The 72,089-nt window shown below is 38.8% G+C and overlaps 1 protein-coding gene across 1 annotated transcript; it reads right to left on the bottom strand.

The window, feature by feature from the left end:
• Positions 1-34,673: 34,673 nt before the first annotated feature.
• On the bottom strand, positions 34,674-49,478 carry LOC132092142 (uncharacterized). Its single transcript, XM_059498617.1, has 4 exons — positions 49,376-49,478; positions 49,175-49,225; positions 47,102-47,779; positions 34,674-35,809 (listed from the first exon to the last, which is right to left on the bottom strand). Exons 1-4 carry the CDS (start codon positions 49,476-49,478, stop codon positions 34,689-34,691), a joined length of 1,953 nt encoding a protein of 650 aa, XP_059354600.1. The 3' UTR covers positions 34,674-34,688.
• Positions 49,479-72,089: the final 22,611 nt, after the last annotated feature.

Raw genomic sequence — 72,089 nt, 5'->3', positions numbered from 1 at the left:
AGGGGGGTTTAATAGAAGTTAAAATGTTATCAATCTGTTCTGTCGAGCGTCCGATATACCATGGCGATTGGTAGTTTTCAGAATGAAACCACAGCGTGGTGATGCTTCTTGCTACACCCAGCAGCACACTGTGCATATAATCTGGAACACAGCCGTCAATGATATTAAAATCAGGTAAACAAGACAAAATACTAGGCCCTTTCACTCCCTTAGTGGGGTTTCCAGCAAGAGCCTCTTCTACCAGATCATCAGTCTCGGAGGGATTCCTCAACTCTGCTTTTTCATAGGGATAAGCCCTTACACGCCCCCTGCGTTTTAACACACTTGTTCCTTTCTGCATACAAAAAGAACACCCAAACTCTCCATTAAACTGCTTAAAGTTCTGAATCATTGGCCGAGCAACGGAATCTGCCACCATGGTAGTAAGCAGTACTTTACTTGTGACAACTTCCTCAGTTTCACTTTGCCATACAAGACCATTAGAGTACAACTCTATGCATTCATCGACGAATGGTTTCATGTAAGTGTTCATATTTGGTTTGTTTTGACCAAACCACAGGCCACAAAGCATAACATGTTTTGCACGTAGTTGTATTGTCAGTTCATTAACAGTACACAAAATTGGCCACAAACTTTTTGTGTTTGATTTGTGCACTGGCACTCCATCACAGTTGAAAGTCAGTGATATGTTGTCTGGTGATGCAAGGGGTGATAGTGTTTTGTATAAATGTCCATCATATATATCTTTGATGGAGGCATCCTTCTTCTCAAAACGGTGTTTCAGGTGTTTCCCTAATTCGTGGTCCTCAAGCAGTTTTTTTATTTGGTATTTTAGTGGCAAGTACAAAAAACACTGGTCTTTTTGTGCATACGCTTTTGATGTGTCCTGGTCACAGACTGGGCACTTGACATTAAAGGGACCTTCCTGCATGCTTATGTTGCAACTCTTGCACACATAATGTACTTCTAATATGTCTTTCACTGAATCAAATGCTTTGTAGAAAAGGTACTTTGAGCCACTAACCAATTCCCCACCAGGACCAGCACTAAAGTTGATAAGGTGCATGATGTCCTCCAAGGCTCTATTTGTTAATCCGTGTTTGAGTTTTAATGCCAGCAGCAGGAGTTCCACCTGTTCTTTTGTTGGTTTCTGGTCTAAAGTTGGACTTGTGGGGTCTTCTAGATGTTCCTCTACTGGCTCCCCAGGTGAAGAGCTAGGGCCAGGTATGGGTTGGTTCATCTGTGAATTTAAAACATTGGATTAGCAAACCCAAATTTGCACAGACTCATACAAATGTACCATTTCATGTGGTTGGAAACCACCTGCATTTGAAGTCACAGTACAGTAACAGTCCTTTCCATTGATTTTTTTTGTCATTATATCATAAATTAATTTAAAAAAATAATAACTGTGCCCCCTTTTGTCCACATGTATATTTTTGTGCCACTATCCTGTGTTGACGTAAGAGTGACATCAGGCCCTGACCACCATTTCCATCTGGCCAAACACAGTGAGAGACAGGTTCTGTCATTTTGTATGTGGCCAGCTGAGAGAGATGCTGCATTTGCACCTGAATCAAAACTTAATGTTTTTTTTGTTTTTTTTTCTAACAAGATGAAAACATGGGTATCGCTGCAATATGGAAAGGACAAAGTAATATGGTATTTCCAATTTGTGCTCCACTTTAAGCAACATCAGGTGGAAGTTTGGGTTGTGGAATTATCTTATGATGATTTACAGTAACTAGTGTGCATGGACGAACAAAACAAAAAACACCTAACTTGAATATTTTAGCCATTTTTAGCAACTTACTGTGTCATCACAAGCAGTAGACACCGAATCATCTTGATTGTCCTCTTGGGTGAGATACCTAAAATAAAAATCCTTGATCAAGAAATATGTAGGCCTAATGTGTGTGTGTGCGTGTTTTCTACTTACGGAGTTGTAGAAGATGAGGCCATAGCTTCTTCATCATCACCCATATCTTCAGAAATTTTCCTAACAAAAATGTTGTGGTAATGTTAAAACACTTCATGCATCACTCAATATAATAGGATTGATATGACTGATTGTCCAAATAGGTAAATTCCATTCATGATGTGAAACCTTTAAGACTGTAACGTTAGATTCAAAAAGTTAAATATTTTCCTGGCTAGAGTTCCAACTTTAACAGTTTTTTTTATTTCTTTACTTATTTTTTATTTTACAAACATACTTAACATACATTAAGGGAAATTATGCCACAATATGTTTACATGGTATAGGAAATTATCTTTAGCTTTGTTAGCTGGCTAACTTAGCAAACTAGCTTCTAGCACGTTTTGACAATACTTACTTTCGTTTACGTCTTCTCTCTGTTCTTTTTGGAACGGGTGCTTCATCGTCAACGAGGTACCTTTTGTAACGTATTGGATCCATATCTATTGCTTTTCTCTAATTGCGTCTTATTTCCTTAACGTTATTTATACTGGCAAGCATTTCTCCACTCTTGCTGATACCGATCGGCCGCTACAGCGTCGCGTGATGACGTCACCCGCATGCGGCCTAGCGCGCTGCGTAGTTGATGACGTCATCCGCACGCGGCCCAGCGCGCTATCTTAAGTTTCGCGCCGAAAGATAACGGCTGGGGAGTAAAAATGGCGATATCAGCGTTGGAGTTCCGCTACGTCCTACTTGAATGGACTGAGGGTGAGGATAGAGGGGCCCATAGTATTCTGGCCATCGACTGTGTCCGGAATTTTTCGGTTAAAGAATTTCTTGAACGGACTGCAGAAACCGAGAAGCTGGTGGAATGGCGAAAAGGCCGCCAACCCTGGCCGGTGCACCGAGCCAGAATTATTGACGTGGCAAGTATGTAACGTTAACTACACACTAACTTTAACTGACGTTATGTAGTTACATACCACATTAAATAGTTTTGTAAAACACTTAAAGTAGTGTAAAATGGATCTTACTAGGTAAGATCTTGGAGGCTTTCTGGCTCATGTTAGCTAACGTTACCTAATTTTCTAATGTTAGTAGGGTTGCCAACTGTCCCGAATTTTGGGTCAAATTTATTTGTCCCGTACGGGACCTCCCATGTCCTGATTAAATAGACTGCTACTGATCTAACCACTGACTGATACAACCGCAACATGACACTTGAGAATGATCACGACACCGCATCATCCAATCACAGCCCACACTCACGCGCATCAGACAATAACCAACTAAATTGAGAATTAATTATTCTTTTGGGACAAATTACAGTTTGATTTGCGAACAGAATCCTCTGCTGTCTGGTCGCTCCCGGTTCGATCCGGGGATTCCGGACTCGCGCTAACGTTTTAATTTCGGCAAATCCGTTTTGGTGAATTCAAACAACGTGATTATTGTTCATGAGTCCAACATCCTGCCAACGCAAGAAAACATGAAATCTTGCTGAGGGAAAAGTATGCTATCACTTTCAAATGTAGTGTATAATGTTACAAAAGCTTCCTATTTCAGATAAATGCTATTATTTTGAACTATGGTATGTGACTTTTTTGTGTGACCTTAAAATTCGTTTTGGAATTAAATTGTACATAAATAGGTTAAGCAAAACCAACGTGTTTAATATCTGAGAAGAACATTTTAAACGAAATGACATGTGATACAGTACAAATATTTTGAGTGTCCCGCATTTTCCTGTAAAGAACCACGATTGTCCCGCATTTTTCTTTTCTGAAGTTGGCAACCCTAAATGTTAGTGAAGTCCAATTGGGACTAATGCTAGATTTGGTAACGTTAAACATGATTAGACAAATGTTTGCAGTTCATAATAACATTTCAATTTTATTACACCAGAATTTGAAAAAAAAACTCCAATTAAAACTGCGTGAGATCGAGATGATGGAGATCGAGGGCACACAAGGGCAAACAAAACGTCCTCACATCCCAAACTCAAAATACAGTGAGCAGCAGGGGCAGACTGAGAAGGCTTCAAAGAAAAAGGTAACGTTAACTGACTGCACCAATTGGTGCTTTACTTAAAGTTATCTCCCCCTCTCTCTCTTGTTTTTTAATGTGTAAGCATGTGTGTAGGTTTGTAATTGTGTCATCTATGATAATTTCATGTGCTTTGTTGATAAGTATGTGCAAGGTGGTGTAACGTAAGTTAATACGAGTTGGGTTGAATGTCAGTCTGTTTCTCTCTGTCTTAAGGTTGACAATAAAAAGGGAGGGGCTTCCAAATACAAGCACCAGGAGGGTGAGAAGCAGGAGGAGGGTCATGACAGACTTTCAAAGAACAAGGTACTCTCCCATCTGCGCCACTGTCACCGTTAAATTGCTTTTAACAGAAGCTGTTATAACCCCTGTTTCTCCCTCTCCCTCCGAAGGTTGACGTGAAAAAGAGATGTTCTTTTAAATACAACCACGAGGAGGTGGAGGTGGTGGAGGAGGAGGAGGAGGAGGAGGAGGAGGAGGAGGCGGAGGATGAGGCGCGTCATGACAGACCTTCAAAGAACAAGGTACACTACCAGTCTACATACAGTAAAAATAAGTAAGACTTTTTAAATAAAGTGCATTACCAGTAGCTGTTACAAGGTTTGACACCAGCACAGTTGGCAACTTTGTCCTCTCTCTCTCTCTCTCTCTCTCTCTCTCTCTCTCTCTCTCTCTTTCTCTCTCCCTCCCAGCAGGCCAGTGAAGAGGAGGAGGGTATCGGGGATGAAGAGGACATGGTACCACCCTCTAAGAAAAAGGTAGCCTAAATGATGACATCATGTGTGTGGTGTATTACATGCATACATTACATGAAATACAAGATGTGGAAGTTTCATGTTTTAAGGAATAACCACCAAGAGGCCGGACAACTAGTTACATATAGCCAAGTGGAGGGATTTCTGCCCTAGACTTCTTGCCACCTTCCTCTTACACCTCTCGTGAAATCATCCCAGCCAATTAGCTGTTGTTCTTCTCTCTCTCTCTCTCTCTCTCTCTCTCTCTGTCTCTTTCTCGTAGACAGCTGCCGAATTAAGAAAACACCTGGACGAACAGATGTGGGAGAGAAGGAAACTTGACCAAATGCAAAGAAATTTGCAGGAGTTGAGAAGTGAAGTCCATTCTCTTAAAAATGAAAATGAACGTCTGAAAGACATTATAATCAATCGTAAGTATTCCTAATTTTGAATATTTGAAAATTTAATAGCAGGGTTTTTTCTGGAGATGGATATTGCGGTGGCAGAGAAGTATAAACTTAGAAATTTTATGGGCTGAAACATGTGTTTGTCAAAATAAATGGCTGGTGAGGTAGTGTGGGTGCTCATATAGCCATTGATAAGATTCAAATTAGAATTATATTTATTTGTCTCTTTATGGAGGAATTCGTAGAGGGTTAACAAAAGTCATGGCCTAGAGAACATGCAGTTCATGAGAATAAATGATGCTTCTCTGCCTTCAACGGCTCAAGAAGGCATTTGGCTCCAGAAAAAAAAACCCTGGGGAATTTGAATTTGGGAGAAATTGGAAAGAAAGAAAATTGCGTTCACAACCAGGTTTCCTCTGCAGAGCCTTATCAACGGGCTCCAAATTTGGAGGGTTGTAGCTTGCGTTCACAGCTGCAGGAAATGTCTTTCGAAGAGTAAGGGCACTGAGTTGCTGGGTGCTATTTTGATCTAGTGATTGTAATTATTTTCTATTTATTTTTTTATAACCTCTTTCTAGAAATCCCTCAAATGAAAAGTGACCTCAGCATTATTGCTCAAAAGGTAAGTTCCTCTGATTTTCACTGCTTTTAAAATAGTTTCTCAAGCAGAGCTGTAGAGACTTGTGATGTTGGGCTGATTGATAGTGTTAATTATTTGATGTATTTGCACTTTAATTTATTGAAGAGAATAACTATATTTTTCTTCTATGAACCAGACTGAAAGGACTCCTGTGGAGAATCTAGATTCCTCCTCCTCGACTTTTGGAGAAGTGCAACCGGTCAGTAACTCCCTTGCATATTAATGTAATTCCCCTTCACAAATTGTTGAAGAGTTTTACTATGTTTCTTTCTTCTCTTAAGACTCCAGAGAGGACACCGAGCCGAGAGGAGCCCTTTAAAGAGAGTCCCATGGTGACTGAGAGCTTTCGAGAGACACCACAGGTGTGTATAACCCTTTTATACCTAAGATTTTTCTGTACTTATTTTACTTATGGCTCCAACTGAGCTATAGGGATTTTTATGTTGGGATAGAGTTAGTGGTAATATGTAATTTACTTGCCCCATATGCATAAAATTGTTGAAGAGTTTAACAATGTTTTTCTTCTCTAACAAGACTGCAGCAACAGCTGAGACCTCAGCAAAAACACAGGTGAATAACATATTATGTAGTAAGAATGGGTATAAACTGTGTGCTTTGTAGGAGCCAATTAGTGTTATAAGTGACAATCATCCTTTCCTCCTGCCTCCCTTGCTCCTCTCCACCCACTGTCTTTTCTCCTTCCCTACTCTCCATCCAACCTCCTCCTTTCCCCCACCCTGTCCTCCTCCTCCTCTCCTTTAATAACGTTTAGCAACAATGATTAATTTGTTTCATGTCTTTATCATTAATATGCATTACACATCAATCTGCATTTATACATAAAAAAACCTATTAACTATTGGGAAGCTAAGCATAAGAATCAATATGAAACATGAAAAAGTTTGTTTGTTGCCAATAAATTAATTTTGTGATGTGAAATTATTTTTCAGATTGAAGTTATAAAGGGCTCTGGGGTGTTTTGCCAGGCAGAAGCGTGGAAAGCTGCCCGCCTTGCCACCTCTGCTACTGCCATGGTGCGGAATCTGCTGCTGGGCACCTTTGATTTGGAGACTTTGCTGAAAAGCAACCTGAATGGTACAAAACAACATGTTCCTAATCTCTTCTGTCCTTGAAAAAAAAAAGAAAAAAAGTCAGTCATATTGTGTGGGACAAATTATGTTTGTGTGCGGGCATACCATCGCTTTTTTACCTGCCATTTTGTATTTCCTGGCACCTCAAGAAAACGTGATGTGTATATAAAAAAATATAGTTTTCTTCACCTTCATTTTACCCCCATTTCATAATAATTTTGAAATATTACTTTAAGGTGGGAAGCCAACCAGAGGGGATGGGGAGCAGCTGGTCGCCCTTGACCACATTAAAAAGTCAGCCATTATTGGTGAGTAAATGCATAATGCGTTAAGAAGGGAAAACAAAACTTTTATAAGTTCACTACTTTAACCATAGCCTACTTGTATCAATGTTTATTAGGCATCAATGGAGACTGCATAAGGTAGGGCACCCATTATTGTTACTGTATCTGCTTTGGGCCTATATAATACTAATTCATCGATTGCTCTTTTCTTGATCCTACCTTTCCTCTTCTAAAGCCACTTTTCTGGGGTATTGCACTGTAAGGTGTGTAGTCCTCTATTTTGTAGAACATATAGTGTTGCAAATAACCTCATGGCACTAATTGTTGTCGTCTGAAGTGTTAATAAATAATCATATTTACCCCTCCTTCACCCTTAATCCCCTCTGTCCTGTGTTTGTGGCTTATTTTGTCTATACCGGTGATTGATTTGCTTGATTTTTGATTTTTTTGATGTTGCTTCGAGTAAACCTTGCATGGCATCTCGCCGGTGAAATGTGTGTGTGAATGGGTCAATGGGAGGCCATTGTAAAGTATTTTGGGTACTGTTGGGTGCAGAAAAATGCTATAAAAGTGCAGCCCATTGACAACTAGATATGTTTACATTAGAGATGCACCGATTGATCGGCTGGTGACCGGAATTGGCCGATTTTCACGTGATCGGCTGTGATCGGCCGTGACCGGCGACCGGCTGGTCGGTCTGGCAAATGCAGATTTTATGCCGGTCAAATGCACTCTGGCGCCGCATGATTAACATCGCGCAACATCACCATCACATGTGCACACGGAACTCACATGTAGGAAACCTCGTGAATTACGCCCGTTCAGACCGAAAGCGCGTATTTTTTTCGGTGTAAATCAATGAGTGCATTCACAACGGGAGCAGGAGCAGCGCGTGAGCGTCAAGCAGGAGCGTCGCGAGCAGTGAAGCGCGTGTTTCGGCGCCAAGTCTATTTGCTGCACTGCTCACGCTCAATTAAAGGGAAAGCACACTTTTGATGCACAAAATAGCCTAAATAGGATTTCGAAAAAAAAAGTGCCCAAAATGCACAGAATTTGCGTGTTTTAACAAGAACTGGAGTAGGTATGTCAGAAAATTAAACGAAGACTAATATTTATAGAAAATGTACCCATTTAAACTTGTTTTTTATTATTCAGTTTGTGCAAGTGATTACAATAGGCCTGTGTGTGTGTGCTTTGAGAAATATCTTTATACTGCAAGGCTATATTTATTTTATTTTTTATTTATATATTATTTTATTACCATTCCCTGTCTTCATACAGACGTTTAGTTTGCTAAATACATATATAAAAAAATTATTGGATATTGAATGTAAAAAGGAAATGGTTCTTCCATAACCCTGCACTAGATGTGTGTGAATTACCCACACCTGGAGTAATTTATAGAGTTATATTTTATAGCGTTTATCTGTTCAAAAAAATATGTACTATGCAAATTGTAAAATGTTCTATTACAGAAAAGATATAAAATAAATATTTGTGTGTGCTGTAAAGTGGTTAGAAAAAATGAAATCGGAATCGGCTAAAATCGGTATCGGCAGGTCAAACTCTATGAAAAATCGGAATCGGCCCAGAAAATTGCAATCGGTGCATCTCTAGTTTACATGTGCAAAGTTTCTTACATCAGATTAAAAAATTGAGGGATTGGAAAATCTGAATTAGTTTACATGGAAACAAATAATCTAATCATGACGTGCATAAACATGCACCAAGCCTTATTCGGAAAAATATAATTTTGACATCTGCAGAGCGGCCTTAATTTCCCTAAAACAACTGCAGAAGTTGTACTTAACCTGTATTTTAAGCAAACCAATTTTTTTTGGCGGGGGGCGGGGGGGGGGCTGATGTTTCCAATCAGAATTTCTTTCAGATTTAGCAAAATCCAATCAGAATCTTCCAATTGACGTTTTTACATGACACATTTTTTATTATGATCAGCCCTTTATCCAAAATGTGTCCAATCGCAGCTGTACTGTAAGCACTTTGGGTTCCTGATGAAGCACTATATTATTATTATTATTATTATAATTTTTATACTGTCTTATTATTTTTGTCTTCTCTAGAAGCTACAATGAAGAAGTGGCCGGCAGCCACCCGAGGACAGATTGGCACATCTATAAATGCAAAGCTCACGGAGCTAAGAAGATCGACAAGATAATTTTTAATTTTTTTTCTGTTCAGTTTTTTGTCTTATTTTTGTTCTTGTAATATTTGATTGTTCAAGTAAATAAAAGATGTAAATTTCTACATTTTGGGCTTTTATTTATGTTGTCTAGCAGCAATGGATTTTAATAATTTTACTAATATATAGGTGAACATATATGTGCATATATGCGTGCATATATGTACCTATATATGTACACATATATGTACATGTATATACACATATATGTACACATGTATGTACATGTATGTACACATATATGTACACGTATATGTACATGTATGTACACATATATGTACACGTATATGTACATGTATGTACACGTATATGTACATATATATGTACATGTATGTACACGTATATGTACATGTATGCACACGTATATGTACACATATATGTACACGTATATGTACGTATATGTACACATGTATGTACACGTATATGTGCACATATATGTGTACGTATATGTACACATATATGTGCATATATGTACATATATGTACATATAATATAGGAAAACGGCCAATTTTATATATGTCACATATATTAAAAACATATATCAAAACCTATATTAAAACATATATGTTTATATAGGTTATTTCCATGTGGGAAGAGAGAAAGATAAGTCTCAGCAGACACAAATAACACTTATCAGCCATCTTCTCTTTCTGTCAGTCTCCCTCTTCGTTATATGCTCTCAACTCTTTCTTTAAATACTCTTAGCTCTTCCTGTGTTTGTTCATTTCCTCTGAACTGATTGACCTAGTGTTTAAATGCAGCTAGATAGTGTGAGACGATACGTCAGTCGCGGTTCCTTCTGCAGCTTTCTCATCTTTGATCTTTCTGTTGACCTTTATGCGTATTTTGAAACACTGAATTTCGAATAAAAATGCCATAATTCTCAAAAAAGTTTTTACGCTAGCTTGAGGTGGTTTTTGACTTGTGAAGAAAAAAAGGTCTATGTGAATAATGGGAGATGGAAATGCATTTTGCAATATAATAAAGATGGCGGCGCGTCCACATGCGGCGGCTTCTCTCTGTCCCGACAGAACGGTGTTTTTGTGTTTATTGTCTTGTGAGTCGCAGTGTTTTTGTACGTCGTCGTCGCGTCTACCTGTCTGTAAGCGCAAATACAGTCGCGAGTTTCTGTTCGATGTCGGCAGAACCGAATTTTTACAGTAAAACTCTGCGCACGCAGAACAGCTGCGGGATCTCGTTCTGCTAAGGAGGCCTTCACCATCACCGACCCCCACTACTGCATCTCGCCCACAGCTGAGGCACCACAAGCGGTGTGAGAGGAAGCAGAAGAGAGGTAAACGCGGAGGTATCCGGGCTAGGCTAACGACTAACCCACACAAGCCATCTATCCTCACCATCGTACTCGCTAACGTATGCTCGTTGGACAATAAACAGGAATACATTCAATTACTACGCTCAACTCAGAGGACTGTAAGAGACTGTTGTGTTTTTGTGTTCACGGAAACATGGCTCAGCAACAGCGTTCCAGACTGCGCTATTCAGCTCGACCAGCTGACGTGCTATCGAGCGGACAGAGCTCTCGTCGCGGGAGGAAAAAACCCGCGGTGGCGGGCTTTGTGTTTACATCAATGACGCGTGGTGCCACGATACTGTTGTGATCAGCAAACACTGCTCACCCCTGGTGGAGTTTATGATTATTAAGTGCCGGCCGTTCTATCTGCCGAGGGAATATACTGCTATATACTGCTATAATGATCTGCTCTTATCATCTGATCGTGGGTGTATCTCTCTATTAGTTTTATTGGATCTTAGTGCTGCGTTTGACACAATTGACCACAACATTCTTTTGCATAGACTTGAACACTTTGTTGGCATCAGTGGAAGTGCATTAGAATGGTTTAAATCGTACTTATATGACCGCCATCAGTTCGTAGCAGTGAATGAAGATGTATCCTATCGATCACAAGTGCAGTATGGAGTACCTCAAGGCTCAGTACTAGGGCCGCTACTCTTCACGCTTTATATGTTACCCTTGGGAGATATCATCAGGAAACATGGTGTTAGCTTTCACTGTTATGCTGATGATACTCAACTCTATATTTCTTCGCAGCCCGGTGAAACACACCAATTTGAAAAACTAATGGATTGCATAGTCGATATAAAAAACTGGATGACAAGTAATTTCTTACTGCTAAATTCTGAAAAAACAGAGGTGTTAATTATAGGACCTAAAAACTCTGCTTGTAATAACCTAGAACACTGTCTAAGACTTGATGGTTGCTCTGTCAATTCTTCGTCATCAGTTAGGAACCTAGATGTGCTATTTGATCGCAATCTTTCCTTAGAAAGCCACGTCTCTAGCATTTGTAAAACTGCATTTTTCCATCTCAAAAATATATCTAAATTACGCCCTATGCTCTCAATGTCAAATGCAGAAATGTTAATCCATGCTTTTATGACCTCAAGGTTAGATTATTGTAATGCTTTATTGGGTGGTTGTTCTGCACGCTTAGTAAACAAACTACAGCTAGTCCAAAATGCAGCAGCAAGAGTTCTTACTAGAACCAGGAAGTATGACCATATTAGCCCGGTCCTGTCAACACTGCACTGGCTCCCTATCAAGCATCGTATAGATTTTAAAATATTTCTTATTAACTATAAAGCCCTGAATGGTTTAGCACCTCAGTATTTGAATGAGCTCCTTTTACATTATAATCCTCTAGGTCCGCTACGTTCTCAAAACTCAGGCAATTTGATAATACCTAGAATATCAAAATCAACTGCGGGCGGCAGATCCTTTTCCTATTTGGCGCCTAAACTCTGGAATAACCTACCTTACATTGTTCGGGAGGCAGACACACTCTTGCAGTTTAAATCTAGATTAAAGACCCATCTCTTTAACCTGGCATACACATAACATACTAATATGCTTTTATTATCCAAATCCGTTAAAGGATTTTTAGGCTGCATTAATTAGGTAAACCGGAACCGGAAACACTTTCCATAACACCCTATGTACTTGCTACATCATTAGAAGAATGGCATCTACGCTAATATTTGTCTGTTTCTCTCTTGTTCCGAGGTCACCATGGCCACCAGATCCAGTCTGTGTCCAGATCAGAGGGTCACTGCAGTCACCCGGATCCAGTACGTATCCAGACCAGATGCTGGATCAGCACCTAGAAAGGACCTCTACATCCCTGAAAGACAGCGGAGACCAGGACAACTAGAGCCCCAGATACAGATCCCCTGTAAAGACCTTGTCTCAGAGGAGCACCAGGACAAGACCACAGGAAACAGATGATTCTTCTGCACAATCTGACTTTGCTGCAGCCTGGAATTAAACTACTGATTTCGTCTGGTCAGAGGAGAACTGGCCCCCCAACTGAGCCTGGTTTCTCCCAAGGTTTTTTTTCTCCATTCTGTCACCGATGGAGTTTCGGTTCCTTGCCGCTGACGCCTCTGGCTTGCTTAGTTGGGGACACTTCATCTACAGCGATATCGTTGACTTGATTGCAAATAAATGCACAGACACTATTTAATTGAACAGAGATGACATAACTGAATTCAATGATGAACTGCCTTTAACTATCATTTTTGCATTATTGACACTGTTTTCCTAATGAATGTTGTTCAGTTGCTTTGACGCAATGTATTTTGTTTAAAGCGCTATATAAATAAAGGTGACTTTGACTTTGACTATATTGCTCATTTCGGTGTATATTCCCCCGTTCAATATCATCAGCAACAGGAACGACGCACTAAATGAACTGTACCAGCACATAAGTGAGCAGCAGACAGCACAACCCGATGCTTTTCTCATCATAGCTGGGGATTTCAACCATGCTGACCTAAAGAGTGTTTTTCCCAAAATACACCAACACATTAACTTTCCAACACGAGGTAATAACATTTTGGACTTTGTTTACACCACACAGAGAGGAGCTTACAAAGCCCGTGTCCCGTGGCATCAGAGAGGCTAAGAGACAGCACTCCAGGAGGATGGCTCATCAATTCAGCGACAGCAGAGACACTAGGAACCTGTTGTAGGGGATACAGACCATTACAGACTAGAAGCCCGCACCACGGACCTGTGACAACAACATCTCTCTACTGAACAAGCTGAACACCTTCTTCACTCGCTTTGAGCAACAAAACAGCACCACTGCACAGAAGACTCCACCTCCTCCCGGCGACCAGGTGATGACGCTGACCTCAGACAGCGTGAGGAGATCCTTCAGCAGGATCAATACACGCAAAGCTCCGGGTCCTGACAACATCCCTGGGCGTGTACTGAAAGACTGTGCAGCAGAACTCACTGATGTCTTCACAGACATTTTCAACATCTCACTTAGTCAGGCTGTTGTTCCCACATGCTTCAAAACTACAACCATCATTCCAGTTCCGAAGAAGCCATCCCCATCCTGCTTCAATGACTACCGTCCTGTTGCACTTACCCCCATCCTCATGAAGTGCTTTGAACGGCTAGTCATGCACCACATCAAGTCTGCCCTCCCCCTCTCCCTGGACCCCTTCCAGTTTGCATATTGGTCCAACCGGTCGACCAATGATGCCATCACCACTACCCTCCACTCAGCACTCACACATCTGGACAAAAAGGACTCATATGTCAGAATGCTGTTCATAGACTTCAGTTCAGCATTCAACACAATCATCCCTCAACAGCTCATTTACAAACTGATTCAGCTGGGGCTCAACACTTCGCTGTGCAACTTGCTGTTGGACTTTCTGACTGGAAGACCTCAGGCAGTACGGGTCTGCAGCAACAAATCCAGCACCATCACACTAAACACTGGGGCCCCCCAAGGATGTGTCCTGAGCCCCCTCCTCTTCACTCTGCTGATCCATGACTGCACACCGTCACACAACTCAAACCTCTTCATTAAGTTTGCGGATGACACAACTGTGGTGGGTCTCATTAGCAACAAAGATGAGACAAACTACAGGAGTGAGGTGAGCCGCCTGGCCAAGTGGTGCAGTGACAACAATCTCTCTCTGAACGTGGAGAAGACACAGGAGATTGTTGTAGACTTCAGGAGAGCACACACTCAGCACGTTCCTCTGACCATCAACGGTGTGACTGTGGAGAGAGTGAGCAGCACCAAGTTCCTGGGTGTGCACATCACAGAGGACCTCTCCTGGACTGAAAACACCGCAGCACTGGCCAAGAAATCACAACAGTGTCTCTACTTCCTCCGCAAACTGAGGAGAGCCAGAGCCCTGGCCCCCATCATGTACACCTTCTACAGAGGCACCATCAAGAGTATCCTGACGAGCTTCATCACTTTGTGGTATGGCGCCTGCAACACGTCCTGCCGAAAGACTCTGCAACGCATAGCGAGAGCAGCTGAGAAGATCATTGGTGTCTCTCTCCCCTCCCTCCAGGACATTTATGGAACGCGTCTCACCCGCAAAGCCCTCTGCATCACAGGTGATCCTACTCACCCATCACACAGCTTCTTCAGTCTGCTGCCATCAGGGAGGAGACTGCGGAGTCTCCAGGCCAGGACCAGCAGAGTGAAGGACAGCTTCATCCACCAGGCTGTCAGGAAACTGAACTCCCTCCCGAACTTGCCCCCCCTCCCCTCTTCTGCCCCAGGCACCACTGAACTATGAACCCCCCCCCCCCACACACACACACTAATTATATGATGGCATGCACTAGTCACTTTGTGCAGCATTGGTCTGCTCACTACCTCATTCAGCATGGAACTGACGTCATTCCACTACCTCATCAGTCAGTTAAATAAAATAACTGCTCTTGAGCCCTGTCACTTGTCACTTTAATCAGACTTAATAAGGGATTTTTAATAAGGGATTTTTTTTGCACTAAAAATCTTTATCTGCACTGTTGTTCACTTCATTGTTTTGCACTATATCTGTCATTTGCCTTGCACTGCTTTAGTTAACTTTATTTTTAATTTTATTATATGCCTTTTTTTACATTCCCTTATTGTATAGTTGTATCTACATTTTATATTTGATCTAGATTTTTAGGCTTTAATGTTAATTTTATCTGTATGCACCGGAGTCTGAGAGTAACACAATTTAGATTCTCTGTATGTATGTACTGTACATGTGGAAATTGACAATAAAGCAGACTTGAACTTGAACAAATAAATTCCTCCAAGCGCATTAGAAAACACCGCAGCACTGGCCAAGAAATCACAACAGTGTCTCTACTTCCTCCGCAAACTGAGGAGAGCCAGAGCCCTGGCCCCCATCATGTACACCTTCTACAGAGGCACCATCAAGAGTATCCTGACGAGCTTCATCACTTTGTGGTATGGCGCCTGCAACACGTCCTGCCGAAAGACTCTGCAACGCATAGCGAGAGCAGCTGAGAAGACTTGAACTTGAACAAATAAATTCCTCCAAGCGCATTAGAAAAGTCACTTTTTAGACTTTGCGCTATGGGAATGTAAATTCTGATTATCCAGGTCACCGATCTCTTTCAACAGCATCTGAAATGTTGTTATGGTCATTCGGAAATGTCCGAGCAAAGTTTGTCATCAAAATATTTCTGTATAATTGCCTCCCAGAATTGTTAAATGACTGCATTACCAAACAGCAGCATCCACCTCCAAAAACAATAACCGCATTCATTGTGTTTCGTCTGCTGATTCTGAGATGCAAGTAATTTATTATAGGCTATAGGAAAATTATTATATTCAGTAGCTTTTCCTACTTTTCTTAGTGATGTATAGTGCCAGTTTATCAGGAAGTGACGATTTTGTTCTCTTTGACTCGTTGGATGGAAATGCTGCTTGTCTGCAAATGTTTTGTGTGGTATTCCAATTTTGCGTTAAATTCCAAGCATTTTATCACGTGGCAGTGTTTCTCCTTGCTCTGTCCCCTTCTTCTTGTTCAGGTACTGGTCATATTTCACGAATTCCATTCAAAAAGTGAAACTTGTATATTATATTCATTAATTACACACAGACTGATATATTTCAAATGTTTGTCAAATTTATTGTGAAGAGGAAAACCCCTTGAGATGTAATATCTCGTTTTCGAGGGGACCTCAAAAAACAAAACAAAAACAAAACATACTTCACATACATACATAACCTACATACTAACAAAATAAAGACAAAAGCTCTAAGGAAAACAACTAAGGAAAATCCCGAAGATCACGGGCATCCAGTATGTTTTTCCAGCCTTGACCCTTATGCACAGAGATTGTTCCAGATTCTCTGAATCTTTGGATGTTATTATGCACTGTAGATTATGATAACTTCAAACTCTTTGCAATTTTTCACTGAGAAACTCCATTCTGATATTGCTCCACTATATTTTGCCGCAGCATTGGGGGAATTGGTGATCCTCTGCCTATCTTGACTTCTGAGAGACACTGCCACTCTGAGAGCCTCTTTTTATACCCAATAATGTTGCCAATTGACCTAATAAGTTGCAAATTGGTCCTTCAGCTGTTCCTTATATGTACATTTAACTTTTCCGACCTCTTATTGCTACCTGTCCCAAATTTTTTGGAATGTGAAGCTCTCATGAAATCCAAAATGAGCCAATATTTGGCATGACATTTCAAAATATCTCACTTTCAACATTTGATATGTTATCCATATACTATTGTGAATAAAATATAAGTTTATGAGATTAGTAAATTATTCCATTCCTTTTTTACTCAAAATCTGTACAGTCACAACTTCTTTGGAATCAGGTATATATATATATATATATATATATATATATATATATATATATATATATATATATATATGTACAATACTGTAATTTGCATTGCATTCTGGGTAATATTGTTTGAGCGGGAACATTTTATAGAATATTTTAGTGTTGCTGTAACTTGGCTGTAATATGTCATGCAATAATACAGAATTGTGACTGACGACATGAGAACACAACTGCAGCAGCTCACTCACGGTGTTATGAATGCACACACGAAATGAGAGATCCAATTGCAGTGTTGTAATAGGGTAATCCAAAAAATCTAAATCCAACAGGCAAAAGGTCAATAACAGAAGAGCAGTCCAAAAAACAAGAAACATGAAAAACACAAGGGACCACAAGAAAGCTGGGTGATAGAAAACAAGGACTCCATGAAACAGATTTATATAGACAGGTGAAAACGTCAGTGATGAAAGGGACAATGGCTTTGTGGGAAATGTAGTGCCTGCAGTGGGGTGACTATGGGGAAGTGAGACCACTAGTGGACACCCAGGGAAACACAGACCAGACACTGTGACATTACCCCCCCTCTAAGGAGCAGCTACCAGATGCTCCACCGAACACAAGAACAAACCAAGGAACACGGAGACCAGGAGGGAGGTGGACTGGTGGAGGATAAGGGGGAGGGACGGAGGGCCAGGTCCATAGAGGGAAACAGAGACCGGAAGTGAATAAAAAAACAACAAAAGCAAAGCGGCCAGGAGGGAACGGAAAGTTCAGGGGTCCAGGGCAGAGTCAACAGGGCAGGAATCCAGGGTGGAGCAGGTGGAACTGGAGCCCACCGGGATGGTGCAGACGGAACTGGAGCCCACCACCGCCAAGCAGACAGGACTGACGCCCACAGAGAACCACCAAATCCTTGCGGTCAAGACAGAGGACCACCAGGGCGACGCAGAGGACTACCACAGCCGAGCAAATCGAGACAGGTGCAGAGGACCACCACAGCCGAGCAAATCGAGACAGGTGCAGAGGACCACCACAGTGGGATCGATGGCACAGAAGATCAAGTCTGGTCAGGTAAGGCTGAAATAGAGAACATGAACAGGTTAAGGGTGGCCTCCGTGACAGGGCAGGCTGTGAGTTCCTGGATGGCCTCCATGGCCATGACAGGATAGGACGAAAAACCACGTTTGTTCAAAAACCACGTCACTTCCTGTTTGTTGTTGGCGGCTGTACTGCGTTTGAGCTCCGTCACTATATTCTTTTCATTGACTATTTTTAACTCAAAAATCAATTTTATACATCATCGTTTCCGTTTATATAACGTGTGAATATATCCTCTATTGTATTCTACAACAAAAACAATCAGAGCGCCTCGCTATCACTAGTTTTATTTTGATCTCCCGGGTCCGCTATTAGCTTTCAGCCCGTTAGCATCAGCGGCGTGGTTGCAGCTAACTGCGCTAACATTGCTAATACTCTATTCACACACATTACCACTGCTGTACTCACTGTTACTTGCTTTAATGGCGGATGAATGTCTCCACTCTGTGCAGCTCGAGCTCGAGGCCGTGGGAAAGCAGATTCGCGACCTGGAGGTGAGGCAGGCCCAGCTGGGAGAGCGGAGAGCCGCGCTGGAATCATCCCGGGCTGACGCTCACAAGTCCGGGGTAAGTATACAGCGATCTGCTAACAGTCCCACCACGTCTACTCCGTGTGTTTCTCTGCACAGGCCCGGTGCACCCAGGACGCGATCTTCCCAGATGTCCTTCACTGCGACGCCGGGACACCACGGACCCTGGGTGCATCCACAGCGGAGGACGTGAGCCGGGTCCCGGGCGACGACTTCTCCCCCTCCTGCCTTTGACATCTCCATCCGGAACCGCTTCGCTCCCCTCCGCGAGACAGGACGTGACGCTGTGATCATCGGAGACTCCATCGTCCGACACGTAAGTGCTACGTTAGCCGAAGGTAACGTGCACACTCATTGTTTGCCTGGTGCTCGTGTTCTTGATGTTTCTGCGCAGATACCCGCGATCCTGAAGGTCGACGAGAGCCCCAGAGCGGTCGTGCTTCACGCCGGGGTTAACGACACCACGCTGCGGCAGACGGAGACGCTGAAGAGGGACTTCAGCAGCCTGATCGAGACGGTTCGCAGCATGACGCCCGCGGCGACGATCGTCGTGTCTGGACCACTGCCCACGTATCGACGAGGACACGAAAGGTTCAGTAGACTTTTTGCTTTAAATTAATGGTTGTTGTCATGGTGTAAAGAACAGAAACTGCTATTTGTTAATAACTGGAATCTTTTCTGGGAGCGTCCTAGGCTGTTTCGCGCTGATGGATTACACCCCAGCAGAATCGGAGCGGAGCTGCTCTCTGACAACATCTCCAGGACACTTCACTCCATGTGACTAGTAAGACAATTCTCTAATAACTATTATGATGACTTTTGTTCCACCCGCTTAAATGATAAAAGAACTTGTGCTTTAAAAACTATTAAGACTGTGTCTGTTCCCCGAATAGTGAGGTCAAAATATAATGTAGGATCTAGAAAAAATCTTATCGTAATTAAACCAGAAAAATGTAAAGTAAATGAACAAAAACAATTTTTAAAGTTTGGGCTCATAAATATTAGATCACTCACACCCAAAGCAGTTATTGTAAATGAAATGATCACAGAAAATAGTTTTGATGTACTCTGCTTGACTGAAACCTGGCTAAAACCAAATGATTATTTTGGTCTAAATGAGTCTACTCCACCAAACTACTGTTATAAGCATGAGCCCCGTCAGACTGGTCGTGGAGGAGGTGTTGCAACAATATATAGTGATATTCTCAATGTTACCCAGAAAACAGGATACAGGTTTAACTCTTTTGAAATACTTCTGCTAAATGTTACACTGTCAGACATGCAAAAGAAATCTAATGTATCTCTTGCTCTGGCTACTGTGTATAGACCACCAGGGCCGTATACAGAATTCCTAAAAGAATTTGCAGATTTCCTCTCAGACCTTCTAGTTACAGTTGATAAGGCGCTAATCATGGGAGATTTTAATATTCACGTTGATAATGCAAATGATACATTAGGACTTGCGTTTACTGACCTAATAAACTCCTTTGGAGTCAAGCAAAATGTCACCGGGCCCACTCATCGTTTTAATCATACACTAGATCTAATTATATCGCATGGAATCGATCTTACTGCTATAGATATTGTACCCCAATGTGATGATATTACAGACCATTTCCTTGTATCGTGCATGCTGCGTATAACTGATATTAACTATATGTCTCAGCGTTACCGTCTGGGCAGAACTATTGTTCCAGCCACCATAGACAGATTCGCAAATAACCTGCCTGATCTATCTCAACTGCTATTTGTACCCAAAAATACACATGAATTAGACGAAATTACTGACAACATGGGCACTATTTTCTCTAATACATTAGAAGCTGTTGCCCCCATCAAATTGAAAAAGGTTAGAGAAAAACGTACTGTGCCATGGTATAACAGTAATACTCACTCTCTCAAGAAAGTAACTCGTAGTCTTGAACGCAAATGGAGAAAAACTAACTTGGAAGTTTTTAAAATTGCATGGAAAAACAGTATGTCCAGGTATAGACAGGCTCTAAAAACTGCTAGGGAAGAGCATATCCACAAACTCATTGAAAATAACCAAAACAATCCAAGGTTTTTATTTAGCACAGTGGCTAAATTAACAAATTACCAGACGCCACCTGATTCAAATATTCCACCAACGTTAAATAGTAATGACTTTATGAATATCTTCACTGATAAAATAGATAACATTAGAAATACAATAGCGAATGTAGATTCTACAGCGTCTAACACTTCAGTTTCATCCATCTAGGACAGGAAGAGCTAAATAAACTTATCACTGTATCTAAACCAACAACATGTTTATTAGATCCTGTACCCACTAAATTACTAAAAGAGCTGTTACCTGTAGCCGAAGAACCGCTTCTCAATATCATTAACTCGTCGTTATCTTTAGGTCACGTCCCAAAACCATTCAAGCTGGCGGTTATCAAGCCTCTTATTAAGAAACCAAAACTAGATCCTAGTGTACTGGCAAATTATAGGCCTATTTCAAATCTTCCATTTATGTCTAAAATTTTAGAAAAAGTTGTGTCTGCTCAATTGAGCACCTTCCTGCATAAAAATGATCTGTATGAAGAATTTCAGTCAGGTTTTAGGCCCCACCATAGCACAGAAACTGCACTTGTTAAAATTACAAATGACCTGCTTCTTGCGTCAGATCAAGGCTGCATCTCATTTCTAGTCTTACTTGATCTTAGTGCTGCGTTCGACACCATAGATCATGACATACTCATAGATCGATTACAAAACTATACAGGTATTCAAGGGCAGGCTCTAAGATGGTTTAGATCCTACCTGTCCGATCGCTACCATTTTGTTTACTTAAATGGGGTGTCATCTCATTTATCATCAGTAAAATATGGAGTGCCACAAGGATCCGTCCTAGGTCCCCTTCTATTTTCAATATACATGTTGCCCCTTGGTAATATTATTAGAAAATACGGAATTAGCTTCCACTGTTATGCTGATGATACTCAGCTATATATCTCAACGAGACCAGATGAAACTTCCCAATTATCTAAGCTAACAGAGTGTGTTAAAAATGTAAAAGATTGGATGACAAATAATTTTCTCCAATTAAATTCGGATAAGACAGAGATATTAATTATTGGACCAAAAAACACCACACAGAATCTTGTAGATTACAATCTGCAACTAGACGGATGTACTGTTACTTCCTCTACAGTCAGAAATCTGGGTGTTATATTGGACAGCAATTTGTCTTTTGAAAATCATATTTCCAATGTTACAAAAACCGCATTCTTCCATCTTAGAAACATTGCCAAGCTACGAAACATGTTATCTGTTTCTGATGCAGAAAAGCTAGAAAAGCTAGTTCATGCTTTCATGACCTCTAGACTGGACTATTGTAATGGACTTCTAGGTGGTTGTCCTGCTTCGTCAATAAACAAGCTACAGGTAGTCCAAAATGCAGCAGCTAGAGTCCTTACCAGGTCAAGAAAATATGATCATATTACCCCAATTTTACAGTCTCTGCACTGGCTACCTATTAAGTTCCGTATCAGTTACAAATTATCATTACTTACCTATAAGGCCCTAAATGGTTTAGCTCCTGCGTACCTAACTAGCCTTCTACCACGCTACAACCCATCACGCAACCTAAGGTCACAAAACGCTGGACTTTTGGTAGTTCCTAGGATAGCAAAGTCCACTAAAGGAGGTAGAGCTTTTTCACATTTGGCTCCCAAACTCTGGAATAGCCTTCCTGATAATGTTCGGGGTTCAGACACACTCTCTCTGTTTAAATCTAGATTAAAAACGCATCTCTTTCGCCAAGCATTCGAATAATGTATCTCATAAATTGTGAGTGTAGTTGCATCTGCATTTTTATTCTTTAGCTTGGGTTAAACTAATTTTACTTTGTTGGATCAGCAGCTATGCTAATGATGTCTCTATTTTGTTTCTATGTTTTGCCACGGGATTTACATCCCGTGGTAACTAGGATTTACACAAGCTCCAGTCTGGATCCAGAACACCTGAGAAGAGATGATGCTGACCCTCAGAGGACCCCAGATGATGCTAACCTTGAATCAACAAACAGAACTAACAATTATTGCTACATGTGTGACTGCATCATATAATTACTATTAATTAATAATATTGATAGTTCATCATCTAGCTGACTACGTCTTGTATTATTATTATTATTATTATTATTATTTTTATTTTTCTAAAATCCTGTCAAACGTGCACAAACTACTAGCTACTACTAAATATTGTAGAAACATAATTTTCTGCAAAGTTGCTTTGTAACGATTTGTATTGTAAAAAGCGCTATACAAATAAACTTGAATTGAAAAAACTTGAACGAGCACCCAGGAAGTTCGGCTGAGACGTGACGAGGCTCTGGAAGTTCAGCAGAGATGTGAAGAGGCTCTGGTAGATCCGTGGTGATTTGACTGGGTTCAGGAAGATCAACAGTGGCTTGACTTCGTTCAGGAAATCAACGGTGACTAAGCTCAGGAAAATCATTGGTGACTTGACTTTGCTCATGAAGATCATTGGTGACTTGACCTTGCTCATGAAGATCATTGGTGACTTGACATTGTCCGTGAAGAACACTGGTGACTTGACCTTGCCCATGAAGAACACTGGTGACTTGACCTTGCCCATGAACAACACTGGTGACTTGACCTTGCCCATGAAGAACACTGGTGACTTGACCTTGCCCATGAAGAACACTGTTGACTTGACCTTGCCCATGAAGATCATTGGTGACTTGACTTGACTCATCAGGTCTAACTGTGGTTTTGCTTGACTCATTAGTGTAAATGGTAACTTGTCTTGACTCAGGACGGTCAACGTTGATCTGACTAGACTCAGGACGGTCAACGGGGGCCTGACTCGACTCTGGGGGGTCAACGGGGGCCTGACTCGACTCTGGAGGGTCAACGGGGGCCTGACTTGACTCTGGAGGGTCAACGGGGGCCTGACTCGACTCTGGAGGGTCAGCTGGGACCTGACTCGACTTTGGAGGGACCACGGGGACCTGACACGACTCTGGAGGGACCTGTGGGCTGGCGGCCACAGTGGCACTGGGCCGGCGGCCATCTTGTGCAGTGGTGCTGAGCCGGCGGCCATCTTGGGCAGTGGCTCTGGTCTGGCGGCCACCTTGTGCAGTGGCGCTGGGTCTGCGGCCATCTCGTGCAGTGGAGCTGAGCTGGTGGCCATCTTGTGCAGTGGTGCTGGGCTGGCCGCCACCTTGTGGAGTGGAGCTGGGCTGGCGGCCACCTTGTGCTGTGGCGCTGGGCTGGCAGCCACCTTGTGCAGTGGAGCTGGGCTGGCGGCCACCTTGTGCTGTGGCTCTGGGCTGGCAACCACCTTGTCCAGTGGAGCTGGGCTGGCAGCCACCTTGTGCCGTGGTGCTGGGCTGGCAGCCCTCCTGTCTGGAGACAGGTCTAGAGTCGGATTTTATGCTATACTGTACATAGCTTTTAGTGTGAAATGGCAGTGGAAGTTTAGTCAGCGAACGCTGCAAAAACACTGTCATCGAGTTAAGTCTAGATGTCTAACGTTACCCATTTCCCGCTTGTCCCATCATTTTCATCTAACTCTGTGAATTACACCTGATTTATTTTGACCAAACCAGACTTAGCGATTGTTGAAACAATAAAAAGACAAATCAAGATGGTTAATATGAGTTTTATTTTGTTTCTGTCGAGTTTGAATGTAGTGTGTTTTACGCAAGGTAAAATGACTGCATTTGCTAATGGAGTCTGGTAGGTGTGAAGGATCATATAACTAAAATGTCTCTGTAGGGATCCTTTCCATAATGTCCGATCGAACCTGTCACCAAGAAAATATAGTATTATAATAGATGACTGTGCTCCAACTGCTAAAACTATGACTGTTTGCTTGAGGACGTGCTGCAGCGCATCGCAGTAAATACCAATTTTAATAAGTCGTTTAGAAGCAAAAAATCGTCAAAACAAGGCTTAAAAATACTTTATTTTAATTTGCAACGTAAATAGGTGATTAGGGCTTCGAGAAATTTAATTTAATTTAGGCAGGAGACCCAGTTCTGTATCGTTGCGATTGCATTGACACATAATGATTAATTAAAAATATGAATATAGGTATAAAATTGCCTTTATCAGAGTTAATAATGATCTATTAGTCAACAAAGATCCATACATGCCAAAAAAAAACATTAAAAATAAATAAGCATGTTACAATTTTTAAAAACAGAAGCTTATCATTTTTTACTGGATGTACTGTTGGAATGAATGAAATACACTGATGTGTTAACTTATACATCCTCAACAAGCAACAAGTTTTTTGTTAGTATTAGCCATTTTAATACAATGTTTTAAAGGGTTACTTCACCAAAATTAAAATTCTGTCATTTATTACTCACCCTCATGTCATTCACCTGTAAGACCTTCATTCAAACACATCTATTGTTTATTTTGCCAACAAGGACATGAATAATTTGTACTCCCTGTAAATGTTTGTGCAATGAAAATATTTTATATATTTTTATTGAGATTGAAAATTTTAATAATAAATATGCAGTGGAAAAGTATTTTAAGAGAGACAAATATCACTGACAATATTTGACAAGTTGTACTCCTTATGCTGTGTTCACACCAAACGCGAATAGAGCGTCAAATTCGCGTCTACCGCGTCTAGTTTGCCGCTTGACCATTTTGAGATCATTCGCGCGAGTAATTCGTTTCATTCGCGCGCGTCAAACGCTTAAATGCACAAAAGCACCATTCGTCAATTCGTGTCATTCGCGCGAACTAGACGTGCGAATGAGACGAATTCGCGTCTTCCGCGCCGCGCTAAACGCCCCATTCGCGCCGCGAGACCTCCAGACACGCGTAATCGCGCCTTTGCATTGACTTAACATTGAAATCATTCGCGCCAGACGCTCTATTCACGTTTGGTGTGAACACAGCATTATACCCATGTTTTAAGCATAATAGTTACTTCATATTCTGTACTTTTATTCATGTTGTGTTAATATGTTTAATCAGGGCAACCCAGGCAGACATTGAGGCACAGCAGGTGATACCAGACACACACAGGCTCATTATTCTTGGTAAGTACCGTATTTTTCGGACTATAAGTCACACCTAAGTAGAAGTCGCATCAGTCCAAAAATACGTCATGAAGAGGAAAAAAACATTAGTCACACTGGACTTTAAGTCGCATTTATTTAGAACCAAGAACCAAGAGAAAACATTACCATCTATAGCCGCGAGAGGGCGCTCTATGCTGCTCAGTGCTCCTGTAATCTATCAGATCGGCCGCATATTTTACTACCTGCAGTTTGTAATCTGCAAAATAGGATTTTCTTTTTGGGGACATTTCGTTTGCATTTCTTTCTCAATTGTCTTTAAGTTAATATTTCAGTAAACAGTTTTCAGTTGTTTTCAGTTAATGTTTTCAGAGGTAGACTTTTCTCTTTGTTAATTTTTCTTGGTTCATGTCAAATAAATTTTGATAAATGAATTCCGGAAAATACGGTATGTGGTTTTTCTCTACAATTTATTATTTATGTACACACATACACACATACCAATACATATCATGCACAAAGGAACACACTAACATACATACACAAACACAGACACACACGAACACATATTCCTACTAATACACACTCTCACAGACACTCACACATACATGCTCATTCATCCACACACTCACACATATTCATACTCATAAACACTCTCACTCTCATAGACACTCACACATACAAGTTCATATTCATCATCATACACCCACTTACTTACACATACTCACAAACATACTCAAACAGTATTCACACTCACAGATGTTTGTACAGCTACACTCATATATACACACACACACACACCTATGGGAAATCCCATAGGCGTAATGGTTTTTATACTGTACAAACTGTATATTCTATCGCCCTACACCAACCCTACACCTAACCCTATCCCTCACAGGAAACTTTGTGCATTTTTACTTTCTCATAAAAACTCATTCTGTATGGTTTATAAGTGTTTTGAAAAATGGGGACATGGGTTATGTCCTTATAAGTCACCCTCTCCTTGTAATACCTGTGTCATACCCAAGGTCATTATACAGAGTTGTGTATGGTTTATGTCACAAAAACATACCCACACACTCAAACACACACTCAAACACACACAGCTGTATCAACATAATATTTTTATTCACAGACAACATTTTATTCACTGCACATACATATACTCTATGAATGTGTACAAACAGTAACGTGTAAATTGCAACATTTAAGAATGGAGTCAAATCATTCATGGACCTTGTTGACAATGTTGTCTTTGGAATAAAACATTGTAGGCAATTAACATTGTGTACTTTCATTTTAAGGACATTCAATTATGACCGCATCCAAGTGGATGCTATCAATTGAGGGGAATGTTCTGTTGAAACTGAATAGCAGTGACAAATTTATAACTACATTTCAACAGCGAATACCAGGAGTCTGCTGCTTGTACATTAGAGCTTGTTCAGAGGCAAGTTAATTTCTTTCTGCATTACACTTTTGTATTGTATTTAAATCATGTGTGCAACAGTTGAGTAAGAAATAAATGGGGACTGGAGGAATTTGAGAACAAGGTTGAGTGCATTAGTCTTTTTTTAAGCATATTTACTAACTGGCATGATATTGCTAACAGGTTCCTGGACAGAATCAACCCTGAAGATGGAAATGCCAGACAGATAAAGTTTACTGCCAGACAGGGAGTCAGCAAGAGGACCAAGAGGGTGGTACAGAGGAAGGTGACAGCCATCAACCCACATTTTAGTAGTTTTAGTCAGTCCTTGATGGAGTTTGAATGGAAAACTGAAGTCTGCACCCACCACCCACTGTTAGTGGGACACTTGTTGGGTTTTTTAGTTGTTGTTGCTCACTTGTCATTCTTTTACTCAACCCAATTCTCAAGTTCTCTTTTCTTGTATATTTTTGTTTCTTTCCTGCGCCCTTAACTTAACTATTCTGATAAAAAAAAAAAAACTACAAACATTAACAACAACAAAAAAAACATCACACTGAGATTATGGTCAGTGAACTCATTACATGAGTCAGTAACATCACTATTCTGATCTATGAAAACTGCCCCAAACTGAACTGTGAAAGTTTTCAGAAATCAAGCTTGAACTTTAAATAATGTTTTTGTATTCCAGCAGTCTGCGTGTTATTGGTAATAGTCTTTAAACACGAAGAACACCTATCTTTCATATTCCTTACTAACAGACTTAGCCAGGGGTTTACGGACAAGAGCTTTGCTGTGAAAAAAATTCACAGATCAAGCAGGTGAAAATGACACCGGTTTCATTTCGCTAAGTGTCAAACTTTTACATTTTTGAGGCAAAAGTAAGTGAAAAGTGTGTGATTTATATTCGGTCACAATTGTGACCAGTGGGATAATGTGTGTACTGAAGTAACATATTTCTGCAGTCATAAAAATGGTTATATATCTTAAACCAGGTATTTTGATCTGTTTGATCACGATCTAGGGTTACTATTATGCATTAAAAAAAAACTTATGCAACATTTATAGGAACACGGAGATAAAAAATTCAACCATCACCACATTTCAACAGTTACTTTTTGTCAAATATAACATCAGATTTTTATATTAATGCTACAAGTATTAATACATCATTATTGTAAATGTTTTGTAACATTTACATTTTTTATTTAGTGCAATATTTTGTCATTGCAACATTTTATTGTCATTTGGATTTGTATTGTATACCTAAGTTCACTGTTATCACACCAGTCACTATTATGACCATCAACATGTTTACTCATTTTTTGATTACACTCAACAAAACTAAATATATGTGAATGCATATATTAATACTAGACACCCTAAAGATCATGTGTACCAAAAATCGTTGTCATATATTTATGTTAAGACACTTTACTAGCCTTTTGTTTTGGAGCTTTGATGCATCCATCACCTTCTCAAGGTGCAAAAAGGAAATAAAATCATGTGAAACTGCACATATTTAATTGAGACCCTTTATTTTTTCAATTTTTGTAGGAAGTGCACTAAAAAATCAGTCAGGAAGGTTTTTAGAGCTTTATAAATTAAAACCTTTTTTACATCTTTACTGCGGTATACGATGCTGACAGAATGCATTCTCCATGATTTGTGAATTCCACTATCTTTGTGAGTCAGAAAAAGCTTGATATAAACTTAAATCTCCATCAGTTGCTTTTTGAGGCTTTGAGAGACAACAGTTCATTCATTCATTCATATAAGGGGGCTTTGCCATCTCTGATGTAATCAGCCTGCTTTCTTTACATTAATGCTGTTTTGAACTGATTGTTTGAATCCATTCACTTACTAGATCATCGGACAGAAACCTTCCCCAGAGTTTAGCACCTTAATATAAACTGGTTACAAACAGAGAAGAGAATTTGGGTAAATTTGGAATAGAAATTGTTTTAATTGTAATTTTGTGTTAGTTGCATTAAATTATTTTAATGTGTTGAAGAGTTTTGAATTAATCACATCCATTAAGCTTAGAATTAGATGTTTATCTGCCTACCCCCAGGGTATCCAAGATATAGGTGACTTTGTTTCTTTAGTAGAACACAAACTGATTTTCTTTTTAAAACAAACCGTTGCAGTCTGTCAGTCTTATATTCTAAGTGAATGGGAATCATCAACTAAACATCAACTAAACCTCTGTAATTCTCAATAAGAGTTTCTGTAGACATCTGACAGATGTAAAGTCACTCAGTAAATGCTTTTTGTAGTATTGTTAAATTATCCTCTGTTGACATCTTGAGAGATTCAATGTCTTCTTTTATTTCAGTTGATTTAATCTAAGGCTGTGGCTGAAGTCACTTATAGTTCTTGTGTATGTGCTCGTCTTGTTCCCTTTTCAGTCTAAATGTTACTTCAGTTGATGGTCTTTGACTGACTCATTTCAATGGTAAATGTTTGTCACCCTGAGCTGCCATGTATTTTCATCCTTTTATGTATGTATGTATTTATTTATTTTTACATGAGATGGAGAACTCATTTTAGTGCCTTCAACTTCTTTCCTGCATTTTGGGGGCAGTGTCGTCCTCCTTTCTTTAAAACAGTTTTGAGAGGTTGTTTTGTGGAAATAACCATCAATCAATCAGTCAATAAATAAATAAACAGACTTATAAACAGAGAAGGGTGTAGTTCCATGAGGGTGAGTAAATGAAGAATTTGAATTTTGGGGTGAAATTTGCCTTTGAGTAGCACACTGCAGTACATTTATACATTAAATACACTCATATATAGTAAGCACACAATCTGCGGTAGAATAACTGCAGCACAGTTTAGGATGAGTGCAGATTAATTACATTCCCAATAATATAGTGAATTGCTGTACTTTTAGGGTAGTACAACTAAAGTACACTGCAAGACGAGTTTATCTCAAAACAGTACCACTGCAGATCAAATTACTGAAGTTACTTCAAGTATCAACTTTTCAAACTGAACTGAATCAAAGTCCTTTTAGCGTCCACACTGCATGAATATATATAGAGTCTCGCTTTTGTTGCATACTGTTTTAAAACACAAGTGATATTTATCTACTTCGGGTCATAATTGTGACGACTAGCACATTAACTGTTATGCAGTGCTAACTTAAAAAAAAAAAAGTAGTAAAGGTGCCCATTCCCACACCCAAAACTAGTTATCTGTTGAGGAGAGTCTTAAACAAGGACTGGTGGGACGTTGTCCTTTTCCACTTCACAGATGCAGAGCAAAAAGGGAGTTATATAATGACAGGATACTTAATTATGAAACTTTATTCACCAGGAAGAACAGCTCTTTCTGTGCATCATACATCATTACACTATTTCTACAAGACTGCTCATGCGTAGTACTTACCAGTTTCGGTTTTCAATCCGATTAAGTGTTTGCATGTCCCATCGCTCGGATTACGAAAGGAATAAACCACCCCTTACAATCCGATCGAAAATTTTGTTGGATCTGGCCAAATCAATCCGACTGACATGTTTACATGTGAATTATTTATTCTGATTGTGCTTCTAGTCCAATTATGATTACCAACAATCTAGCACGGGTCTTGGGCCTTTCCAAGTGACTAAACCGATAGAGCTAGCATCCTCAACTCTCTTGCCCTGTCTAAATGCAAACTGCAATGGATAAAGTCTATCTTTTGACTGCTGTAAAATTTCACCTTAAACTATTTTCTCAAAACACTTCATAACTAATGAAGTAAGACCTACTGGCCTGAAATCATTTATCACCTGGGGGGACCTAGTCTTAACTACAGAAAGTACAATTGATTTTTTTTTTTCCAAATTTCAGGAACTCTTTGTAACATAAGAGACTGGAAGAAAATGTAATGAACAATTTCACGCAGCTGTTCAGCACATGTAGGCAACACCCTACCTCCAATATTATCAGGACCGGGACTTTGTTTAGTATTAACTCTCTTGAAAAGATCTTTAACCTGTGTCACACTAATGTTAAAAGATTGACTGCATGCCTTTTCTGACTTCTGAATCATTATCGTCAAACCTTAAATAAAATGTGTTAAGTTACAAACTGTTTTGCAGAAATGAATCCATTCATTTTAAAATCCTACTGTCTTCTTTACACCCTAGCATTTCCTTCATGTCTTCCCAGGCTGATCTTAAGTTACTTACACTTAACTGTTTCTCAATTTTATCCTTATATCTAACTTTATCTCTCACAGCCTTTTTATCTCCTTAACCGTATTCATATCATCCTGTTAAAAGGCTATTTGTTTACTATGCAGAAGGTATAGTGTGTAATTGGACAACCATGGTTTGTTATTTGGAAAATCCATGACCATTTTGTAAGTGGGAGCGGGGTTTTGGTTTTCAAGTGACAGCAGCAGTTTACTAACTTCAGTCAGTCACAAAAGGATGAATGGAAAGATAAAGAGCTAACGCATGGGACACATGCCAGGCCAGTAGTTGGCGATCATGAAACACCCAGTGAAAACATTATATCCATGCACATGACATCAACTTTTTTACAAATTCACATTTTTGTTGCTTGCATAGATATGATACAGGTGTCATGTTCAGAAGTTTGTGTCTTCAGTCCCCCAAAACAGAGTTACTGAAGACACCTAAAGTTCACAAACAGAATCACTGAAGGAGAAAAGGGTAAGTTACTGGTTACCATTATAGTGGTCAATGTTTGCTTAAGTTGGGCTCTTGACAGTTGAATTTTTAACATTAAATTTTATATGGCAGTTGTAAATGAATTATTGCAGCTGGACAAGCTAAGAGAAAAAAATAGAGCCTGTTCTCAGAGTTAAATTAACATTCATTATAGCAGCCACTGTCATTCAACAATAGTAGCAGACCTGGAATTCTGATTAAGAAAAAAAATTGTAGTGGGGAAGGGGAATCCTCTTTTAGGCACACAGTGACATCAAGAACCAGCGTATGAATCTCAAGAATGGTGACAAACAGCATAGTCAGATGAACTGTAAGCATCACAAAACAAGCTACTAAAAAAACGCATAAACAAGTAAGAATAAAAGAAAATAGTAAGAATAAATATAAGACAATTTTGCTCATAATTTATTCATGCCGCACAGCATGATGGGATCCATAAATGAGTTTTGATTGGTGCAACATCCTTTTTGATGGTCACCATTATTGAGGTTCTCAGGCTGATTCTTGATGTCTGTGTGCTTAAATGAAAGCTATATTATTTTTAAAATGTTTTGATCAGAAATGCTTCCAAGAATCTCTGTGATTATGCTGAAAATAAGATACCTTACAATGTACAACTACAGGATGCCTTTTGTTTATAAGATACAAACAACTCAAAAATCCAGATCAAATGATGTCAAAACAAACAACATCACCTGATCTTAATCTTTATTGGCTTGTCTAGCTGCTATATCACAATTATAGCAACCAAAAAAAAAATGTTAAGGGTCAAGAGCCCAACTAAAGCAAACACTGACCACCGTAATGGAACAAAAAATATAGATTATTCTCTTTCAGTAATTCTGTATGTTAACATCAGGTGTCTTCAGTAACTCACAAGCTTTTGAACACGATGCCTGTATCATCTCCATGTAATCAACGAAAACATGAATTTGTAAATTACATTTATGCACTGTGTTTCTTATTCGCCAACTAATGGCCTGGTATGCATAACATAGTATTCATTAACATAGTGTTTTGTTTTTCTTTCTCAAAGAAATGTTTATATTTTAATTTTTTAACTTGACCTTTTTTGTGCTATTTGACTCATTTTGAATGGTTAATTTCTAAGCATCTCATTTGATTATTTCTAATGAATTCTTATGTTAAATTTAATTAATATTGCTTGTAATCTGTTGCCAACTACGCACACATTTCCTATCATGTATGCCTATGAAAGACGATCCTACCAATCAGGGGTGCGTTTCCCAAAACCATAGTTGCAATGCAATTTCCCATTGCCAACCAACTAAGTTGCTAACAGGTTAGCAACTATGGTTTTGGGAAATGCACCCCAGAGTAGGTATGGGGCTGGTTGACATGTGCAACTCTGTCTCTATATGCAGGCTGCAACCGGGTGCTTCTCGTTTTGTCCAACGAAACCAATATTTTTGTATACATTTAACTTATTTTTTTTCATGTTATTTTACTAATTTTGAATGATTGCTTGTAAGCAGCTCATTTGATTAATTCTAATGTGTTAAATTTAATGAATAATATTGCTTGTAATCTGTTGCCACAATTTTGAGTCAATATAGAGTATCACTTTTTACAGTGTAGGCCCAATATATATTTGACCTAATCAATATGTGCCTATTCATAAAATATGTGATATTTTACATATTTACATAAGGTATAGTATGCAAACATGTTTATGCAAATGTATAAAACCACTTGAACCTTCACTACAGTACTCCTTGTAGGCTACTTATACTAAAACTGCTTACGTAACGGAAAGTTCACCCAAAAATGTAAATTGTGTCATCATTGTGTCATCTTCAAGTTGCAAACCTATGATATTCTTTCTTCTGTTGAGCAAAAAAGAAGATATTTTGCAGAATGTTAGTAACCAAACTGTTAAATGCATCATTTTCTTTTAGGCATAGCTTTTTTATTATATAGATGTAATATTTTATTTGTATTTATTTATTTCATTGAACTTTTTGATGCACAATACCCTGTTGGGGCAACTTAGTCGCTGCTTTTTGTTCTGCACTATGTTCCACCATTTTAAGACAAATGGATTTGTTGTGTTTCATTTTCAGGAGATTAGATGCTTAGAACTTTTTTTTAGTTTGCATCGAATGCTCTTTGACTTTAATGCAAAATAAATTTGTTTCTGAAAAAAGATTGATCTGTTGAAAGCAGTTATTTTGAGTTGGATGCCAAATACTCTACTCCTATTCAAATTTGACATTAAATGGTTGAATAAAATATATTTGCTCGCTGGCATGAAAAATAAATCCAGACCATGCACACAGGGCACTATTAACATGACTATATGCATGAAACCATTCAGAAATATTTAGGGCACAAATGGGTTAATTAAAATACAAAAATACTGGTGTGCAAAATATATTTAAATAAAATACAAGAAATTAGTAAAAATGCAAACAATATTTACAAGCAATCATTTAAAGTGCAAGAGACCCATGTCGTTACATTTAGTAATACTAGAGTTAGATACATAAGAGAAAGAAAAGTGCTTTCCCCTCTTTGAACAACTTATAAACAACATATTCTTTAACCCTAACACTAGACAATATATCCAATATATTTATCCTTATATGTATTAAAAAAAAATACGTTCACTTAAAATATTAGTACAGGAATCAAAACTTTTCCTCGTTAAAATACCAATTAGGACTACTGAATTTTTTAGAACATTCTTGAACAACTGCAATGTATGACCCCCCCCCCCAAAAAAAAAAAAACCAAAAGGGAAAATAAAAAAAAAAACACTATATGCATAAAACAATTATGTAAGTACAGAAAATAAAAACAAAACATGTTTGCTATTTGTGTTTTGATTTTAGACTTTCAGAAATATCACGAAATGACAACCTGTTTTATTCTTAATTCTATTACAATATTTGTAGTTCTTTTATGTCCTCTCTTTTCATTTCTCTATTTATTTTTTTAGTGCTTTATGTTGTCTTTGATACTCTTTAAGCATCTCTGTCAGCTCCAGAACATACTGCAGTTTTCTTTCTGTCGACTTGTGAAATTCCTCCGCTTGTTTTCTGGCTTCATCTTGATGTTTCTTCATCATCTCTTTAATTTCCTTCTCATGTTTCTGTCTCTCCCTTCTTTTCATTTCTTCTACTTTCCGATGAAATTCAGCTCTTTGTTGTTTTTCCTCTTCTGATCGTTTTTCAGTCTCTTGTTTCTTCTGTTCTGTTTTCTCTTTTTCTTCAAACTCTCTTCTGAGTTTTTTCTCTTTTTCTCTCAGCTGATTCTGCATTTTCATTCTGTCCACCTCCTCTCTTAGTTTCTTTTCCTCGAGTCCCTTCATCATGCTTTTCACTTCCCTGTCATATTTGGCTTGTAACTCATCTTTCTGAGCTTGAATTTCTTTTTCTTTCTTTTTCATAATTTCCTCCATTCTCTTTTTAATGGACATCTCTGCCTCCTCAAACATGTTGTTAGTGAAGTATCGACCCTGATTTGTATTTTTCACCTCTTCTATCATCTTTAACAGTTTAATCACTTGAGTTGTATCTTGTTTCTCTCTGTTATTGAAAACCAGGAATCTGTTTCCACAATCTCTAATCAATTTCTTGAGTTCTGCAGAGTTACTTCTCTTTACAAAACCTTCTATGGACTCCTTCTCAAGTTCGTCTCCTCTAGTGAACAGAACAATGCTGAACTGAGCAGCTTTTGGACCAAAGATCTTCTTTATCAGATCCATAGTGTCCATCTTCTCTTTGGTGAATCTTCCCAAACTCAACACAATGACAAACACATGAGGTCCAGGTGATGAGAGTGAAACACATTTCATTATTTCTTCCACCAAATTATCATTTGACAGTGTTGTGTCAAAGAGTCCTGGAGTATCAACAACAGCTACTGATAGACCATCAACTTCACCAACTCTCTTTTCACATGCAGTCGTCACTGAATCTGTGCTCATTCGGCTATGAAACTCATTTCTTCCCAGAATAGTGTTTCCTGTTGCACTCTTTCCATTTCCTGTCCTCCCGATAAGCACAATCCTCAAACACTCCTGATCAACTGTTTCACCTTCAGCACCTGAAAAAAAAGAAAAAAAAAAAAAGAGTAAGCAAAGGCAGATGTCACTACAGGGAATGTGAACTGAAATGTTCACATTACAGGTTGAAAGAAGAAGGAGCTTAACCTGTCAAAAAGGGGTTATATGATGTGCTATATGTGTTATATATATATGTTATCTGATGTTACACTTTTTGAGCACAGACCTGAAAATGACATCTCCAACTTAGATGCCTTTGACCACAGACTTAAAGTTGATCCATTTTTAAAGAAGACACTTCACAGATTATTAACATTTTTTATATAAATTATATTACAAAAAAAGATACGGAAGTCTATGAACATATAAAATGTAAACACTCATATGATGCTACAAAATTTTTTGAGTGTTACCACTTAAGATATTCTTTATGAAAGTCACACTTATAAAAGAATCACACCCCACTAAAACGCCTCGTTTAAACACCCCCACATGTCCACGTCACTGTGTGGGAAGATTTGCATCACACCGCCACTTTATGGAGGACTGTTTCCTGATCCTGGGAGTGTTCATGGCGCGATGCGATAAGTCATTATAATCCATAATTATGTTATGGATGCAACAAATGACTTGTTTATAAGAGTTTTAATGTTTTTGAATCGTAACAATGCTGTAACATTTCTGTCACACGCTTGAGGCATTTGGCTAATTACAAAGCACTGGATAGCTGGCCAATCAGAGTCAAGTCAAGTCAAGTTAAGTCACCTTTATTTATATAGTGCTTTAATCAAAATACATTGCGTCAAAGCAACTGAACAACATTCATTAGGAAAACAGTGTGTCAATAATGCAAAGTTATAGTTAAAGGCAGTTCATCATTGAATTCAGTGATGTCATCTCTGTTCAGTTTAAATAGTGTCTGTGCATTTAATCTCCATCGGTGACAGAATGGAGAAAAAAACCTTGGGAGAGACCAGGCTCAGTTGGGGGGCCAGTTCTCCTCTGACCAGACGAAACCAGTAGTTCAATTCCAGGCTGCAGCAAAGTTAGATTGTGCAGAAGAATCATCTATTTCCTGTGGTCTTGTCCTGGTGCTCCTCTGACACAAGGTCTTTATAGGGGATCTGTATCTGGGGCTATAGTTGTCCTGGTCTCCGCTGTCTTTCAGGGCAGTAGAGGTCCTTTCTAGGTGCTGATCGTCCATCTGGACTGGATACGTACTGGATCCGGGTGACTGCAGTGACCCTCTGATCTGGATATAGACTGGATCTGGTGGCTACGGTGACCTCGGAATAAGAGAGAAACAGACTAATATTAGCGTAGATGCCATTCTTCTAATGATGTAGCAAGTACATAGGGTGTTATGGGAAGTGTTCCCGGTTCCGGTTTACCTAATTAATGCAGCCTAAAAATCCTTAACGGATTTGGATATTAAAAGCATATTAGTATGTTATGTGTAAGCCAGGTTAAAGAGATGGGTCTTTAATCTAGATTTAAACTGCAAGAGTGTGTATGCTTCCTGAACAATGTTAGGTAGGTTATTCCAGAGTTTAGGCGCCAAATAGTAAAAGGATCTGCTGCCCGCAGTTGATTTTGATATTCTAGGTATTATCAAATTGCCTGAGTTTTGAGAACGTAGCGGACGTAGAGGATTATAATGTAAAAGGAGCTCATTCAAATACTGAGGTGCTAAACCATTCAGGGCTTTATAAGTAATAAGCAATATTTTAAAATCTATACGATGTTTGATAGGGAGCCAGTTCAGTGTTGACAGGACCGGGTTAATACGGTCATACTTAATGGTTCTAGTAAGAACTCTTGCTGCTGCATTTTGGACTAGCTGTAGTTTGTTTACTAAGCATGCAGAACAACCATCCAATAAAGCATTACAATAATCTTACCTTGAGGTCATAAATGCATTTCTGCATTTGACATTGAGAGCATAGGCCGTAATTTAGATATGTTTTTGAGATGGAAAAATGCAGTTTTACAAATGCTAGAAACGTGGCTTTCTAAGGAAAGATTGCGATCAAATAGCACACCTAGGTTCCTAACTGATGACGAAGAATTGACAGAGCAGCCATCAAGTCTTAGACAGTGTTCTAGGTTATTACAAGCAGAGTTTTTTGCCCTGCTCGTCATCCAGTTTTTTATATCGACTATGCAATCCATTAGTTTTTCAAATTGGTGTGTTTCACCGGGCCGCGAAGAAATATAGAGCTGAGTATCATCAGCATAACAGTGAAAGCTAACACCATGTTTCCTGATGATATCTCCCAAGGGTAACATATAAAGCATGAAGAGTAGCGGCCCTAGTACTGAGCCTTGAGGTACTCCATACTGCACTTGTGATCGGTATGATACATCTTCATTCACTGCTACGAACTGATGGCGGTCATATAAGTACGATTTAAACCATGCTTATGCACTTCCATTAATGCCAACAAAGTGTTCAAGTCTATGCAAAAGAATGTTGTGGTCAATTGTGTCAAACGCAGCACTAAGATCCAATAAAACTAATAGAGAGATACACCCACGATCAGATAATAAGAGCAGATCATTTGTAACTCTAAGGAGAGCAGTCTCAGTACGGTCTAATTCCTGACTGGAAATCATCACATATACAATTTTTTTCTAAGAAGGAATATATTTGTGAGGATACCACCTTTTCTAGTATCTTGGACAGAAAAGGGAGATTCGAGATTGGTCTATAATTAACTAGTTCTTTGGGGTCAAGTTGTGTTTTTTTGATGAGAGGCTTAATAACAGCCAGTTTGAAGGTTTTGGGGACATATCCTAATGACAATGACACACCTTGCTGTTAAGATCGATGAGCTGTGTAAAAACGGAAGCATTTCAGAAATGTAGTTTCATAACAAGGTTCGGGAGAAGCACGTCAGATACTTAGCCTAATTAGCACAGGTGGAACCACTTAAGATAATCAACCTTAGGGTATAAAAACAGCTGAACAGCTGAACAGCATTGACGGTTTATCAGCATCCCGGTTCGCTCTGTCTGTCATCTTATCACTGACCCAATTTTCCTTCCAGCGAGGAGATCCATACTGGGGATTTTTCAGATTTGCTACTTTTGCTGATACCCATGATCATTAAACACGGCCATTGAGCCACACGTTGTGGCCAATAGACCGTGCAAAGCCTGAGCTTGCCTTGCTTGACACCACGATTGATCTGATCAAGACCGGGCTCTCCTCGAGCGCTGGAATCGCAGCAGCAGCATCAACCAGCCTGGGCTGCACCTCAGTTCTTACTGCAGCAAGCCTCTCTCACTTCCCGCCGCGGCTCAGCAGTGGCTTTTCCGGCCGAGGCGCAGTTTGAGGCCGGCGACACACTGGATGCTTGGTGCAAGCGTCTCAGCTGCGTGGCGTGTCCGTCTTTAATTCGGCTCCCATGTTAACAGGTTAGAGCTTGCAGACTGCCTGCGTGAGACAATGCGTTGGAAAACGCGTGCATGCTAGAAATAGAACCGAAGCCTATTTTCCATGCGACACGCGAGCGTGTTGGAAGCTATTCCAGGCAAATAGAATAGGAAAATATGTTTATATGCCATTGTGTAAACCAATACATATTAATTCATGACATTTTGATGTTTGAAAGTCTATAGGTTGACATAAATTCAGATATAAGTTCCGATCACATATGTATGCGGAAATTTCAGGTCCGATTTGAGCCTCGGATGCATTCAAATATTTGAACTTCTGCAACTAGACCGTATGCGAAAGCCCGACTGGATATGATGTATTCTAATCAAATCTATCGGTGCGAGGTCAGAATTACCAATATTTTGTTAACTTTAACATTATTCTTCAAACACAATTTATGTTAAATGGTGATTTATAATAATTATGGGAGTAATAATTATTGAACCATTATTTACGTTGAATAGCCCCATAAAACAAAACAAAAAAATACTGTTTTTATTTTGGGGGTCATCTGATTTGTGACAATGTATTTGTACATTATATACATTAAAATTATTAATTTTACCATGGTGAACATGCCAAGGTAACAGTTGCTGCACGACCAGTTTTAAAGTTCTGCACGACTGCCGCTAGAGGGAGAAATGCGACAATCGTGCCATGGAAAGGTGGCTTAAAGTTTGATAAATGAGGTTATGACGTAGTTCCGTCGGATGACGATTACATTTTTACCATGAAGCCAAGGCATTTTTTCCAGAGTCTTCATCCACACTGAAATGTCCAAAGATATTATCTGCCTTACCATACATGTTTAAACCTCACTGAGATTATACAGACATAAGTTTCATGCAATTATTCTGGCAGAACCAATTTATTTAGGGACATATTTCACCATTTACTGGCGTGATCACTTAGAATTTATCTAATACACCACTACCCTCGTTTTGCCGCAGGACAGCAAGTGTGATTAAAATTCTGTTGTCTTTTTAGGACTGTAATATTAAAAGCATGCAAGTAAATATCTTTAGAAACTATTTGATTATTATTATTGCCATAATCATGTCTATTGGTAAGTTTTACAAGACCAAAAAATATTCATAGTTTTCAGAAGTCTGTTTCCACAGCCTATACTACAACGTGAAACCAGTGTTCCAAATTGATCCGTTTTGGAGGCTGTTTAAAAATGCCGGAAGGCCAAAACAAGAGGAATGATGCTTTTCCAACAGGAACGTACTAATGTGGACAAGGCTTAAGGAATTGTCAAATTAGTTAAACAATTGCTAAGCTGGCAACACAGTAGGCTACTCATTCATTTTTTAGGTTGTCCCATCAAACGTTACTAACCTGTCTACTCTTTCCACAGCCAAGGAGGGGGAAGTTGTGGCCTAGTGGTTAGAGAGCTTGACCCCTAACCCTAGGGTTGTGGGTTCGAATCTCGGCACCGGGCCCCCGGCTGCTCCCCGGGTGCCGCGGCATGGATGGTTGCCTACTGCTCCAGGAGTGTGTGTGTTCGCTGCTGTGTGTGTGTGCACCTTGGATGGGTTGAATGCAGAGCACGAATTCTGAGTATGGGTCACCATGCTTGGCTGAATGTCATGTCACTTTCACTTTTTTCACTTTCAACAACTACAGTAGCCGAAGCAAGCTCCGCAGGCGGCCAGTGTAGTATCTCTCCTCCTCTTCTCATGCTCCCCTTTACTTCTCTGTTTTCCGTATCTCCTCACTGCCGCAGCAGTGTCTGCTCCCGCAGGAGCCTTTTCTGTATCTGCCACAGCAGTGTCTGCTTCCGCAGGAGCCTTTTCCATATCTCCCCACTACCGCAGCAGTGGCTGCTCCCGCAGGAGCCTTTTCTGTATCTCCCCACTGCCGCAGCAGTGTCTGCTCCCGCAGGAGCCTTTTCTGTATCTGCCACAGCAGTGTCTGCTTCCGCGGGAGCCTTTTCTGTATCTCCCCACTGCCGCAGCAGTGTCTGCTCCTGCAGGAGCTTTTTCGGTATCTCCCCACTGCCGCAGCAGTGTCTGCTCCCGCAGGAGCCTTTTCTGTATCTCCCCACTGCCGCAGCAGTGTCTGCTCCTGCAGGAGCTTTTTCCGTATCTCCCCACTACCGCAGCAGTGTCTGCTCCCGCGGGAGCCTTTTCTGTATCTCCCCACTGCCGCAGCAGTGTCTGCTCCCGCAGGAGCCTTTTCTGTATCTCCCCACTGCCACAGCAGCGCCTGCTCCCGCAGGAGCATATATATATATATATATTAGGGGTGTAACGATACGCGTATTCGTATTGAACCGTTCGGTACGAGGCTTTCGGTTCGGTACGCGGTACGCATTATGGACCGAACGGTTCGTTGGACTAATTAATTATATTTGGAAAATAAAAAAAATTGTGAAATATAATGATATGCGTTCAACAAGGTAGCCCAATAACCCAAACGACGTAACAGGCAACGCCCCTGACACCCCCGAAGAAGAAAAAAACACCAACTTATATGTTTATGTTAGGCTACTTAGTCAGGCGCTCACTCACTCCGTACGCGCTGAAGGCTCGTTGCAAAATGGCCAATGCATTTAACATACCAGAAATAGAAGATCCTCCAATAACCAACAGGTCTGGTGTTTGGGTGCACTTTGGATTCCCTGTAAGCTATAATAGTGATGGCCAGAGAGCGGTGGTTAAAAAAACAACAACGATATGTCGCATCTAGGGTTACACCAGCGGGAATACAAAAAAACAAAAAAAACTTCAAACATGTCAACTCATTTACGCCGACATCACGTTAGGCCCCTTACATAGACAACGCGAGAAACGCGAGCAAGCAACGCGAGCGACACGCTCCCTTTCATAGTCTAAACAGTGGAAGCAAGCGTCACGGGCGATGCGTGTATGCAATACACCGTTCACAACACAGGGGGTAGTAGAGTCAGGGTGATATTAGTAGAGTCGGGTTGCGTGATATTCAGATCACAATAGCAACTGAAAAGGAGTGTATTCTGTTGCTGATTTTACATCGGCGGCAACAAAGGCAATGCAGAAATAGGGCCGTTAAGTTCACATAATTTTTCCTCTTCGCCCGCCATTGTATTCAAACCTTCTTCTTCTGTAAACACAATATACTTGAATTAATGTACAATACTTGCAATGTCACCCCCACCGACAACGCATAGTATTGCGTGCATCGGCGCGTCGCCTATCAAAAGCTGGGACGACACATTTGGCTACGCACCGACGCATAATGGCGGCCGAAGCGTAACGATGCGTAGCCTCGGGGACGCGTATGCGTACAGATGCGTTGACTATGAAATGGCCCTTAGTGTGTCAGTATCTGGGAAAAGACAGAAAAAAGGAGAAACATAAATGCAACAAACTATCCCCGCAGCATTTAGACAGACATTTCCAACGGATTCAAACAGGGCAAAAGACATCACCACGGCGATTGGTAGGCTACATTTACGTTATAGCCGCGGATATGAGACCTTACTATTTACCATTGATTCTATCATCACCATAATAGCTTACAGGGAATCCAAAGTGCACCCAAACACCAGACCTGTTGGTTATTGGAGGATCTTCTATTTCTGGTCTGTTAAACGCATTAGCCATTTTGCAATGAGCCTTCAGCGTGTACTGAGTGAGCGAGCGCCTTAATCTGTAGTGGAAAACGTAGGTTTTAAGAACATGCTTAATGTAATTGAGCCCCGTTACAATATTCCTTCACGAGCCCATTTCAGACAGACCGTAATTCCTGCTTTGTTCCAAAAAACATAAGCCCTATAGAGAACCAATTGAGTAAAAACACACTCAATATAAAGAGTTATAGAGTTCCATATAAAAAGTTACATCTTTGTATTTGTTCATAACTAATATAACATTTTCATTTTTTTTATAAGGAGCTGTTTTTGTTTTATACAGTATGCTGCTAAGAAAACACCATAGAAGATGGGTAAAGAATAGCTCCATCATTGTTCAATGTAAAAAAAAAAACATACTTTGTTAGTTTTAATAAATAAAACATTTTTTAAAAATCAAGGAAATTTATCTGCCAACTTTTTCTTTTTGCTGTATCTAAAACGTACCGAACCGTGACACCAGTGTATTGTATCGAACCGAACCGTGAATTTTGTGAACCGTTACACCCCTAATATATATATATATATATATATATATATATATATATATTTATTTAAAAAAAGAAACGCATTTGGTCTCGCAGCTAGAACTTTCCCGGACCCAGAGCTCTTATGTTTTCTCTTTCGTCCAGTGAGCACTGGGTCTCACAGCGGACACAGTGTGAGAAAATCTCCCAGTCAAGCTCTCATTTTCCTCTTTTCTGTTTTCTATTTCTGTGCAGCGAGCATTTGGTCTCACAGCGAACGCAGCGAGAACTTTCCTGATAGAGCACTTACATTTTCTCTTCCGTCCAGCGAGCATTGGGTCTCACGGCGGACGCAGTGTGAGAAAATCTCAGGGTCAAGCTCTCATTACCCTCTTTCCCGTTTTCTCTTTCTGTCCAGCGAGCATTTGGTCTCACAACGGACGTAGTGAGAACTTTCCCGGTAGAGCACTTACCTTTTCTCTTCCGTCCAGCAAGCATTGGTTCTCACAGCGGACGCAGTATGAGAAAATCTCCCGGTCAAGCTCTCATTTCCCTGTTTCCCGTTTTCTCTTTTTGTCCAGCGAGCATTTGGTCTCACAGCGGACGCAGTGAGAACTTTCCCGGTAGAGCACTTACATTTTCTCTTTCATCCAGCGAGCATTGGGTCTCACAGCAGACGCAGTGTGAGAAAATCTCCCGGTCAAGCTCTCATTTTCCTCTTTCCGTTTTCTCTTTTTGTACAACGAGCATTTGTCTCACAGCAGAGAAAGGCACAAACTCGCCTGATCGGTTGCTCCAAATTACAATTGCTCCCCGTTGCCGGCCAGCAGGGCCTGTCAGTCCAGATACAGTGAGCCGCCATCACAGGCCCACTGGCCAAACATTCAGACCCTTTTTTGAGATGCCAGCCCGCCAAACGTGGCACTCATTTGGGGGGGTCTTTAGTTCGGCGGCTGTCCTCTGCTCTTTAGCTTTTTGGGGGGTACTCTAGGTTCGGGCCATTCCCGAGCCTGGAGCCCCTTCCCCGGACAACACGCCAAATATGCATTATAATACTTCAGCTAATTATATGTAAGTGTAAACTCGTGAAATGTAGTTTCATAACAAGGTTCGGGAGAAGCACGTCAGATACTTAGCCTAATTAGCACAGGTGGAACCACTTAAGATAATCAACCTTAGGGTATAAATACAGCTGAATTAGCCTACCTGTCTCCATTGACGGTTTATCAGCATCCCCCCTCCACCCCATCTCCTCCACTAGAGTTCATTTTTCACTTTTATATACGGGGGTGGGGGGGGATACTCTAGCTTTGGGCCATCTGAATCTGAATCTGAACAAGTTGTGTTCCAAATTTGAGGTTGATAACTCAAAAAAAATAAAAACCTTGCACTAGATGACCATGAAACCACATTAGTAATCATACAAGGCGATCCCCATTTCCATATATGGTTTGAGTGATCTGAATATATTCCATATTCCATATTTTTCACAATGTTTATGAAGAAGATATCACATTCAGAAGTGTTATGGGCAGTAAGGCAATATTTGGTTTGAATTCAACCTCTAACACATAAAAGACATGAGGAAAGAACACTGGATGTGCATTATAGTTCATGCTGCATTAAAAATGTACAATCTATTGTTTTTCTTTATATTTAGACCTAGAAAATAGAAGTTAGTTGTTTAACACTTGACATAAAAAGTTATGTTTTTTTACCAATTTTTCATGATTTTATGTGCATCACTATTTTAAAATAAAGGTCAGAACTTACTATCTGACTCAGAGGTGTAATCTTCTGACAAATTAAAACATTGCTTTTGCTCTGTAAAATATATCATATATATAATCAGTCACTAAATCTGAAAACTAGAGCGAAAGGTAATTTGTCAAGATTACTTTAGGTTTAGACTAAGATATTACTGTTGCAAACAGACCCATCAAAGCGCTTGCAGTCCGCATAGAATTGACACACTTTTAGGTTTTTGGAGAGGTGCACGTCAGGCTATGCCGTAGGCTACGGTTTAGGATGTGCATCTATGTGTAGGCTATGTCATAGGTTCGACGCATTAGTATAAATCAGCCTTAACACTTAGAGTAAAGATGTGTATTTTATCCCAGGGTGACCAGTGCTGGGTGTGGAGCACAGCCACTCTAGAAACAAGGGACGCATGAAGGCATGACTGTTTAGGCATGAAGGAACATTTCTGACGGCAAGCTCCTGGAGCAGGGTGAGTTGTGGTAGCTGATGCAATGTACCACTAAAGTGATTTGTGATTTGTGAAGTGATTAACAATAATGGTGAAATAATTGTCTCAGGATGGTTAAAAGGTGAGTCTGGAGTATGAAGCCGGGAGAAGGCACTTGCCTTGGTGTGCCTGGATCCAGGCCTGCATGTGACTGTGAATTGGAAGCAGGTGAAGAAGGTGGCCCTGTATGCCTGATGGGGTTTGAGGAGTTTAGAAGAGATATGTAGATATTTAAAGTTGTTTTGGCCAATGATCACCTGGAAAGGGTACTGAGACCTTTACCAGTGTCAAAGTTCTGCTGGCTAGAATCAAGCTTCTTGGAGAAGGCAGCAGAGGAGTTTTTGGGGACTCCCATAAAGCTGAGATAACAACACCCCTACCCCTACTCAGGACCCATTCAGAACTCCATTTCCCATCCTGCCTCTTACCTTGTCTTGACTGATTGAATACACACCAGCATCTGATTACACACCTGCATCTAATTACACACACACACACCTGCAGCTACACACACACACACACACACACACACATATAAGCATCACATTCACTCACAGTCTTTGTAAAGTCTTGTTTAGCCTGTCTCACATTTCAGAATGTTTTTCCCTGTGTTTGTTCCTTCCGTGTCTGACCTTTGGATTGTTTATACCAACTCTGATTCTCTGCTGGCTGCCCCGATCTCTGCTTGTTACTGTTACTGATTCTGGATATCTCTGACATTCCTGACGCCGTTTCTGATTACTGCCTGTCTGACCATCCTTATAATGAAGTTTTGCATATGGATCCGAACGTCCCTGGCTCACCGTTACACCTACATTATGAACTTTGTCTCTTGTGGTTAGATCATCCCAGCTCGAGCAGAAAAAAAACGGTCTGTGCTGTTAGCCAAAATGAGTATCATAGATTCGTTCCATTTTTTGGTTTGTTTATCCAATGTAGCTCTTGTAAATCAGTCATAATTATGACCCAATGTTAATTCCATTTTAAAGATGGGAAACAACCTTTATTTGACTGAATGCACATGACAGGCCTAAGCCCAAAATCTGCAAAAAAATCTGAGATACACCGTATTTTCCGGACTATAAGTCACACTTTTTTTCCTAGTTTGGCTGGTCCTGCGACTTATAGTCAGGTGCGACTTATTTATCAAAATTAATTTGACATGAACCAAGAGAAATGAACTAGGAGACATGAACCAAGAGAAAGCATTACCGTCTCCAGCCGCGAGAGGGCGCTCTATGCTGCTCAGTGCTCCTTTAGTCTACACTGGACAGCATAGAGCGCCCTCTCGCGGCTGTAGACGGTAATGTTTTCTCTTGGTTCTTGGTTCTAAATGAATGCGACTTATAGTCCAGTGCGACTTATGTATGTTTTTTCCTCATCATGACGAATTTTTGGACTGATGCGACTTATACTCGGGTGCGACTTATAGTCCGAAAAATACGGTAATGAAAATTTGCAAATTTTGATTTTGCAATAAATTCAGTGATCGCAAAATCCTGGAGGGACTGACTTATACACACGAGATGTCATACTGAACACAAAAATAAATACACTCACCTTCTGACTGAACCTTGCCTTGTAGCTCTTTGATTTTATTTTCCATTTCTTTCTTATGTTGTTCCTCAAGTTCATGTCTGACTCTGTTCTCTTGTGCTTTCACATACATTTGAAGTGAATAGGGTTCAGTCTTCATGTTTTCTATATAATCCAGTAGTTCTGGGATCTGCCTTGAGTTTTTAGGTTCATTTAACCCCATCACTTTGTAGTGACCTCCACAACGACTGATTAACCTCTGAAATTCTGGGCTGTATTCAACAAAATTAGTCACTTTTTGATCAATAATGAGCTCTGTTGTGAAAAGCACCATGAAATTGTCCCTGGAGTTAAATATATTCTGGATCTTCTCTATTTCTGCTATCTCATCGTTATTAAGTGAAGCAACAGGAACAATGAGGAGGAAAACATGAACTCCAGGATCACAGAGAGATACACAGTTGACAGTCTGAGGCATCACTTCATCCTCTGAGAGCCGAGTAAGAGCTGGAAGCTCTAGCAAACTGATCAGACGTCCATGTATCCTCTCCTCTCTCTTCACACACTCTTCACTGATCGCTCTCTGGTGTAAAGGTTTTACCTTTTTCCCTCGTAAAAGTTTGGACACAGAGACCTTGAATGTGCTATCAGATCCACACAGCACAAGATTCAGCTTCTGTTTTCCAAAGAAATTCAGTGACACTGGAAAAAATATTTAGAGATATTAGACACAGTTTAAGACGTACAGTAGTCAACATTTGAAGTGGATCAAAACCTTTCATCAAAGTTGTCCTTAAACCAAAACATTACCTGTTCTTGTCTTAGGACAACTTATTTTGATCCACTTCAAATGTTGACTACTGTAGTTAATCCTTTAACGCATACAATCACTCCGGTGTGATCAGTCTTGGCTTGTCCCTGAAGCGTACGATCACACTGGTGACACACTGTCATTAACTGATGAATTTAAATCTGCTTTCGCACTTTGACTGGCGCAGAGACAGGTTGTACGCGCCAAACGCTTGACATATTTTCACAATATTCAATGTTTCCAACCATATAATGCTTATTTTAGGTTTCAGACATTTAAATACACAAAAGTACTAACAAAACCATACATTTACAGTTTGTAAAATATACACTGATGTCTATCGAAATGGCAGTAATGATCCTTACAAATATAATCTGACTAAATCTTTTGAGTGATATCATATACAGATTGTGTAGGTACTGTAACTATAAAGTTTACTCTGCTCTTCTCCCAGTTTAGCAGAGACATACTTTAAAGTGTTTCGGTAGGAGAGGATGCACTTGCATGTTGTAAATCCCACAGCTCAGATTCAGTGCGAACTGACATGGCGGCGCCTATCACCCAGTCTAGATCAACTAACACGGTCGATATAAAAGTGATTAAAATACCAAATAGATTTACTCTCACATATTTCCGAATCGGAATATCATACACGTCAGAATATAGTGAACATGTTTGTGAATATTTTGAATGAAACAGGAAAAACAAAATAAAAGTGATTCATGTGTCATATAGGCTGCATGGCCATGGAAACAATTTTTTGCAAGGCAGTAGATTCTACAACAGTCGCCTACAAAAAAAACTCACCCTGGGGGCTCAGTAAGAATATTTTAAACTAAAGTGTGAAAGGCTTAACAATCACTTTCAAACAACATAAACATATACTTGTAATGTGTGTGTGTGTGTGTGTGTGTGTGTGTGTGTATGTTTGTTTCTGGTAATCTCTACGTTATAGGAACAAAAACTCACCAAAGATTGCAATACCAGTCATGTTTTACCTTATAGGGACATTTATTTAGGTCCCCATGATGAAACAAGCTTATAAATCATAATAAGTGATGTTGGTGAATATATTGAATATCAAGTTTGTAAAGTAAACTAAATAATTACATAATAGATGTTTCTGTGATGGTTTGGACATTCATCTTTATGGCTCTCTGTGATTTTGTGTAGTATTTGTAAGGAATGTTGTCGATCAAAAATCAGCACAAAAACAAAATGAAAAAAAAAACAAAACCAACAACAACAAAAATTAGCATCACTGAAAGGATCCCTTTCATACTCACTTTGTGTTGGTTTTATCCTATGAGTCCATCTACTAAAACTGGGACGTAGACCTTCAGAGGGGAAACATTTATGTTATCACACACTATCACAGAATTACATAAGCCACTTCTCAGTGTACTGTACTGTGTTTTATAGAGTTGCAAAATGTAACAAATCTTCATTAATTAGATATAATTGTTCTTAGGGAAGTCAATGTTTACCTGGAGGTGAATTGTTTGTTGTTAGGCAAACAGGCTTTAATTCTTCAGGAGTCTCCAGGTTAGGGTTTCTGTCTTCCTCCACAATCTCCAATGGATGTTCCATTGAGTCTACAACAATTCTCTGTTTTAGTTTTGGTTCCTCAAAAAAAAAAGCACATCTGCTCAGCCTGGTCAGCTGTCTCCATTCTGATGTGACTGGTCTACCACAAGTATGTAACACCCCTTACTATATCTGCTGTGGATGCTTCCTGATGTTTGCCTCAAATGAAAGAGAAACTATAGAAAAACTATAAACGTAATATTTAATGAATCTTTAATGAAGATATTTCTTTCTACATGGTCATTTTAGAAATAAAAAGTTACAAACTACATCAGTTATGGTTAAATATATAACATGCTAGAAACAAAATAATCACTGCAACAATGATTCAATCATAGACTCTTTAGGTATTTGCGTATTTGAATCCAAAAATAAGAAATAAGAGCGAAGAGTGGGTAAAGTATAATACGGCACATTATTTTCCCCTTGGTACAATACTATTTAAATGAATGAAACCCCAGTTCATATGTTTGTATTTAATATGTAAAAGCTTATGAACAGATTCTGTATTGACAGACTCACCAGGTTGTCCAAATGATCGGCACAAGTCATCCATCTTATCTTCACCCTCAGTAAAGCACTTCAGGTAGTAAGAAACTGTGTTGTGAGCTCAATGAAAACCAGTTGGACTTGATGTCACATACATTACATACGACTTCCTGCGTTATGATCACCAGAGCTGTGGGATCTGTTAAAGGACTGACTGCCACAAGAATACTGTGGCTCTATGAATTCCTTTTCCTTTTTCAGAGACAGATCACATGGCACTGGGAATGAGGAACAAGTAGCAAAACATGAGGAAGAGAGAATTGGTCAGGCTGCAAACTTCACCACTTTCACAAAGAACACAACAGTAGACAGTAAGAATCACCCATTTGCCAAATGATGGAATCCAAAGTCATGTAAATATTTTAACTTAACTTAATGAAACTTATAACATTTCAGTGTTGAGGTAGCTACTCAAAAAAATGTAATTAGTTACTAGTTACTTCTGTAAATTGTAATGAGATTACTTTACTAGTTACTGCATTTGAAAAGTAACTTCACTACTTATTACTTTACTTTTTTTAGGGCCCTATAAAATCTGTTTTATTTTTTCTCAACTCCTTTTTAATGGTTAAATGTAATTGTATTCATCAAAAAGCATGTCTAATTAATTTATCATAACACTTATAACACTTATACATTTTCACAGGAATTTATTAAAAGTTGAACAAAAATTACATGTTTAGGGCCCTATGAAATGTTTTATTTTTTTAGCATGTGTAATCAACCTGTCCTCCAACCAATACGCCCGTATAGGTCGTTTGTCCAAATCCCTGAAATACGACCCATCAGAGCGTATACTACAATTGCGCCTCTATTGGCAAAAGGTCGTTTTCATATTAATGTTTTGTACTCTTTTATTTGCACTCTGATTTGCGTCTCGTGTAGCTCAGTTGGTAGATTATTGCGCGATACATTGATAGGTAATCATGCTATCATGGGTTCGATCCCAGGGAACGGATGTGCACGAAAATGTATATGCTCAATAAATCATAATTTAGCATGATTTCTGTGAGGGTTAGGTTTAGGGGTGGGGTTAGGTGTGGTCATTCGAACAAATAAGCCACCTAGTAAAATATGTAGGAAATACTGTGAGATCGGTGTAAAAAACCCACACATTGCATTTAAATAAACGTGCGTTTTGATTGGTAATCAAAGCTAGAGGGCGCTTAACTTTAAAACGTAAATATAAGTCGTAATAAGGTGCTTGCACAAACGACCTATATGGTCGTTTTTTGTTGGAGGACAGGCTCTGTGTAATAGTTGTTTTTTAAAAATAGCCTTATTAAATTTTTTTTTTAGCACCCTCAAACGCAACCTATAACCGTGTCTGAAGTTCCTCAACCCACTGATGTACCAGCTACAGGGTCTGTTACACGGCCAAGCAAAAAATCTACTGGCAACCTGGGCTCTTGTCCAAGCATCAAAAATGGGGGCGATTCCCCGGTTGCCTGATGTAGAGTGGTGTTATAACAAAAGAGCATTTGTGCCAGACAAGAAGCCCAGTCTCTTTTACTTCCCACCGGCAATGTTCTCAATGAATTGTGCAAAGTATGATTAAACCTTTCACATTGTCCGTTGCTGGCAGTATCAGCTGACACCCTGGGCCAGTAACACCGCTGGCGAATCAATTCCAGGGTGCGCTCGATACCTTGATGTCCATGTTGTTGGTGCAACAGTGTAAGTATTTCAGACCTCAAGGCCATGGGCAACACTAACTGCAATACCACTTGGATTGAAAATCTTGTTATATAAGCATCCCTCCTCTTCTACCAGCCGTTCCCATTGTTGAAGAAGTACCAGCACGGGCTTGGTCAGATGTTACTGCTCTATTGGTCCTGGACTCCGATCTTTCCTCCAGAGCTCTAGGACTTGCCCAATAACTGAGAAGGGTCTGTCTGCAGACTGCAAGACAGGGGCGTAACTTGAAGTGGGTGTAACTTGAAGTAGGAGGCGTAACTTGAAGTTTGTTCTAATCACACAGAAGCACGCGAGATGTCAAAACGAGATTTTGTCGGGATGCGTTCGAAACCGCATACCCTTTAATTAGGCACTTAATTTCAGTAAGTACTAACTTAACGAGCGCTAAAAGAGTACATACTCTACAGCCTAAATGCGTATGTATTAAGTATGAATGCAATTTGTATATCATCATCCTCTATGTTGATCATGTGACCTACAAAGATAAAACAAGCACAAAAACTAAAAAGATATAAGTGACAGGTTTAATTAATGTATTTGTAAGTATCTTGATAAAGAAAAACATTGTCCATGTTGTGGTCTTGTTGAAGAAACGGCTGCCTTTTTATTTTGTGATTGTAGTATAGCCAATACTGTTTATTTTAATTTTGTATATTTTTAACTCCACTAATGTGATCAAGTATTATCCTTAAAGCATTTTTTTATTATTATTAGAAAACCCAAAATCGTTATCTCTTTAATATTTTTTTTATAATTTTACGTGAAAAACGTTTTTTCTTGTATAGTATCTCATACTATAATGAACACATTCATTTTTTTATTTACTGTTTTATGGCATTATGATTGTTTATTGTTAGATACAACCTCTTACCATGATCTTTTATGTAATAATTTGGCAATAATAATAAAAAAAGAGGATTAGGTGCACTAACTCCTCACAGCGACTCTGCGATATCTGCACAAAGGGTACTTCAATCAGCTGCTCGAAGATCTTGCCTTTGGAGAAGATTGTTGATTTGATAATCTAAAAATGTAAGTATTACTACTCGAAAATTAACATTACCCCATAATGAATTGCATCTTTTGCCCACCCCAACCCTTACATGCAATAATAACGGTAAATGCCAACCAATAATTATATAATTTTTTTTGAATGACATTTTATTAAAAGAAGCAAAATGTATTTTCTTTTGTGACATAGCTATACATGAATATATACTAAATGCAGTCGATGTGAATACATCAATTTTCAGTCAAGCAATTAATACATGAATGGATAAAATATTTATATTTTATTTACTGACTGTCTAAATGATTAAAATAATTTATAAAAGTTAGCATCACAATAAATGCATACATGTACAAGTCAACAACACATGAAACAAAGCTTCATTCAAACTTACTGTTCTAACAATCATGTATTTACAGATGGTGAACCCAACATCCTCCTGCCATCTGAACACAGCTGATACAGTTCTCCTGCTGCACTTCACAATCTCACTCTTCTCATGACGTTGAGCAACAGGATGAGGAAGACCTTGATGACGGCTCTCTGATCCACACAACCTTGAAGCGAGAGCAGAAGAACTTGTGCAGGACAATCTGACTGCTGTGTCTGCTGCAAACTTTCATGTGCCTGCACCCCATGAGCACGACTACCTGAAAAACATTTACACAGAGTTTACGAGTACATGCATTGATTTATTATTGATTTATTGATTTATTACTTTTGAACTGAAGTGGTTCAAATTAATAAATAAATTATACATTTATCCAAAGCGACTTATAGTGCATTCAGACTAACAGTTTTTACCTAACATGTGTTCCCTGGTATTCGAACTGAGGATGAAGACACCACAGTAGCACCTGGTCCTGATGAGACAGTAAAGGACAGGTGGAGTGATGGAGCATCTCTTCTGTGACTCTCGATCATTTCCAGGATGATGCTGTTGTCTTCTCCATCCTCAGTGCACACACCAGTATACACTACAAAAATACACATACACAATACAAAAAGTCATTACTTTATTCTTTTGTTTCAGGTTTTTCCTTTTTTTCACCTTTCCTATCAGGTCCTGCTCCACCACAAAAGATCTGCAGCAAATGCACAGAAATCAAGAATAAGAAAAGAGGTGTAATAGTTGTTTAAAATTACATTCAAATAAAATACAACTTAAGATTTAAAATGTTTCATTTATTTTTGTAGTGTACTTACACAAATCCTTTGATGGCAGCATTCCTTCATCAGTTACTCTACAGCAGATAAACACACGTGTGTCTCATCTGTCCCTGTAACATCCAGACAAGAGTCAGTCTCATCTGTGATTTATCTGTGATATACTGCATTTACATATTGAGTTAATAACTAATGTAACTCACTTTTTACCCAACACAAATGTTCCCTAAATTATCAATATTGCAAATGGACAAATAAAATAGATAACTTATGTTTAGTTACTTTATGTACATTTGTTTGTGTACATGACTTACACTCATCTATAGCAGTGTTGACAAAAGTGAATTCTACACAATATCACACACACATCACTCAGACACCTGTTTCACGTCTGTTAGATGTGCTCATCTACAATACTTATCAAACATTATCCAGTCAGATGATAAATAGACATTTAGTAATAGTCTTTAATAAGTATATATGGTTTACTTAAATCCACTATTGAGTCATGTACTTAATGGAGCTTCACTGTTAGTTATGCATTATAAAACATGTTTACAGCGAAATCACAAATATGCTATACTATGTAGGTCACAGACAGGGTAGATTAAGCCTGTGAAACCTGGTGATAGCGTCTTTAGAACTTTTGCTTATATGTTGCTTACTTTATGCCTTAGTTTTAAAAGATTATTAACACATGTCTCATGAGTTACTATTTCAAATCTGAATAAGATATCATGAAAAATGAGACTCCTGCAAATATTTTTCTGAGACTATGTCTAGACCCCCCACCCCCAAATATAAGAAAATATATTTCCCAATAGTATTGAAGGCTTCTACAAAAAAAATTGTCAGTAAACATACCACTGCATGGTTTTTTTCAATTATAAAACACTAGACAGAAACTTAGACATCATATAAGTGATTTATTTGAGCACTAGAAAAATACAGTAAGAATAATTTGACTAAGCAAAATAAGAATAATAAGAAAAATAAATAAAAAGATTTAACTTTGTTTGCCAATTACAGAAAATCATGATATTGCTAGAAATTCAGCATTTACAATGAATTACGATGCAAATAAGTGCTGATGGCCACTTTTACAGATGGTAATAACACAAATGCGCCATATAGTAAATAATCCACTCTCTCTATTCACATAGACGCGTTCACTTTGATAGCCGTGATTAGGGTTGTAACGATATACCGGTATGACGATATACCACGATATAAACATGTACGATTATCATACCGTGTACATTTGCTGATCTACGATATTGAGAGAAAATAACAAACACAGAATCTCACCTGTGCCTAGGCAACAACGTTCCACCTAAGGGGCCGTTCACATATAGCGCCTAAAACACGTGGAGAACATTAGACGAGCTGCTTTCTGATTTTTTCCCAAAGCCTTTGGGCACTTGGCTCCTGAGGTGTCTGCCGTTGCTAAGCAACAATGACCCGCTCTCTCCACGAAGACGCGGAAATTTCAGCAATGGATAAATGAATTTGCAGCACTAAAAATTGTTTGCACTAGCTCTGCTACTTGATTTATTTAAAAATGGCAATCCATATGCAGCTATGATCAGCTGTTCCTTCATCTTGGCTGAGCTTTCAGCGTTGTTACGGGAAAGGTAAGGAAGCTACATGACCTGCGGTGCGCTTGTGGCATTATGAAAAGTTAAGATGTTTAATGCAGTGCAGAGGTGCCTGGAAAAAACGAGCGCTTTTGCTACATTTGAAATAACGAATGTGAGCGCGCAAAGGATGCGATATGTGAACGGCCCGTTCTCTTGATCCACCCACACATACAGCGGAGACAACATCAGAGACAGTGGCGCCCCCAGAAAATTTTAACAGGGGTGGCCAGATGAGGCCACAGTAAATCTTGGGGTGGCACACCAAAATAAAGAGAAAATAATTAAGGGTTTCCAATATTGACAAAAAAATGGTATCCCTGGTATTTCATCGATAACGATAAATAGACAATAATGTCACTTTAATTGTGCTGATATCTTATTTCTAATTGTGCTGACAGATGACTCCTGATTTTTTTATTTTTACCTCTACGCCATTTTTTCTAGAAGTGTGCACCATCTTTTAGGTCAAATACTTGCATTTGGGCTGTTACCAAGCAAATGCAATCAGTATCAACAAAATTGATCTTTGCAATGCAGAGAAAACAGAAGCTGCATCTGAAGTGCCATTGAGATGTTTTTACACACTGTTTAATGCAGCTCTGTGGGACATGGTAACTTTAGCCTGCAGTTATAAATTAATAAATAATGTTCTGATATTTTAAAAATAAAACATTGAAAACTGATGTTCGAAATTATTTTAAAAATAAGAAGGTACCGTAAATGTTAAATTAAAACCAGCAGTAGGTGGAAGTGAGTTACTGTTAATAAAGGGGGTCATTGCGATTGAACCGAATCATTTAAACGGTTGATTTATTCAGGAACGAATCACTGTCATGTTGCTCAGAGACGCAAAACAGTGGCTGTGTTTGGAATGATTTTTGTTTGAACTGTTGTATAAAAGCAATGTCACACTTGTAATTATGCTGACTTTTAGAGAAAAATGTAACTCTTCGTGTGATAATAACTATATGAAATTATATAAACTATATAGATCTATAAATTTTCTGCCCCATAGCTTGAAAAATGTGATAATTCTAAATTTCCAGTGAAAGAACGCACTACAAATGCGTATGCGAACCAGTCTAGACCATCTAGACGTATGTGCAAACTCTGTGATTTGTTTGGAAGGGGGAGGGCGAGGGGGGGGGAGGACTACTCCGGTGCTGCCAATCTGCAATCTTTTTTGGTGGCTGCAGCATGTGCTGCATTTTTATTAATTTTTTCCCCCACTTCTTAAACTATTACGAATTTACATTCTGCATTTAAATTTATAGTAGGTTACACACTGAAAATCATCCTAGGTGTGGCCACAGGGGTGGCCAGAGTTTATTCAGTGGTGGCCGTGGCCACCCCTGGCCACCCCTTGGGGGCGCCCCTGATCAGAGACAGAGGCCGTTATCTCTAATCTCGATCCCACGTCATAATATAAGTTAAAATTGGCACTAGTAGGCCTATGGGAATACTTTTTGTATAGAAAAGATGAATGCTTATTTGTAGGCACAGTTTGCAACTGTGGTCAGAAAGCGGCTGCAAAATGAGGAAACGCATTGAACATGTTTACCCATTCAGAACATCATCATCCCGTGTAGATACAGCTATGTTCCATTTATAATTTAAGTTTAATGGATTATGATTTCTGTGATGCGGAGTGAAGCACAGAATCCAGTCATGACAATGAATTGACACAGTAGCTAGCTAATTATTATTTTATTTAATTATTAATGATACATATAAGTTATTAAACTAATAAATAATCAATGGTAAAATTTTCTTGTTTTTGATTAATGAAATTTGGATAAAAACATGCTTTCAAATAATTGTCGATAAGAGATTGATCGATTAAGGCTGATAAAGGTTAACTGATGTAATGTTGGGTTGCGTGCGGCTCATGCGCAGAACACGTGCGAGCGGCTGTGAGTTACGTTGACCGTATCATCATTCATTCACAGTGTACTAATTAAGCTTTTAATGTGATTTAAACTTTAAAAGTAGCCTACATTAAAATAGAAACAACACAAAAGTCCTTCAACATGAAAAGCAATAGAAATGTAGTAACTAACGTTAAGTCATTTAATCAGATAACTGCACTCTGCAGGGCTGCGGGACACAGGACTTTAGCCTAATTCCTACAATTTGTTAATTCGTTTCTACGACTTATTAATTTGTGGCAATTGTCCATGTTTCGTTAATTTTGTTCCCTAATAACCCATGATTTAACTGAAATAAGGGAACAAATTAATAATCAAACTAATTATTAATTCATGAAATCTTTCTTTTCCCTTCCCGTTTACCACACACAGTAGGCTAAGAGATAATAAAATAAACCTGCAAAATTAGAAGATTTAAGAAAAGAAACTGGTAAACAAGAACAAATTAAGCCACGTTAATTAAGGCTATATCTCGAACTGCATCCAGAGGCAGGATCACGATCTAACCTGCTCCTGTGAACTCTGCTCCGTTCCACTCCAATCTCATTAAAATAAGGTAAATACAAGTACCCTACTAACCAGACATTTAAATAGGTCATATTTAAAAAAAAGTAAAACATGAATAAACTGTAAAAACACGAGTACTGCTATTACTACAATTAAACTATTATAAACAATTAATCTCAATCTAGCGGACAGCTAAATCAACTTCATATTTAGCTCATGAAGTCTGTTTTAGCCAGGTTAGCATCCTATAATTTATTGTTAACATGTATGCAATATGTTATCAACTAGTTTATTAATGCAACTCACTTCTGCTTTTTCATACAGAAGCAATATTTTATTGTATTGTTAGTCATTTTCTTAAATTTTTTTTTTGGTATCCACATTTTAGACAAAAAAGGGCATTAAGAGACAACATCCTCACAATCATTAATCTCCACAGAGGCCAAGAGTAAGTAAAACTTAAGCGGAAATATCTATAAATAAAAATATTGTATTGTGATTTCACCATGAGATTTGTATTATGAGAATGATCTAAATAAGCAGTAATTAAAATCCAGTTAAAATAATTTAAATAAAATAATTACTGTATATTTGATAAAATATTAAATAATAAATATAATTTAAGTTACATTTAATATTACTCCAGATCCATTTTTTAAAAGGTAATGTTGTTTTCTTTTTATTTTTCAATAAACAGGTCCCAAAATATACATTATTGGGGACAGCTACATTCGCCGTGGGGAAAAACGTGTGAGGGAGACCATCGGGACCAACCTTGGCCTGAATGCCCAGGTCCGGTGGTTTGGCTGGGGTGGCATGGTTTGGAGAAATCTCCTCTCCTTCTTCAATCAGTGCCTTAGAGGACGAGCTGTGCCAGATGTCCTGTTGGTCCACTGTGGCGGCAACGACCTTGGGACCACCAAGAGCGTGAAGCTTGTTGTCGGTATCAAGCAGGACTTGCAAGACCTCCATCGGCAGTTCCCTCAGATGAAAATCATCTACTCTGCCATCACCCAGAGATGCCGCTGGAGGTCTTCTCAACCCAAAAAAATGGACAAATCCCGGCGCTATGTTAACAGTGTGATGACTTCTTTTGTTTGTACTCTTGGAGGAAAGATTGTACATCATCCTCAGATAAAGCATAGAGATGCTACACAATTTTTGCATGATGGAGTTCATTTCACCCCTTGGGGAAATGATATTTTTTTTAAAAAATATTGGCCAGTGTCTGGAAGACCAAATCCAGTAGGATGATGCTGGATTTGGATTTACCACAAAAAAAGTTTTGGTATCAAAAGTAGTCAAGGATTTTTATACTTTATGTGATGATTTATGTGCACTATTTTGTTAATGTACAAAGGAAGGCATTACACTGTTCTGTCACAGCTCTTTCTCTCTATTCCTTTTCCTCCTCCTCTAAACCCCTTGCTTTACCCCAGCCATTCCACCTGATACTTGACTTCCTCAATTGTTTCCCCATGGTGAATGTAGTCAGAAGTTTCTATGTAATGCAATGCAAAGTGCAATACATTATTTTGTGATTTTTTTTAAAATAAATACTGTGTATATTTGAATTTTTAAGTCTCTTTATTTTTTATTCCAGAGTAAATGTATTGGCTCAACATAAATACCTCCACAAGAGGTTTTATTGTCTTCTGTCTGTCAAAGAAAGCATACATTACTAGTACTTTAAAGAAAATCTATTTCTCATACTCCTGGAATGAAGACAAGATGTTCTTGTCTCAGATTAACTATAGGATAAAAAAAAATATATAAGTTGATGACATTTTTATAATTATTGAATCAGTATCAACTGTTATCTATGTGTAACTTACTACACATATTGCAGGTTTAAATGACAATACATTGTGTGGCTTTCTAGAATATGTTTTTTTTTTTCATTTACAAACAGATACTCCAATATAGAGTATAAAGTCCTCCATATTGTCACGGGCTTGTAGTCTTAGGTGTGTGGTAACTGATGTTACCAACTGGACAGGTTGCATGAATCTGAGAAGCATAAATCAGAATGTTTTTTCTGAGAGTTTGCAGATCAGTCAAAAATGCAATAAGGATTAGTCAACCCAAAGATATATCATGATTAACTCACCTTCATTAAGTATACTTTCTCTTTAGCACCTCCAATGAACCTAAGATGGGAACAGAAAAAAAATGTAAAAATTTTTACACACCAGATCCAACAAACATTTCAACATACAGTAGGTGGCCTATCTCAGTTGAAAGCCCACTCACCACGACAAGGTGCAGGCCATGAGTGGGAACACAAAACAAGACATACTTGACAAACAAGACAAATGCAGATGAGACTAAACACAAATATATAAATTGAAAGTCCTAATTATATACAAAAATATAAACAATACAACAAAAATATAACATTTACATAGACGTAACATAAATAACGTGAACATTTTCATTTTATCAAACTCAAATGAAAGGAACGCTTATTTTTTTTGGTATAACTTTTATTTATGAACATATAGCCAAGTATAAACAGTAGAAACTGGTGGTTACAAAACTCATAATGTACTCTTAAACTTGAAACTCTTCAGTACAAACTGTATTTCGAAATATACTGTCAAACTATACATTTTAACTTTAGAATAGTATATAATTACATTAAACTTATTTACATGGAAGTGCAGTAAAAACATTAATTTATTCACAAGTGCTTTCTGTGATCCAATGAGGAATGAATAAGTACATTTGAGTAATCTAGTCAATGGTTCAGTCCTGTTTAGCGAACTGTAAATCATCACCAGCAGCAACAGAACTTCAGGAGGATCAACCAAATCGATACTTCTTCTCTCAATGATTCAGTCCTGTTTAGCGGACTGTAAATCATCAACAGCAGCAACAGAACTTCAGGAGGATGTGAACCCCCTTCACACCACAAGCAACAATGATGCTTTTATAATGGCTATATGTCTCTAGTGGGATTCTAACAAATATATAGCTGTATAGCATGCATAACAATTATTTAAATTATTTATATATTATAATAAATATAATATATTTGTAATATACTTAATTTATAATTTACTTATTATTGATTTAATTGCATTATTAATAATAACCTATGTGAAAACATATGTATATTCTAATACATAAATAACTAACTTGGCATCATTACCATGATTGCATGCTCATGGTGTGAATGGGGCTGAAATAATCACTAGCAGAGGATGAATTTGGTAGGTGGTGACAGCGAAAAATATTCTGAAATTAGTCAGCTGTCTGCGAACCATCTTGCCAGATTTTGCTATTTCAGTTTTCCTTCTTGCAAAGTGATTTAATCTGACTTTGCAATACCACAAGGAGGCCATCTTCACCAGAACATGAATGTGGTTCACTTCAACACATGTATCAAACATATGGTTGTGGAGATGTGGAAAAAGATCTTTATCTGCACAATCTGCAAGAACCTGATTGACAATGGTCAATGTGACTCCACGTCCACTGGGAAGCTCACCTCCGTTTGTATTGATCCTCCTCTGAATGCATTTCTCTGTGGCCAGACACACAGACACCATGACTGGTGATGGTTTCTGCAGACCACCTCTGTCTTTTAGATGAATGAAGTCATGTGCAGCACCATCAGTTGTCAATGCATGTGTGCAAGGCAAGCAGGTGATTTTCTCTTTCATCTTCTTTACCACAAATCCTGTGATGAAGCTGATTGCTGCCTCTTTGTATTCAGAAAGGCTGCATACATCTGGGAGGTCAGTATTGGTGTCATCTTCAGGCACACCCACTTCCACCAACTGCACTTCCAATCTTCGGGCAACATTTACAGCTGCATGTGTTGAGTTGAGCATGTAAGTGTTGTCTCGAAGCAAACAGTTGCCTGTGCCTGTTTTCACTTGGTGCCTCACAAGTAGGCGTTTGTATGCTCCCCTGAACTGCCTGGCATTGGGGTTGTCATTGTGCCCCCCCCCCCCCCCTTGCTCTTATGGCTGAAAAGAAGAACTCCAAGTGGTCCTGACTAAGTTTGTAAGTCAGAAGATATCTACATGGTGCATCGGCCCTCTCAACAAGATCATGGTAGACGTTTAGTGCACTTTTGCCATTAGAAATAAAGCCATATATGGCAGTCTTCTTTTTTGTTGTGTGAAGTGGCACCATCTTGTTGTACTGCTGAACCTTCAACCCACGGAGCAGAGTTTCTGCCTGCTTCAAAATGGTCTCAACGCGGTCTTTAGTTGTGGGCTTGATTGGGGCTTTGAAACCTTTTCCGAGAGGATTACGGCTGTTTAGTACATCAAAAGCTGCATCTACAGTGCGAATAAACTGCACAGTTGCAGCACAACCCTTGAACTCCTCTAACTTCAAGCCTTGCTCACAGAACTCCATAGCATCTGCCACACTGCTGCTGAAGAGCTGTGCTGCCAGATGAACTTTCATTTTTTGCTTCCTCCACTGTATATGAGCCCTCTTTAGCTTGTTTCCAAGTCGCAGACCTTCTTTCTCCTGAAGTTCATTGAGGGCTTCAAACTACTTCCATTTAATCTTACTTCCATCTTCTGTCTCAAATTCCAGTGAAGATGCAAAGGCATTCCGAAGAAGCTTTAGCACGTGGCATTCATCCAAGAACACATGTACTTTATGTGCAGGGTCCTCAGGATGCAAGAAGTAGGGCTTCATGTTGTTGATGTTTAGGTCAGCGCCAAGTTCCCTTATCATGCTCAAGTTGCTTGTGGGGGCATCACATGTAAGTGAGACAACCTTAACACCAACCTCATGAAGCCTGCTAAGGCTCTCCCTTACGACATTTGCCTTCTCTTTTCCATCCATACCTGTGATGAGGAAGTATGCTATAGGAATTTCCATGACTCGTTGACAGCAACAACCATGAGTACCAAGGCCTGGGTAGCCATTGTGTTGTCAATTTCTCCAGTCCCAATGTCCACATAGCCATGGAACTGGTCCCCTGCAAATTCAGTCATCTTGTGAATGTACATTTCATCCATCATTAGGGCACAGACAGTTTCTTTTCCTAACTCTTTGTTTGCCCGTACATGACTTTGTAGAGCTGTGAAAGACGCCACAGTAAAACCAGGATCAGCTGAGATGCTGCTGTACCAATTGCGGATGGTGTGACTATGAGGCAGAGCTTTTTGAAAATTGTCACGGACATACTCATAGGCCTTTGGGGAATAAAAATGCAGTGTGGTGGCAAACTGCTTCAGCTCCTCTGAGTACTTTGCTGACTTTTTCCCGTGCTGTATTGTCCGCAAGATGTGTTTCGGCACTTCATTAATGGACTCAAGCAAAGAGGCACATTGATTTGATATTAACATCTTCTTCCTGAGTTCTTTTGTGACCCCCTTTAAGGTGCAGACTTTTTTTTAAACGTCTGGACTTTTGGCATTGTCTTCTCAGCTTTTTCCTGTATTTTTCAAGAATTTGCTCTGTGGCCTGATTTTTCCGTTTCAAAGTCCTTGGAGACTCTAGGTTGTAGCTGTGATCTTCCTGAAAGTTGTTGCGTTTTGCATATTTAACTTTTGCACTGCTTAACTGTGATCCACGGTATTTATATCCACTGTTACAGCAGTGTCAGCTTGAAAGATGTCATTGCCAAGCAGGATGTTACCATTGGCATTTTCAGTCAAGGTGGCATGGCTGTAATCGGCAGCAGATTTTACACTAAATTGGCAGTTGTCAACCGTGGAATCCTTTTTGTCCCCTGACATTTTGGACAACAAAGGGGCACTTACCTCTGTAGTATTACTGCCTAAAATCTTGCGTCTTACACTCTTACCCTTGGACCTCACTAGATGAGTTGTGAAGATGGTTGGGACTGCCGTGCTCTTAAGGCGAAGATTTCCCTAAAGAACCAAAATAAGGAAGATAAGAAAATACATAAAAATATTCAAATATAATTATGTTTGTTGAACCATACTACTCTAGATGCCATTGAAACGTGTTCTCAGTCTCATATGAATGTTATATTATATGTTAATGTAATTTTAAGAAAGGACATGGATTAGTTCTTTTCTTCTTATTTTGATTGTTTTTTTTTTCAATTACTTCACTAAAAATGTTGACAAAATTATGTCTACTAACAAATGAGGATGTCAAATTCAATTTTGAATATTCTTCAAATTTACAATAAAAATGCCCAATCAAATGCTTAATTGTGTCTTCAGATTTTGCCACCCTAATAACGCTAGAGTCTGTGAGACTATTGAGTTTGTAGGAGCATACTATTGTTCCAGCATTCACACAGTGTTAGACTTACCTAAGCCTTTAATTAAAATATATTGTAGCGTTTAATTTATCCTTTTCTTTTCTTCACTTAACTATACATATTTTTTTACTTTATCATTGTACACACATTAGTTAACAGCAAAGTACAACATTTATGCGTGTCTCAAACTGGTCAAAAAAAAAAAAAAAAGCAGATTTAGGTAGGCAATTTTTTTTTACCTTTGAGTCCTTGGTGAAGTCATTCTCTTCAAAATGAGCACTGCAAAGACGGGATGATCTTGTTGGTCTCCAGTTCATCCGTCTCATGTTCACCAACCAATTTTTAAGTCGTAATGCTTGATGCTTACCTAAAGGAAAACTGCGAAAATATGTTTTTTTTATTTTTTTTTTTTATGTTTTTATTAGATGCCTTCCTTGAGAAATGCACAATGCAAGATTTGGTCATTTGTAAATATAAGAATTTACATTGTTTTAAATATAAGGTTAATCCAAGTAAAGTACAATTAGGTTAGCAAACGTAAAAACATAAGTAGCTGCCACACAGCAGGGTATTTACGTAACACATGCGATAAAAAAAAAAAAAAAGATTTTATCACCGTAGGCTACATCTTAAAAGCAATTGCATCTGAAAAAAGGGACTGATAAAATTTGATTATTTTACTAATTTGGATGCATTTAAACTTATTTTACTGTTTAATCAATACTGTTATCTTCACTCTTATGTTTATTATGTTAATTCAGATTATTTTTAATAATTTCAATGTAGGCTACATAAATGTTTCTGGAGCGGCAATAATAATCTTTATAACCGCAAATTCACCAACCTTATTATAAACAGATGTAATTTTACTCTATAAACAGAGTAATTTTTACTCTATAAACAGACTAAAACAGAGAGATTTTACTCTATAAACAGAGTAAAATCAAGTCCAAGTACAGTACAACCTTTGCTTGTTAAACCTAGACGATATGTTATAGCCTAACTTACATCATGTTTAACCTTAATTTAGAATAGGCCTAATACAAAATAATAGTTATACGATCTAGCTAACGATCACCTGCTAGCTATTAACGTGGCTATTAACGAGGCTTGTTGTCTTTTAGTTAACGTTAACGTTAGCTAGCCCATGCTACATTGATTTACTAATTAAATAGCTTGTAAATTAACTTACTGAAAAAAATTCAAAGATCGATTGGAAATGACAGATCGGTTAGCACAATCTACTGCAGAACAACCCATTATGTCCGTGTGAAATTATAGAAATGATAGAAATTTAGAGATTAAATTTAAAGCTCCAATCTCCTCAGTCCTCTGAAGATCATGAAAAAAGCCTGTTGACGATTCAGTGCCTCCTCGGCTCAGAGAGCTGTCAATCACAGCTGTCAATCACGACGTCACACCACCGTTTTTAGAGCATTAAATAACTTTCTAAAAAACAACTTATTTTAAAAACGAACACTTGAATTTACATTAGCGTGATGCAAACTACAGTAAATGACAAAAAACAGCTTCGGAAAAAAGATATTTTAAGGGTATCACATCTGGGATCATTTTATTTTAAATGCCATAATGTCAGTTGAAAACATTGCAATTGTGTTTTAAAATACAACAACGAGCACCACAAAACCATTTAAAGAGGCTCGTTCAGCGGTCTCCGTGCGGCATGGGCGTAGGTTTGGTCTCAGCTTTGGTGGGGACACCCCCATACCCCCCCCCCCCCCCCCCCCGGGATTCTATTGTTGTAAGACACCAGTGATTTTTTAATTTCAGACTGTTGGCAATACAGAATATTACAATACAGAAGTGAATCTAGTTCATCTCATTATATTGTATCCTGACCCCGATATACCATCCTGTATACTGTCCCTAAAGAGCTAGTATAGCTCAAAAATGCACTCTAAAAAAAAAAAAACACCTGAGACTGTGTAATGCTGAACAACCAAACGTTTTATTAACAAAAATTATGTACATTAGTATTTACACTAACAAAAAATACTCTGCAACAAGGAAACAAATCTAAATAAATATAATAACCTTTTTCTATTATAAACACCATTTACCCTCCAGAACACTCACGTTTATGTTGACAGCAAGATTCTAAGTTAAGGTACAGGCTTATTGACATTCAGTTACTTGCTAACGTAGCATTCTATCATCCTGGGTAACACATACTATCACCAGTTAATACTATTTTCTACAGTAGAATCTTCATTTGAAAGCCTGGTCAGTCACTACTGCTAGTTTATTTATGTGGCTAGCTAGTTATTTTGCCTACTTACACTCTGACTCTGCTTTATGAAAAAGCTTCTTATGGCCCCTTTTTTCTTCTTGGGTGGCATCTCCAAATTACAAAAAGGGGCAAAAAAATGGAATATTAAAATGTTTTTACTCTGGCCTTTGTATGTGGCAGAGAGACAGCCCTGGTAACTTACCATCGGCGTCGTCAACATGCGCGCGCGCACACACACACACCACCACCACCCGCTCGCTGCTAGTGCAAGCACAAAAGTAGTCCCGGCCCGCGCATGTAGCCTGTCAGATACCCCGCCGCCAATCAAATTACGGCGTTTCTTGTACTGTCGTCGTCCTGGCCGTTAGAATCGATCCAAATAGCAGTGCAAAGATCCAAATAGCAGTACAAATGAGCTTGCTAAATATTGGTGGGGACAAATTTGTAATCTCAAAATATTGATAGGGACTAGTACCTAGCGTCCCCCCCTAAACCTACGCCCATGCCGTGCAGGATAGGAAAGTCAACAAAGTAAATTTATCTTAAATGTATGGCTCTCTTTCTTCATTTTATAAAATAATTCTAATCACATCTATTCATTTTATAATCCTTCTACTAACATTTTATTCAGACTAAAACCCCCTTTAATTCAAGTGAGAATAGATAAATTGATTAATTTAAACCACAATCGATTGTGGAATTAATCGATATTTTGCATCCTTACTTTCAAACATTTGTTGAAGCCCCCCCCCCCCCCCCCAACAAAAAAATGGTTAGATTTTTTAATACCGTATACCGTGAAACCGTATAACCACGGTATTTTCGGAGACGATTATCATACCGTGAAAATCTCATACCGTTACAACCCTAGCCGTGATCATGCAGTAATAGCAAGCTGATTTGGGCTGATTTGCACTCAAACAGATGGTAATCATGCAGATACATTCACATTCAACATAAAACACACTCTCACATATATAAAAACTGTTGAAAAAGAAAAAAAGAAAAAGGCGATCGCTATAAAATTCCTCCTCCATCAGCTGACAGGTGCGTCAGAGCGCGTCACAAGGGAGCGCCAAATTTCATATATACTATATTTCGCCTATCTTTCATTCATTCTTTTATCCGGTGGATCGTCTCATTCTGTTTGTGACACTGTACGTTGCAAAACCATGCAGTTTTTTTACTACAAAGACACAGTTTCTGACCGGGAGTTATTCCATAACAGATGCAAACAGTTCTGTCGCTGAAGAACTGAAACGTAAACAAAGGAATTATGATCCATATTACAACGTTATTGCTTCATTGGACTAAACGTGCTTCATGAGATGTCGTTCAGTGGACCCTTATCTTTCTAACTAAACCGGGATTTACAGCTGTGGATGTGTTTATGACTCATTATTACGACGGATCTGGTATGTACAGCGTTTTCTTTTCTCATGTTTTTATGTGTACTGCTTACACAAATGTAGCAAATACAGTCTTTATAAGCTTTCCATTGAAAAACAGTGATCTGTCGTCGATGCTTGAGGCTTAGATCTTTATAATGATACATAGATTGTCAAGATTAAATTTGTCCCGTTTCATTTAATCTATTCATAAACACTGACACGTGCAAGTTGAAAGGCGTTCAGTGATGATATAATTGTCAATGACACAGTTACTGGATGCAGCCACCGAGTCACCGCCTCTATCTTACCCAGGTCCGTTGTTACACCCTAAGCAGATATAACATGTCCCGGGTAACTTCCTTCCTTCCTAAAGAACACACACTTCTCCAACTTCACTTTAAGGCCCTCGACTTGTAAACGCCTCAACACCACTCTCAGACTCTGCAGATGTTGTTGCACTGATGAGGAAAACACAATTATATCATCAAGATATAACAACACAGACTGATGTCGCTGGTCCCCAAACAGCTGTTCCATTAGAAGTTGGAACATACTGGGTGCATTACATAGGCTGAAAGGTATTCAATTCGATTCGAAAAGCCCAAATGGCATACAAAAGGCAGTCTTCTGTCAGTCAGATTCAGAGACAGTGACCTGATTATAACTGCTGGCCATATCTATTGTTGAAAACCAACGGGCCCCTGTCAATGAATCTAACGTCTCCTCAATTCAAGGCAACGAAAAGGCGTCCTTTTAAGTCTTTGCATTAAGTTGATGTACACTAAGTAGACATTCAAAAGGCCCTTTCTACAGCCGCACGTACTGCCACGGCGGCGGTATAAAGTGCATTTTGACCATTGAGTGGCGCTTTAACCACAAGTTATCAAACAAGTGCATCAAAGCACATTTTCGCTAATAGACGTCAGTTTTGCCTCACTGATGTGTTAGATTTGATGGCTTCAGTCAGGGAAAATGAAAGAAAAACACTGTAGTTAAAATATTTAATATTTAATATCCACAGACGAAAGTTTGGTACTTATGAAGTTAAGTGCATTTCTTAGAACGAATTCAAGCAGGATAAATGTCAAACCTGTGCCTGAACCTGTGATTATATTTTCTCTAATCTACATGGTATTAAACCATATTTTAGATTTGGCACATTTAAAAGGTGTGCAGTATTATTTATATTATAATAATTATGCGTTATATTATTCAAAATAATATACTAATATAATGTATGGTTTACTTTGCATTGGAGCATTAAAAGTGGTAGCCTATTTTAGGGGGGTTGGCTTCATGGATTAATATGCAAAATGTCAATATTTTAATATATTATGCCTATATTTTAATTTATATTTTCAATATAAATATATTTTTTCCTTTAATAAAACAACATGCATTTTTGTTATTCGTTACCTGTCCTTTAACATATTGGGGAAAAAAAACATTTGTCTGTAAACTGATTAAGAAATTGTTGCATGTTTAAACATGAAGCACTGTATAATAGTGCTGCAACAATGCGTCGACGTCATCGATTACGTCAACTACCAAAATACGTCGATGTGCGTGAAATGCGTTGACGCGTCACACTGTTTGTTTATATCTCGCCTAATGGCATACTGGGAATGGAGAAAGTTGCATTCTGTCACAAAAACAGAGACCACTGTTATCAAAAGTATGGGAATACTTTAAACAGAGGACAAATAAAATGACCCTTTGTTCCCTTTGCAAAACCGATATGGTGTACCACGGCAGCACAACTGCAATGCGCGAGCACCTCAGAGGAAAACATCTTGGCGCTCTCCGGTGTTACTGTTTAACTGGTTACCGTGTGATCTGGTGACCAACTTCCTGGTTCAGGTCTGATATTCTTGCGCTTGCAGCCTTCTGAAAAGTTGAGATGTTTTTAACTCGATGCGGTGCGGACGCGCCTGGAAAAAAACGACCGTGTCGCTTCCATTATGAGCGCGCTTATCGCGCGCCTACATTGGAAATAACGAACTTGAGCGCGCAAAAGACGTGATATGTGAACGGCCCCTTAAAAGACAGCGCGCCATGAGACAACAGTTACAGACCACCGAGCTACCCAGAATCAGCTCCAGATCTCTGGAAACCATGCTAAACCATAGCAGAACCCTGACTACATTTTGTGGTTTGTGATGCTAAAGAACATTTCATGACGTCTCAGACAACTGTAAATTTATGGCTACTGTGGTTTAATTATAAACGCTATCATAAACTCATATTTACCATAGTAAAATAATTTTCTTTGCCTCTTTATTATTTTATACTGTAAAAACTTGAATAAAGTTGTAAAAATGAATAAAGGTTGAAATATTATTTTAGAAGTTGTACTTATATATTTTTTGTAAAGTTATCCAAAGGATTCATTAGCTAATTAAAAAAAGAACATTAGATTAATTAATTATTGTAATAAAAATAATCGTTAGTTGTAGCTCTACTGTATAATTTCATTACCATTATTTATGCCTAATTAGCCTAAAACAAGAAACGAATAAAATTAAACCTGCATGATTAAATCTTTGAAACTCTAATGAATGGACGGATTAATAAAACGGCTTTAACATTCCGCTCGACTATTGCAGTCATTATATGGAGGCTCCAGTCAGAATCACACCACTCAGCTCATCCTTTGCTCAGCGGCGTGTCTCTGTCAGATTCGCGGGGGAGGGTTGAGCCACTCTGAACTACGGGAGAACTGAGTGGTGCGTCGGTGGATGTTAAAAAGAAAAGCGATTTTCATTCAAACAAACCGATGTAAATTACAAATTCGAGTTAATTGATCAAATCGATTTATCACCCAGCCCTACTTGCTTTCATATTATTTAATGAAAAAAATGCAGCTGCATTTAAATGCAGGTGTGTAAAATAGGCTATGTGCAAGATTTGCAGCTTTTATTCTTATTTATTTTATCCTCATTACAAATCTTGTTTGGTTTCATTTTGGATAATTGCATGTAAAAAATAATTTTCGTTGTAATGCAAAATGTGAATTAATATCCATATGCAAGTATTTGTGCAAAAATTATTAATTTGCATTAATGACAGGGCGCATTAATATTCAACATTCAACAATCTGTGAATGTTGCATTTCTCTGTCGGAGAGAGCCAGCACTGTGAATTTCAGTAACTTTGTAAGCCTCATAAGACACTGTCCATATGAAAGAACAATTCACACCTTTATCTCGACCCCCACAAGTGACACATTACTAACCCCAAAAACCCAACCCCCTCCAGCTGAACAGAATTCTGTCTGTGTTTTGGCTCTGAGGAACGGTGTGTTACTGGGCTGAAACATGCCTGCATTCAGCAGCACTACTCTTTGTATTTATTATATTCTCGCAGCCCATATTATTATTTTCACAAGACCATAATGATAATAACAAATATTCAAATAATAATTTATCATTATTTTACAAAAATCATTGTTATTTGTGATCGTGGATGTTTGCGGAAGGCTTTAAGACCAAGCGGAATCCTCTGTTCCCGCCTCACAGCGCGCGGGACTCGCGCTCAGTGATGCAGCTTCACTGTCTGCGGTTTGACTTTACTAAATCAGATTAAGGCAAATACAACTTATTGATCATGAGCCCAACATTTAGCAAGCAGGAAAACATTCATTCTACCTGAAGGAAGACGTATTTTATTGAGCTAATGCTGTTAAATAGAGAGTGAGAGAGAGAGAGAAACTAGTCTAGGGCTATTCTTAAACTTGGAGCTCATTATATTTACAGTAAGTAGAAATCTAAACACCAGAAATGTTATGCATTTTATGAATAATGAAATGTTATAAAAAGTATGCATTTTTTTATTCACATGCAGTATGGTTGTTTGTATTTAGCAGTTAAAACCTATTTTTAAACTTTAAACTTAAACTATTTTTAAAATTTAAATACTATTAAACTAACTTTAAAATATCAAGGAGTTTATAACCCACTGAGCAAAAGTACGTCAAAAAACGTCGTTTCAGTAGCCAGAATGAAAGTTTTTATGACGTCTTTTTTCGACGTCAAAAAAAGACGTCCAAAATACGTCGTTTCTGGAGCCAGAATGAAAGTTTTTATAACGTCTTTTTTTGACGTTTTTTCGACATCTTTGTCTGACGTTGAAATGACGTCCCTTCAGGAGCCAGAATGAAAGTTTTTATGACGTCTTTTGAACAACCAATATTGACATCCACAGGACTAATAAACAGACACAAGGCACATTCAATTAAAACGTATTTATTTATATTACTTTAAA

The sequence above is a fragment of the Carassius carassius genome, chromosome 1 (assembly GCF_963082965.1).
Source record: "Carassius carassius chromosome 1, fCarCar2.1, whole genome shotgun sequence".
Classification (NCBI taxonomy): domain Eukaryota; kingdom Metazoa; phylum Chordata; class Actinopteri; order Cypriniformes; family Cyprinidae; genus Carassius; species Carassius carassius.
Note: the sequence above shows the minus strand (reverse complement) of the source record. Positions and strands in the feature narration are given on the sequence as shown.

Bases quoted from the DNA above. Each gene is read 5' to 3' on its own strand.
- LOC132092142 (XM_059498617.1), bottom strand. From the start codon at position 49,478: ATGGAACATCCATTGGAGATTGTGGAGGAAGACAGAAACCCTAACCTG. The intron at 47,780-49,174 runs GTGAGTATGAAA...TATTTTTTCCAG, and splicing joins TAGGATAAAACCAACACAAA to TGTCACTGAATTTCTTTGGA. The intron at 35,810-47,101 runs GTGAGTGTATTT...CTTTTTTTTCAG, and splicing joins AGGCAAGGTTCAGTCAGAAG to GTGCTGAAGGTGAAACAGTT.